Raw genomic sequence first — 72,089 nt, forward strand, 5'->3', positions numbered from 1 at the left:
GGGGCAGCGCCGCTCAGTCCACCGCTGGGTAGAAGGCCCGAAGCCGGGGCCTCGATTTTCGCGACCTCCGGCCGGATCTCACCTGATCACCAGCTGGGTCGCGGGGACTGCGATGCGCTGTGGACTGTGTTCACAGCTCCGGGGCTAGCAGCGGAGATTCGCTCCAGCAGGCTGCGCGCTCAGTGTGCCAGGTTCGCTCCCAGAGACCTAGGGCAGTGGGCGTCTAGGCCGATCATGTCTCCGGAGCGGCCGCCATACGGGCCGCGGTCTGAAGTCTCCCACGTCCGGGGCCCCCCACGAGGCGTGTAGGTCAAGCGGCTCGATTTCGGGGCCGCAGCTGCTTTGATACACCTCTCCGGGTGCTTTCCCTTGCCTTTAGGGAGATTAGGCGGTGTTTATAGGTGGTTTAGGCGGGATCGGGCATGGAGCCTCGGAGACCTGCGTCTGATCACGCCGCCATCTTGGACACACCGAAAGGCTTTTTTTAGAGTGTATAGTTCACCTTTTGGGTTTATAAATTCACTTTTTTAGTCATTGTTTCTTTTATTTTTTGACCTAGTTTGTAACTTGCTTCTGTCGTGTATGATAAGTGATGTTCTGTTTTGTATAGGTGTGTCTATGTCTCTAAGCCAACGATACTGCATTTTAAATGTTTTTTAAGACTGAATCATATGTTTGCTGTTGTGTTAAATGTATGTTCTTTATTTGCAAGATGTTATGGTTATGATATTTTGGTAATGTGCTGAAAGGATTCTTTGCTCAAAACATCATGTATCAGGCCATTAACACTTAGGAATTTAAGAGTACCAGTGGTTGTAGGTGCTTCTCCTTCTATCTTGCGTTAAACCAAACACACTAACCTCCCGGTTGACTGCTACAGTGGCAATGATGCAGCCTGTCCTCGGGAGAAAAGTGGTTTGGTTCGTTCACTGCTGGGACTGTCTGAGGTTGGATTTTTCAGTTGACTGGAGCTACAGGAGGCTTAATCTTCTGCACAATAAAAGACATGTTTTTCTTTGCTATTGCCATTAGACACCATGTTGAAACATACAAGATTTTCAAGTAGAGCACTCAAAGTGCCCAAAATATATTTTTGCCACTACAGAAGCATACATGCAGAAAACTGAAATGCTTAAAGAGATGTTTTGAAATGAAGAATATTCAACAATTGCAAAGTCTACTCTACTCTTAGCTCTCAACTCCAAATCATTATTCTGCTAACACGCGTATTTAGCTTACCATTGGCAACTCCTCCTTTATCTAAAGACACCTCCCTGCTGCCACCAACTGGCAAAGTAAAACTAGAAAACAGAAATCAAAAGGCCTTTGACCCAGGATTAGGCTTCTTCATTGGCCTTCTGGCTAGCAAAGCACAGAAGCTATGTTATCACCCAGTGATGAGAGGTTTATGTGGAATTAACAAAGGGTAGAAGTTCTGACATCTATGTCGTATCCCATCCTATGCTATGCTATGCTATGCTATGCTATGCTACCTTATCCTATCCTATCCGTCTATCTATTGATTGATCTAGCACTGTAAATATGTGCCAGGCCAGTTCTCTGCGGCCAGGCAACTCAGTAGTAGGCCACCTTTGTAACAAGAGATGCTGCTGTTGCTTGAAATGCAGAAACCAGATACAACTGCCAGCTCACTGAAATGCCAATCTTCTCCTTTCACGCTTTGGCTCTTAGAGGTAGTGTGGTCCTACAGTAAAGACCTACTCTTGAATTGTGGTGTGTGGTACATCTAGGTGAGGTCAGGTTGCATATGAACTACTTGCAATGCACAGATGGTTCAAGAAATATCATTGCTGCAGAAAGAAAAGCTCTGTTATGTTTATTTCATTGAAGTGCTTTGCTTAGAAACTTTACCATGTCTTATGTCATTAATAATGTCTGACTGCCTAACTTGGGTTACTCTATAACACAACTGTATTTTAGGCAAAAATATGTGGACAGGTGACACATAAATGAGGATAATGCCCATTCAATAGCCAAACTCAGCTCCAGCTTTAAGTGCTTGCCCATTACCCTGTTAAATACCTGGCAGTCTCTCGTAGTCATCTCTAAGGTGGGGGAAAGGAGAGCTGGATACAGTTCATGGGGACTGTAATGGAGGGCGACTGCCACAGAGCCCTTGAGAACATGTGAGGTGGTGCTGGGGTGAATACACAAACTTATGTGCTGGAGCCATATGGACTGAGTGGGGTATGCTGGCCACTTGATAGAAAGATGATGTTTCAAATGCAGGCGCACAGGCCTTCAAATCCTTTGAGGAAAAAGTGATGCCGCAAGTGAAGACACACTAGCACCTCACAGTGCTTAGTTTGTAAAAAACATAAGTGCTGGGGCACTCTTTAGGAAGCCGCCGCAGTTTGCACTAGACATAGCCACTGTACTTACTCAACTACTAACCATCACACTGCTACAAGGCTGACAATTCAGACTGTTCGAGGCCGCCGAAGCTTTAAGAATGGCTTGGGTGATAGAAATTAGTTGTTTTGAATGTGTAGTGAATCAACAAGCAAAAGTTTTTCTGCTTATCATTAAATTACACAAACAGCACCACTGTATGGCAGCTGTCAAAAATGCAGGTTCCAGCAATTAAGTGCCACTGCCGAGCACAGGTAACCACTGGCTCAAATTAAGCACTGGCACCTCATGATTGCCACAGTAGGGTGCAGAGTCGCAACTAGAGACGCATTTCGGGGGGGGGGGTTGGAGGGGATGCAGGGGCTCTAAGAAGGGTTTAAAACACAACAAAGCCTTGATAACAAGTAAATGGTCTTTTAAACACCTGTGAAGCACTCAGGTGCTACTGCAATAAAACAGTTGCCAGCCCGGAAAGCTGTCTCAGCCTTGGCTTACACACACAACGTGGAGAGAGAGGGGGGCGGGGTGGCCAAAGCCCTTTGTGCCCAATGGGCATTGCGCGCCTGCCGGGTAGGGTGGGATATGATAATGAAGGGCTCAACCGCAAGGGTCTCTCGTCAGCATTAGCCATAGAGAAAGATGAAGTGATGCAGGGTTTCAGCACTCAGGCCTCTTGGGATCATCCCCTGCAGAAAACACAGGCTTTGTTGCTACACACGAGAGAGAGTACAGATCAGGCTGAACAGTGGCTCACAGCCCCCAGTCACCGCGGGCTCGGCTTCTACGACCTCCTCATGGTGAGCTGTTCAGACTGAACTTGATATCTGGCAAAACGGGCAGGTGCTCTACATGCGTCACAGCCCACCTTATGAGTCCTTCAGCAAAAGCAACAGCGAACTTTCTTCTCAATAGTAGGGGAATAAACCCACCCCTGAAATAAGAGATGGCCTAGGATTTTGACTATTGCCATCAGCTTCTTCTACACCAGTATGCAGACCCCCTGGCAGCAAGAGATGAACACTGATTATGTTGGGTGGACCATCTTAGATGGGATGTATGATGTTACAACACATGCTTTTAAAACACATTTTTTACAATGCATAGTCTTTTGCAACAAATGTTTTCACAATGTAAACCATTACAACGCAAATATATAAAATGAATTGAAAGAGCTATAATGCAAGACAATACTACGCATACCATTACAACACAAAAATATATAAATAATAATTTTGTAAAATACCTCTTAGCACGGGATGCAGGGAAAATAGGGGTTTTGGGTGGGGAAGTGTATTAAAATGTGGCCAGTAACTGTACACACATATGATTAAAAAAAGTACTTGGTTACAAAATTAATACTCAGGTATTAATTTTAATACTCGAGTATTAATTGACTATTAAAATATTCAAAGAAATAAAATAAACATTTTACAAGTCTGCAAAATTTAAAATTACGATAAAAAATCAACTTTTTAAAAATATCCGCAAATGACAAAGTCTAAAAGGAAGACAATAGAAAAAAAAAATGGACCACCATTTTATGAGTTTGTCTCATCCACAAGTCCTACAACAGTTTCCATGACATAAAAAAAAGCCTCTAGCACACAAAATGGAGTTGAAAACAGACACATTCCAAAGAAATGGGCATAAACGAAAACGAAAATTAAAATATATGTTTTCACATGATATAAATAAGAAAAAAACATGAACACAATACATATTTTTGTGAAAATATTAGTGGTACACAAAAAAACGTATAAAAAGAAGCCGACCACCATTTTGAAAACAGTGGTCAACTGACTACCAGCGAGAGCACACACTTTTTTGGCTGCCTCTCTCTCTAAGAAAACCTCACTCTGGCATCACATAACAGCCTCTCAAATAAAGGAAGTAAGTAAAGTAAATTGCAAATGAATATCTTAATGATAATTTAAAATCAAAAAACATTTTTTGATAAATGTTCTTTATTTTACAGTTTATCGATACCTTTTGAAGAACAGAGTAAAATAATTGTTTTCGGTTCTTACACTCCAAAGTCAGTCAAATAATAACATACAATATTATAGGGTATATAAATCAAAATAAGAATGCGTTTTAGAATATATGAAATTAAATATTGTGAATTCAATAAATGAGCCATCCTTAGGTGATAAGATACATAGTGGTGGGTTAAATGGCATATAGAAAAAAATATATAAACATTGAACGATGTTCTTGTTTAAGCGAAAACATGAAATGTGGTGTGCTAAAGAATATTTAGATTGCTCTGATGTGTACCTAGGTGAGAGAAAAAAAAGGAATGTGGTGCTAAATCAATTAGTGACTGAAAATGTAACGTTATAGAAATGTGTGAAAATTTAGTATGGCTATGATGTTATAAACTAGTAAACTCCTGCAAAACAAGAGATGAATAACTCAGTTTTATTTTTAAATGATACAGAATTAAAAAAGTAGTCAGATCTTTTTTAAAGCTTAAAAAGGTGGTTAGTGGTGGACTTAACATAAATATTACAATTTTAAAGTGGTGCATATAAAGGATTAAAATGTGAAAAGAGGATTGAAAGTCAAGTAATTTTAAAACCTAATGTTTTTTAAAAATGCAAACCAACTCTATTCATATTTATTCCAACAGACTGACAATTCAGAACCAAATTATTACTCAAAAAACATTCCAAAAAGCATCCAAATTCCTTTAAACCTCCTTCAAACAGTAAAAAACCACTTTTTAAGGTAAGTACATTTTTTTCAAAACATGTTAACCTGAACAAAGATACTTTAAATCCATTGTAATGTTTCTAATCTACTTGTTTTACTCTAGCGGATCTAAAAAAAAAATCAACATATGCAAAATAATCTGGATTGAAAATTCTACAATCAAAATTGCAAAAGAAGGAAGAGTTAACATTAAAAAGGTAAATGTAACCAAAAAATAAAGCTAAATGTAATCAATATTTTTTTAACAGGAACATATCTTCTAAAAATAGTAGACAATGTGTGGATGAGGGTGCCTGGTAAAGAAATTTGTATTAAATTTATGATGCTAACTGCAACTGTAAAGAAGCTCACAAAATGAATGTTTTAAATTACATATTGTTATCAAAAAATTGCTTACATGATTGGATATTCATTACATTGTATAACTCGATTTTTAAAAAAATGCAATTAACCTTTTAAAAAAGGTATATCACTTTAAAAAAAATAATAAAAGGTATATATTTTAATTTTCAACAGATAACAACAGTCAGTAAAAAGATCACAGTAAATCCATACAAAACCAGCTTTGCCAAACGTTCAAAACAACAGATACATCAATTTCTGAAACTCAGAAAATAATAGTAAAGGTAAGTTCATTTAAAAAATAATAGAGAAAATTTAACTAACACTTTTTTCTTCAAAACGAGCAATACACCAAAAAATCCATATACATAATTTAAAGCTACATTCTTTTCTATTCCAGAAAAAAAGAATCAACATTGTAAACCTATACAAATAACAGAGAGCAACGAGTAGCAAAGACAACCAATCCAAAAGGTAATTTGAACTGAAACAATGTCTCAAATCTAAAATAATTTTTCCACAGGAAGAATGTTTTTCAAACAAATCAATTAATCATCAATAAATGTTTTTAGAACAGACTTTAAAAATGAACAAATAAAAAAAACAATTATCTGAAAATAGATTAAAACTTACATTGTTTTCTACATTTTCATTTAATTTCAGATAATGTCATCAAATAAGACAGAAAATTACATTACATCAAGCAAGGGAAACCGCCTCCTTAAGGATGCAGGGTACATTTATTGCAAGGAGTGAATAACTGAACCAAGGTGTCATTGGAGGTATGTGCAATACTACTCAACCCATTGCAAAGGCAGAGCGGTTACTCTGGGTGACTCTGTTTTAAGAACCACAGTTCATACCCACTCTGCCTCTGCAATGGAGATTGAGGTGAGAGAAACAATTAATGTAATGAAGGAAATTGCAAGCACCTCCAATGACTCCTGTGGTTCAATTTTTAGGGAGGTTGCATAAAATGTCCCAAGTCATGTTGCCAGCAGTATGCCCATTATACCCAATCTGGGACGTATTATACAACGCAAAAAACAGGCAAGAGTTACAGCACAAACCTTCTCTGACATACTTATTCCGCCTGAACTCTCTGTTTCTATTTTTAACAAACCTTTTTTACTGCATGGCAATAAAAATCCTCTGGAAAGAATCCTCATATTTAGCACACCACGTAATCTACTTAATTTAGAGAATAGTAATGTTTGGATGATGGATGGGACACTTAAAAGCACGCCCCATCCTTTCAACCAAATATACATCATTCATGCTAAAATTAACAATACAGTAGTCACCTTAGTATACAGTTTGCCACCTGATATACAAACCACAACTTACACTGAACTTTTAACACCTTAGCAGCTATGGAACGTCCAGCTCCAGTGCTGAACGTTCCATTGCGCAGGTGAGGTTCGAACGTCCAACGGCCGACGGCAGCACTCCCGAGGTAGTGGTGCCGTCGGCCGTTGGACTAGGCGCAGCACTTATATGGTTAACAGTGATAAAATCTAAAACATCCAACAAAAGCCCTAGGAAAATTATTATTGATTTTGAATTTGCAATGATTAATGTTATTTCCAAAACCTACGTGGATACCCAAATTTAAGGATGTTTTTTCCACTTTTCCCCGGCATTTTGACGTAAAATACATAAAACTTCCTTGGTTGTGGATTACGTATCGGATAGCAAACTGCAATTTGAACTAAAAAAACGAACTGCACTTTGCTTTGTTCCTCTTGATAGTGTAGACGAGTACTACACTGCAATTACTGAATCTGACTTTTTTACAACAAATGAAGAAAAATTGGCACCCTTACTAAATTATTTTGAAGACACATGAATTGGGCATCTAAGCAGGTCAGGTCCCAGGAGGAAGCCACGTTTGTGGAGCGGTGGAACTGCTACTCAAGCTGCTTAGAAGGAAGAGCAAATTCAAACAATGCCATAGAGGGATGGCAGTACTCCTTCAATCATACAATTGGCCAAGCTCACCCACATTTTTATAATTTTCTGGAAACTTTGAGGAAGGAGCATAGGGGCACATGCATCAAGCAATTTTGGAGTCGCAAACGGTGCAAATCGCAAAATTCGGCCGCTTGCTATTCCAAAATCACTTTTTGGGATGCATTAAACAATTTTTTAGAAATAGCAATTTTTTGCGATTTCTAAAAATGCGATTGCATTTAAGGAATCGCATTTTTGCGATTCCTTAAATGCAATGCATGAATGTTAAAAAAATGCGAATTCGCAAATAGGGGGAGCAAATTAACACGAGGGTGAACCTCGTGCTAATTTGCAAAATCTTTCAAAAATGCTCAAAAATGCATTTTTGAAAGTGTCATGTTACACCCACACATGTCCTTTGGACATATGTGTGTGAAACTTGCACTTAAAATAACATTTCAAGGGTGCAGGGGGGGGTCCTTTGGACCCCCCTCAGCACCCTTGAAATGCATTAACAAATTGGGATTCGCAAAATGAAAATCGCAAAATGTTAATGTCTTCCCATTGATTCCTATGGGCCTTTTGGCCCATAGGAATCAATGGGAAGGTTTTCCTTAATTGCGATTCGCAAAATGTGAATCGCAATTAAGGAAAATTAAGAAATCGCAAAAATATTTGCGAATTAATCATGCATTGCCGTTTGCGATTTCTAAATTGCGATTCCTTATTTTTCGCAATTTAGGAATTGCAAACGGGTGCAATGATGCATGTGCCATATAGTTTCCAAGAAATGAGAATGTCACAATCATTAACAGGTAGTCTAAAACCACGAATTAGCAAAAAATCTAAAGAAATGTCGGAAAGACTATTGGCAACTTTACAACAATTTTCGTTGTGTGTGGCTTCGGACTAACTGGATAATGTTGCACACATTCTACATTACTAATACACACTACACTATTACTTTCCTGTTTTACCCTAATATATATATCCCGTTTAAATTGGCATTTTTTAAAACATTTATACATTTAATAAGTCGGGTCACCTTACCTTAGATGTTTTCTTTTTTCAAGTCTCAGGCCCGCATTGGAATGGCGGGCGGACTTTGCCCGCCCGCCATCTCCATACAAAACGGGACCGCCCGCCATAGGAGCGGCGGTCCCGCCTTGGCAATTAGGATGTGCCCACCACACTGGTGGGCGCATCCTTTATTTTTACCATTGCGGCGGGCGGTGCTAAAAGCACCGCCCGCCGCAAAAGCACGGAAAATCATTCAAATTTGCCCATCATAATATGACTAGCGGTGTCTGATAGACACCGCCACCATATTTTATCTTTTCCGCCCCGGTCGCCTTGCGACGGGGCGGAAAAGCGGCGCACGGTCTTACCGTCCGCCGCGGTCCCCCCGCCATCCTAATATGGTGGGGGGTCTTTAGAGCAAGGATGGCGGGGCGGATCGCCCCGCCAGGCCGGCAGTGGCTACCGCCAGCCTGGCGGAGGCGATGTTGAAGACATTTTTTTTTTCCAAAAGACTGTTTCTTCCAAAAATTAAGTCTTCTTCAAAGTCCTGTATTTTTCAGATTCAACGAAACCATTTTAAAAAATGCGTGTCCATTCCAGAAAAAGTACTAACAAATTTAAAGCATTCCAAATACATCAAACAAAAAGAAAAAGGGCGATTTTCCACGAACAAAAAGTATATCTTCTCCTTCTCCAAATTGTTTTTAATCCAAAACTTCCATGAAAACAAACGTTCACCAAAATATTCACAAAATTCAAAACCTTCTGAATCCGTAATCTAACTCAAGAGTACAACAATCCAAAAAAGCATTGATGTCAACCATAAAAAATCCACAATGTCCATCTGGAACCCCAAAAAAATTCAAGTGACGAATATCGATCATTTTATTTGACACCATTGTTATAATCCAATTACTTTTTTAATTATTACTATCAAAAACCATTATTTACAATTAGATATCCTTTCTAAATCCTATTTTTTAACTCAAAGATTTTCTAAAGGTAAACACGTGACCCGACGTGGGCATACTTTATCAACATAGTTGGTGGCAAGTTACTATAAAACAAATTGTCACATTTATAACATCTAGAAACCTCCCTTGACTGTCTTTGCGATAAAAATCACCAAGTCACTATTGTATTTATGTATTTAAAAGTATCTTAGCTTAGCGCAGGTCTCCAAAGCTTCTGCTCTGTCCGGCGACGCCCCTCAAAATGGCTGCCTTCAAGTATCACGTTTACGCGTAAACGTCATCTGGAGCAAGAAAAAAGAAAAACCTATTATTTATATATTGTGTACGTTTAACTTACTATTATTATTTAAAAGTATTTTAAACAAAATGAAGCATTCTGTACATTTTGAAATCATTAAAATGTTATATAATTAACACTTTTTAAAAAACTGTTAATAATAAAAAAAATAAACACAGTCTCGCTTTTTTCAATTCATTCATACTCTATATTTTAAAATTAAACTACTACTTTTTAAACAAGGTAATTTCCATTAAAACACTTTCTTACATTTTAGCTGCTCCTTCTCGCTTGTATTCACTCCCGCGATCAAGGAACTTGAATAACATGTACGCAGCAATCTCCTTGTTAACTAGGGAAATAAAAGAAGGACATTTATTCCCATTCACTTCAATGGCAAAGCGTGGGAAAATATATTTTAACTACATTTATTTATATTTTACTTAATTTTAAAATTATTTATATAATTTTAAATCATTCCTTCTATTAGTATACCTTTTTAAATATTTTTAATTATACTAAATATGAGATTTTCAAATAATTACTATTCTTACTCCAGGGGGGTGCATCAGTAGGGTAAGTGCTGGATAGTGTATGGGTACTAATAACTATTCCAACTCCAGGGGGGGGGGGGTGCAACAGTGGGGTAAGTGCTGGATAGTGTAGGGGTACTAAGTACTATTCTTACTTAGGGGGGTGCTACACTAGGGTATGTGCTGGATAGTGTAGGGGTACTAATTACAATTGTTACTCCAGGGGGGTGCAACAGAAGGGTAAGTGCTATATAGTGTAGGGGTACTAATTACTATTCTTACTCCAGGGGGGTGCAACACTATGGTAAATGCTAGATAGTGAAGGGGTACTAATTACTATTCTTACTCCGGGGGGGGGGGGTGCAACAGCAGGGTAAGTGCTGGATATTGTAGGAGTACTAATTACTTTTCTTACTCCAGGGGGGTGCAACACTAGGGTAAGTGCTGGATAGTGTAGGAGTACTAATTACCATTCTTACGCCAGGGAGGGTGAAACAGTAGGGTAAGTGCTGGATTGTGTAGGGGTACTAATTACTATTCTTACTCCAGGGGCGGCATCTGTAGGGTAAGTGCCGTATGGGTACTAATAACTATCATAACTCCAGGGGGGTGAAAGAGTAGGGTAAGTGCTGGATAGTGAAGGGGTACTAATTACTATTCTTACTCCAGGGGGATGCAACAGTAGGAAAAGTGCTGGATAGTGTTGGGGTACTAATTACTGTTCTTACTCCAGGGGGGTGCAACAGAAGGGTAAATGCTGGATAGTGTAGGGGTAATAATTACTATTCTTACTCCAGGGGGTTGCAACAGAAGGGTAAGTGGTGGATAGTGAAGGGGTACTAATTACTGTTCTTACTCCAGGGGGGGCAACAGAAGGGTAACCCGCTTAGCGGGTCCCGGGTCACATCAGCTTTGGCCGCCATCTTGGGTGAGTCTTCTTCCACGCCTGGCCATTTGGGGGTAGCAGATCAGCTGTCATAAGGACACGCTGACCTGTATATAAGGGGGCATTCTAGGCGGGCCACTCTGTTTGCATCTACATCGGACGCCTGACCCTGACACTCCAACATCGTAGCGCGCTGCAGGGCGAGCTATTTACGAACGCGGCAGCGTTTTTTAAAATATCCCTGTTGTGTATTTGCTTTGTCTTTATTTGATTTTACCTTGTTTTTACTCTGTATCGCGCTCCCTCACCTGCACTATAATTGGATTTCCACCTCGCTTAGCGGGTTCCGGGTCACATCAGCTTTGGCCGCCATCTTGGGTGAGTCTTCTTCCATGCCTGGCCATTTGGGGGTAGCAGATCAGCTGTCATAAGGACACGCTGACCTGTATATAAGGGGGCATTCTAGGTGGGCCACTCTGTTTGCATCTACCTCGGACGCCTGACCCTGACACTCCAACATCGTAGCGCGCTGCAGGGCGAGCTATTTACGAACGCGGCAGCGTTTTTTAAAATATCCCTGTTGTGTATTTGCTTTGTCTTTATTTGATTTTACCTTGTTTTTACTCAGTATCGTGCTCCCTCACCTGCACTATAATTGGATTTCCACCGCGCTTAGCGGGTCCCGGGTCACATCAGCTTTGGCCGCCATCTTGGGTGAGTATTCTTCCACGCCTGGCCATTTAGGGGTAGCAGATCAGCTGTCATAAGGACACGCTGACCTGTATATAAGGGGGCATTCTAGGCGGGCCACTCTGTTTGCATCTACCTCGGACGCCTGACCCTGACACTCCAACATCGTAGCGCGCTGCAGAGCGAGCTATTTATGAACGCAGCAGCGTTTTTTAAAATATCCCTGTTGTGTATTTGCTTTGTCTTTATTTGATTTTACCTTGTTTTTACTCAGTATGGCGCTCCCTCACCTGCACTATAATTGGATTTCCACCGCGCTTAGCGGGTCCCGGGTCACATCAGCTTTGGCCGCCATCTTGGGTGAGTCTTCTTCCACGCCTGGCCATTTAGGGGTAGCAGATCAGCTGTCATAAGGACACGCTGACCTGTATATAAAGCAATCATTCTACGCGCAGCGTTCTCGCGCAGCGTTCTCGCCGTAGTCACGTCGGAGTCACGCCAGAGTCCAGCCCGTCTGCGCCCGTCAGCATCTCGGAAGCGGTCGGAGCGGCGGGGGGGCTGGATCTGTTGGACTAATCATACCGGGTGCTATCATGGTCTGCTGTACATCTTCGAAGCTGCGGTCTTTACAAAAGGTATCGTGTGCTTGCTATAAGGTGTTTCCTGGTCGCTGTAGGGGCAAGAGGAGATGCCCGGGCTGCGGCTGGTCGCCAGGCAATGCTCCGCGGACACTGTCCAATCGGGAGACGGACATTGTGAAGTATCTCTGTATGCTTTTAAACACCAGGTCAGTGCGCAGTCACGCTCAGGAGCTTTTTAACCTCCTGACCATGGAAAAACCGGTGTGTTTGATGCTAACAGAGACCTGGTTAGGAGTCTCCTCCAATCCCGATATCGCTATGGCGATTCCTCCAGAATACACTATTTATAGGCAAGATAGACTGGAAGGGAGGGGTGGAGGGGTAGCACTCGTAGTGAAGAAATCTGTCGTATGCTCAATTATTCCTACGGAGGCTATCAATGGGTCTGAATCCCATGCCTTCTCTTTATCATTGGCGCCGCATCAATCGGTGAAAGGGCTGCTAGTGTACAGGCCCCCTGGTCCAGTTGGTTCTTTTTTCGATGAGCTTCAGTCTGTCATGTCAACGCTGGTCCTGAGAGCTGACCACTGTATCTTGGCTGGAGATCTCAATTTTCACATGGATGAGGCTTTGGACCCAGATGTGATCAAACTGTCCGATATTACGGCCCCCCCTGGGCCTGGCCCCCTATCTTTTTGAACCAACGCACGATAAAGGCCATACTTTGGATCAGGTCTTCTCTACGTCCCCCATAGAGGTGACGGCACTTTTGCCGGTCCTTTGGACAGACCATCGGTTGGTCAATTTTTACATACTGGGGAATAAGAAACCCCCGAGCAGTGCCCTCAGACAGCAAGGATTAGCGTCGAGGGCATACCATCAGGTGACCCCAGAAATGCTGGCACAGGCATTGTACGAACATCCATTCCCTCTCACGGGGGTTTTAGATAGGGACCTGGAGTCTCTGCAGGCCTGGCTTGTGGACAGGCTGAATGATTTGGTGCCTTTGAGGGCTCCTCGTTCGCTATCTAAACGGGTTTCTGCTCCTTGGTTCACTGAAGCGCTGCTTGCTTCCCGCAGGCAGTGCAAGGTGGCTGAAAGGGCCTGGTGGGCTCAGTACGATTCTGCAGCCAGACTAGATTATAGAACCATGGTTAAGGCCTATCATCGGGATATCCTCCTTGAGAAGAAGGGTTACTTTGCTAGGAGGATTGAGGGTGCCTCTAATTCCTGCAAGGAGATCTTCACGCTTGTTAGGGAATTTATTGCCCCACGGTCGAATGCGACCCAGACCGCCCCTACCGAGACATGGGCTTCGGATCTCGCCAGCTTCTTTACTACGAAGATAAAGCTGATTCAGGACTCTTTTCCACTGAGGCCGGCTGTAGTCTCCCCTTGTTCTGAGGACGGACCAGTTCCATCGGTCCCTCTTGGGTCAGTCCTGTCAGACTTTCCGCCTATTTCAGCTCCTTCGTCATTGACACTCATGGCCAATCTTAAATCGGGTTCGCCGCTTGACCCATGTCCGGCCAAATTTCTGGCGAAGATGGCGGCAGTGGTAAATCTGTTGGCGAATCCCTCCTGAATCTCTCTTTGAGCCAGGGGGTGGTCCCACCGGCCTGGAAACAGGCTATGGTCATTCCCCTCATTAAGAAGCCTGGTTTAGATCCTGAGGTTTTGGCCAATTATAGGCCTATTTCTCTCCTCCCTGCGTTGGCCAAGATCGTGGAGAAGCACGTGCACACTGTGCTTTCTAATTTTCTGGAATCATACGATCTACTTCATTCCACTCAATCGGGCTTTCGCCCTAATCTTAGCACTGAGACGGCGTTGCTGGAGGTGTCTGAAGCTATCAAGGAGACGCTGGATTCGGGTGGCAGAGCCATGTTGATAATGCTTGATTTGTCAGCGGCCTTTGACACCGTCCCCCATGAGGGTTTGCTCGTCAGACTTTATGAGATCGGTCGGAGGGGGACGGTGCTTAGCTGGTTTAGATCATTTCTGGCTGGCCGTCGACAAACGGTCTGCGCCTCCTTTAGCTCTGCTGAGATGCCGCCATTGGGAGTCGGAGTCCCGCAGGGCTCTGTGTTGAGCCCAACTCTATTTAACATCTTTATGACCCCTCTGGCGGCATTGGCTGAGTCTTTCGGGGCCCAGATCGTATCCTATGCCGACGATACCCAGCTTCTCTTTACCTGTGGGAAAGGAGAGGATTTTGATGGAGAGAGTATTCGTGAGTGCCTTGGGGCTGTTTTTGGATGGCTCCAACTGAACAGCCTCAAGTGCAACTCAGATAAATCTGAGTTACTCTTCTTCGGCTGTAAATCCGATCCAGACTGGCAGGTATGGTGGCCCGCTGATATGTCACTTCCGATGCGATCGTCTCAGTTGGCTAAGAATTTGGGGATTAAAATTGACAACGGCCTGACTTTAAGATCTCAGATCCTTGCCCTCACTGGCACCTGTTTTGGTCTCCTCAGGATGCTTCGGAAGTTTTTTCCTTTGCTATCTGAGGATCATAGGAGGACTACGGTACAGGCCTTAATTGGTTCAAGATTGGACTACTGCCGGAGTATCTCCTGCAACGGATGCAGGTGGTCCAGAATGCGGCAGCGCGAGCCATTTTTGGCCTGCACAGGCGAGTCAGAGTCTCTGGCCTGCTGCAGTCTCTTCATTGGCTGCCTATCCGGAAGCGGATAGTTTTTAAAGCCCTGACTCTTGCACACAAGGCCCTCTACGCCTCAGGGGCTAAATACCTTCAAAGGAGGCTCGCCTTCTACCGTCCGTCACGATCTCTGAGATCAGAGTCGCTGTTTCTTGTCACTGTTCCTCGTGTGAAGAAGGCCTCCATTGGAGGTCGCTCCTTTAGGTTGCGGGCTCCACAGCTCTGGAACACTCTGCCCCTGACACTGCGCAGTACCTCGAACTTGCTGGCCTTCAGGAAGGGCCTGAAAACCTGGCTTTTTGCCTCTTAGACTCCCTTTTATTTTGCTGACTCCGTTTTCTTAAATCTCTGTGTTGTGTTTGTCTTTTTCAGGTTGTCAATAAAGCGCCGGGACACTCTTTTCGAGTAGCCGAGCGCTATAAAAGACACAATTAACATTAACATTAACATAACATTAACAAATGCTGGCTAGTTTAGGGGTACTAATTACTATTCTTACTCCAGGGAGGGTGCAACACTAGGGTAAGTGCTGGATAGTGTAGGGGTACTCATTACTATTTTTACTCCAGAGGGAAGGGGGTGCAACACTATAGTAAGTGCTCGATAGTGAAGGGTACTAATTACTATTCTTACTCCAGGGGGTGCAACAGAAGGGTAAGTGCTCGATATTGTAGGGGTAGTAATTACTATTCTTACTCCTGGAAGGGTGCAACAGTAGTGTAAGTGCTGGATAGTGTAGGGGTACTAATTAGTATTCTTACTCCAGGGGGGTGCAATAATAGAGTGAGTGCTGGATAGTGTAGGGGTCAAATTAAAGTAAAATACATTAAATTAAATTAAAATAAAATGTAATTAAATTAATATAAGTACATTTAATTAAAATTAAATTAATATTATTTAAATTAAATACTTACCCATACTTACGTTGTAATGGCATGCTTTGTAATAGCATCTGCGTTGTAATGGCATGCATTGTAATAGCATGCATTGTGATGGATCTTGCGTTGTAAAAGTTTCTTTGTAATGGTAGTTTGTTGTTATGCCCGCATTGTGCTGGCTGATTCCCTCTTAGACGCAGTCTTGGGGACAGTTGCCTCTATCCAACTGTGCCATAGCAAGCTCAATTTTCGCACCAAACATTGGAGGCGGGGCATCCAACACAGCCATTTCCATTTTCCTGTTGGTCCATTTAAGCTTCTTTCAGTTTGACAATCTGCACACAGAAAAAAGTACAGGATACAGAGGATGAGCAGGGAGGCAGATCATATACGGGGTGTGCCCCAGGCCATACTCTTGGGCTACACCTTCCATCATTTTCACTCTGGTCAGGCTATGCCACGTCGTAACAGGGCTGAGACCGGCACACTAAGGCAGCAGCTGAGTAGAAATGGTAGTTAATATGCTGTAAAAAGAAAAAGCAGCAACCGCAGTGACCTTACCGCTAGTGATATTGGAAATGAGGCACACAGTCCTGGGAATACTCCACCGGAATCAAAAAAAAGATTTTGGATATATCTCCTCACCCACATGAAGCATGCCACCATGAGCTGTGGGTGAGGTTATATCTCCAAAATCTTATTTTGATCCAGGTGGAGCATTCCCCAAACTACTGGAGACCTGGCCATTCGTAATGTGATTAGATGCCAAGAGCTGTCAACATTCATGTTAGGTATTTTGTAGGCGTAGTATTTTGCTCAATTTATTTAAGCAGCAGTCACCATTGTTTTGCAGTAGCAAACATTAATGTTCATATTGTGCTCTTGTTTTCTTGTGTATTTAGTAGAATTTGGGGTAGGGAGACAATATTATGAATGGGTATGAAAAGGAGAAGTACATTTATAGTTTCCAATAAGTGCAAGTGACATAAATGTACACATGGCACTTATTGTAGTTATCAGTGGCGTAAGACTCTATATCTGCTCCTATATGAACATAGAACTAGTAATCTTGACACGGTCTGATGTATACATGTATCCTGTGGTGTAATATGTATTATCCCCTTATACACATGTTTCTGTTTATAGCAGGCAGCATAGTTCAAAGTACAACGATGTGTACTTGTATAAAAACAGCTCTTTTCCATACCCTGAGAGGCATAGTTTGTCAAGTCTGAGTGCACTTTTGTAGCACTCTTAAGTTGTGAGTATAGATATCATGTGGGGAAGAGCCAGCTTTAGACTAATCTTCTGAAGTGAACATGGTTGTCTGTGTCTCTTATGTTTGCAGGTAGGGAATTCCATAGTTTGGCTCCTTTTTTTTGCTTTTTGTATGTAGGGATTATGAGGCAGGAGCCATTCCAGAGTGTACACTCCTTTATTGTAGGTATTTGTTGATTATCTTGAGGTGGTGCAGGGGTGAATACACAAATGTATGTGCTGGAGCCGTCTGGACTGAGAAGAGGAAGTCCCACTCGCAGATTGCAATGCTGGCCACTTGATGGAAAGATGAGGTTTCAAGGGCAGGCTCACAGGCCACTAAATTATTTGAGGAAAAGTTGATGCAGCAGGTGAAGGTATACTAGCACCTCACAGTGCTGGAGACAATTGCCTCAATCCATCTGTCCCATCGCAAGCTCAATTTTCGCACCAAACATTGGGGGCGGGGCATCCATCAAAGTCAGTTGCATTTTCTTTTTGCTCCATTAAACCTAATTTCAGTTTGACAGTCTATACACAGAGCAGAAGATACATGATACAGAGAACGAGCAGGGAGCCAAAGTATATAAGGGGTGAGCCCTAGGCCATACTCTTGGGCCACACCTGCCATCATTTTCACTCTGGTCAGGCTATTCTTAGACCTGCTGGGGCTGGGTCTGTTTCAATCACCATAACTAAGGTCATTCCCCTGGGTGATGACCAAAAGCCACACATTGCATTCGGAGAAATTTAAAGAACAGAGTATGGGGGAGACAGTTAATTCTGGTTACCTGTAACCCTATGAATCGCCCTGCCACTGTTGGATATAGGTACATGTACATGATTTGCCTTCAATATGTGTACATCACCTTAGATGTTTTACAAACACATGCTACATAAAACCATGGGGAACGCCATGCTAAATAAATTTGCCATGAAGCGCCAATAGGCATTCTCCCCACTTGGGATCTGGCAAAGTCTAAATCCCACTAATATAATCAGCTGCAGTCATGGTTGATTGTGTCATGGTCTGGACATGGGGACAGTACATCACCCATGCTAAAAACCATACCACACTGAGTGTTCCTCAGACCACCAAGAGAGTCTAGCAGTCTGATAATGAACAACACATCACAAAGATGTAGAGCACTGATCTTTAGATTAGTGGCATTGTTCTCTTGCACCAGAAAACATGACAGTTCTGCCAGAATGTTAAAATGAGGAGTAGGTTGTCATGTGAACAATGTGCCACTGTGGAATATGTCTGACATACTATGATAATTTTTTTATATTTCATATCACTATACATTCTTCCATGCAATGTTGGCGTTCAACTAACAACTTCATCCCACTAGCTTAACTGGTGCGAAGTATTCCGAATTAGAATAGGCATCAACCCATACTTGGCACATGGGAAAATAAAAACACATAGAAATTATCCAACCTGATGGAAATGCACATTTGGGCTACATACAAAATGCAATATTTTGGACATGGTGGTGGATTGCTTAAAGGTGCTGCACTTGTGTCCAATATTTTTTAAAATATAGAATAATGAACTGAGCACAGGCAATCAAGTTTATCACTGCAAAACTTGGACACTGCAATTACTATTGGCAGGTTTATGACTGTAGTTAAAAAGTCATGCTCTGATAAATAAAATGAAGTAGGAATCTAGATAAAATACTACAGCAGTTATAATAAGAAATTAAATTGTTTACTTATAAGCTGGAAGTTTAAAGACAATTGTTTTACCTTTAAATGAGAAACAGTTAAGGTTGTAACCCAACATAATAAAATGAAAATGCATTTATTAAATTAATGATAGGTGAGCCAAACTTTAAATTAGGGGCTTTGCCAATAGTGTAGGAATTTTCTAATGATATGAGTATTAAGGATACTATAAATATTATAGCCTTTTATCTTTTTTAAAGTGTGATGGGTGGCATATGAATTGTAATGTTGAAATTGTTTACCTTATAATATTTATTACTTGAATTGTTACATGTTTTAGATAATTATATGTGCTATTGTGTTGTTTAAAGACCAGTGGTCTAAATAATCATTCTTGTTGACTGATTGACTGACACTGGCTTATATTTATATTCTTTTTTATGCCCTATGTATGACATACATTAGAATATACAATATGTGTCCAAGCACACAGTGTCTCTTAACATATTTATCTCCGTTGATTATTTGTGGCAGCGGCTCATGGTATCAACACTACATAGCACCCATCAGACACCATGTGACAACCTGCAAGGAGCAACTTGATCCTATATCATTCATAGGTATATGATGTCATTACATGTCCTATCTAAAATAATTTCTTTCTTATTTTTTCCATTTATCGTTTCTACTACATGTCTGTCCCCTAATTAATTTGGTGGCATTAATAGGGACTTAAATATATGTATTTTCTCTGAAAAAAACAAAGGTTACAGGGATTTTATAGTTAGGGTCAAATTTCACTTGTACAAAACCAGAGAAATTCTGCCGATATAGTTAGCTGAATTAACTTTAACTCGGGTCCCCACAATGCTCTGCTTATGACCTCACATATTACATCATGATATGGTCAGTGACATCACTGATGACATCACTTATGGCATTTCAAATGACTTTGTCCACAGAACCTCTGATGCACTCACTCACACCCCTATAGAATCTTTTATACTCCCACATGCTACTGCCAGTATGTAATAACTTGTGACTACCTTTGGAGCATTAGTGTAATATTCCATGTTAATCACAGCCACACTCATAAAAATGTACTTTTTTTGTTGATTTTTATTTAACAGCTACTGTCTTCCACTGTCTTCCAGAATCAAAGTTCAGCGTCTGACAGCTAAGGGTCTGTCCACTATAGAACCATCATTGGCAAGAGCAGTTTTGAGTTTTTTTCTACTTTCATTTTTGTACCATAGAACAACAAACAAGTTATATACCCTAAAATTGAATTATTTTTAACGTTTTATTTAAGTACTCTTTACACATGATAATGCAGCATCTATTGATCACAAAAAAGGTACAGTCTTTCAGTTTTAGAAGTATACATCATTTCCAAAGTGTAAGACACTAGGGGTCCATTAGGATGATGGGCGGACTTTGCCCTCCCGTCATCCCATCGTAAATCGGGATCGCCCGCCATAAGGGCGAGGGTCCCGGGGGTGCCATTAGGATGTGCCCGCCACAGTGGCGGGCACATCCTGTATTTTCAGCATTGTGGCGAGTGGTGCTCTCTGCACCGCCCTTCACAATGCTGAAAATGCACTTTAACATTGTCATTTGCAAAGCGGCAGGCACCGCGCGGTGCCTGCCGCTTTGCAAATGACAATGAAGGGGGTTACCACAGGTACCCCCCACGTGCACCCCCCACCTGTACTTCAATCTGGGGGCCCGCAGGGGGCCCCCAGAGGGAAGACCGCATGCCTTTCCGTAGCGGCATCATCGCCATGGATAGGCAGTGCACACCACTCATCATAATATGTCTGGCGGTGTCTATTAGACACCCCCACCATATTATTCCTTTTCCGCCCCGGCCGCAAGGCGACCGCGGCGGAGAAGTGGCGGGCGGTGTTTCCCTCCGTTGCGGTCCCCTACGCCATTGTAATGTGGCGGGGGGAAAAGGTTGGCGGACGGTTATTTCTGTCGGGCGGATCGCCACCGCCACCATGGCGGTGGCGATCCGCCCGACATCGTAATGGAGCCCTTAAAATGTCCTTTTAGTGTTAGCTCAAGGGCCGAAGCACCTGATGAGGATGCGTCCGACTCAAACTCCCAATCTATATGTGCCTTAGACACAGAAACGCCGCAATCTATTTTTCTCCAGTTTCAAATTAGAGCTAAACCACTTCCGGCCGCATTACAATCAGGGTTTATTCTTTTCCAATTTGAATGGACTGCAATTCAAGTTTGCTAATTTTGATTGTAATGTTAGGGTTTTTCTTGTTCTTCTTTTAATTTATTCTTGTTCTTTTTCTATATTTTCTCACTTTGATTCATTTATTGGTCTGAGATTTGGTTAGCGTTTGTAGAAAATTAGTCCCTTTTGCCCTGAAGAATTGACATCTGTAGTACGAGTCACGAAACGCGTGCTGGCCATTTGTGCTTACTGACAAACAAAAAAGACTTTATCAAAGAGAATGGATGTTGGAAAATATATTTTTTTCTTAAAATACTTCTTCATGGCCTCGAAACAAGCTTTCTCTTTAGTCCATGTGGATAGCGCTGCGGAGTTGAGCGATAGATGTGTTTCAGGAGGCCGGATACTTTCATTTATTGAGCGCCTTAATACTGCCCTTGTTTTAATTGCACGGGCTGCAGCAGAGCTTCGGGCAAAGAAAATCATTGTTCTTCAAATTAAGCGCGGACTCAAGATTATCAGAGAGTATAAAACAATTACTTTATTAACACTAGATGGCACCAGCGACTCACAATTGTAGACCAAGGACTTGCTATAACCGATTTTTGCTTCAGGTTTTATTCTGTGCTTTGCAGGGCTTTGAAATACTTCTTGAAAAGAAGAACAGTTTCTTTATTGTTGTAAAATACCATTCATTGTGTGTGCTTGCGGATGTCGGAGTTCCAGGGTTGTGTGCTGCCTCATTCTGAACCTGAAGATAAAAGATTCTTTGACAGATTCGTCTCAGTGGTAGAACGCAAAATGATGTGCCCGCCTGGGCTGAATGTGAAAGGGGGTCCCCGAGTCTCCCACATCCAACAGATGTTCATTGGCCTTGGGCTGGAAGGGGCCTCCTTGAATAGTTGAGGTCACTCCTGTGCAGCAGAGACCTGCTTTACGCCCCTGGTTTGCCCGATTCCTAAAATACAGGGGGGCTTATTTATGATCCCTTGCATCCCATTTACGCCGCCGTTGCAGCACCTTTTTGGTGCAGCGGCAGCGTAAATAATGCACCACGTTGCTCCATATTTATGAAGTGATGCACCCAGGCAGATGCGTCACTTTGTAAAGCCTTGCGCTACATTATACCTGCGTCAGGTATAATTTTTGCAGGGTGGGAGTTCTCCCACATCAAAGCCTCGTAGAAGTGGCGCATTTAAATCTATAAGATTTCACTGTGCCTCTTCTAGGACGCCACTGCGTTAAATCCTTTTGCCTGCCTCATAGCAGGCGTACGGGTGACGCAGTTCTATAATCATATCCCTCCCCCCTGCATTGCTGGAGTTGCATCACGCTTCAGACACACCTCCAGCAATGCATCAGTTTTGCGCCGACAGATACTTCAGTGATACTGATATATCTATCATTTCTTGTGACATGATGTGTCGTACAGTAAATATGACACATCAATGGTGTCGAAAGGAGAAGGCACGGAGAAATGTTGCAGCCATGCAGCACTTCTCATAAATAAGGCCCAGATTGTCTAACAGAAGACAGACGAGAGAAGCTGAGAGTCATCTTCAGTCCCTCTTTTCTCTGAAAAGGTCACATTTGCGTTAGTGGCGAAGTGAATCTATTGGGTGTAATCCCAATAAAATTAGGGTGTACAAGACAAGCCTGCTTGTTTTTGTTTGACTTATTTCAGGTTAATTTAGAAAGTTTTTCACACTCAGTTAAGGCTTTTCACACTTCAGAGATGATTTTTCATTAAAACATTACATTCTAAATGCCCTTTAAAGCAGTGCTTGAAATAGAAATATAAAAGTGCAGACACTCACTATCTCAGAGTATCTTTTTGCTCCTGGAAGTGCCAGTACTAATACTCTCCCTTAAAATTAAAGAAGTGCATGTGCAGAATCTGTTAATTTAGAGCACTGCTTTAACTCCTTAACCGCGGCGCAAATTCCGCCGAGGTGCAGAATTTTATTGAGTGGGCGGGCCGGTGTCGGCCCACGGATGTGCGCAGCACTACAGAGGTAGTGCTCGCGACGACTGTTGGCCGACACGCACGCAAATGGTTAATGCCTGTTGAAGGTGGTTGTGGTGATAGCAGAATGCACTGTAATGAAGCTGATGCATAATCATGTGTCAGTCCCAGGATGCAAAACAACAAATTCTGATGTCAAAATCATTGTAGACCAGAGTTCATCCATTTTAAACAATTTAAAAAAAAATTAAGCCTTTTTTATTATTTTATATGCAAGAATAGTAATATCAATTTTCAAGTGCTTGTACAATGCCTGTTCAGGCCTTTTTTCCTGCATGTCAAAATTATCCATTCATTAAAAGACATGAAGTCTGTGACCCAATGAATTTCGGGCATTGGCCCTTCTTTAATCAATCAATCAATCAGAGTACTTGTAAAGCGTGCTACTTACCCGTGAGGGACTCAAGGCCCTGAGGGGAGGGTTGGCCGCTACTGCTCGAAGAGCCAGGTCTTGAGGAGTCTTCGGAAGGCGAGTAGGTATTGGGTCTGCCGTAGGTGGGTAGGGAGGGTGTTCCAGGTCTTTATGGCGGCGAGGTAGGAGAAGGATCTGCCACCGGAGGTTGTTCGTTGGATGAGGGAAACAGCTGCGAGGGTGAGGCTGGCGGAGTGGAGCTGGCGGGTGGGGGTGTGGAAGCTGAGTCTGCTGTTCAGGTAGGTTGGTTTGGCGTTGTGGAGTGCTTTGTGTGCGTGGGTGAGGAGCTTGAAGGTGATTCTCTTGTCGATGGGGAGCCAGTGTAGGTCTCTCAGGTGGGGGGTGATGTGGCTTTGGCGGGGGATGTTGACGATCAGTTGGGCGGAGGCGTTTTGGATGCGTTGTAGTCGTCGTAGGTGTTTGGCTGGGATTCCTGCATAGAGTGCCTTGCCGTAGTCCAGTCTGTTGCTGACGAGGGCCTGTGTCACCGTTCTTATTGTTTCGGTCGGGATCCACTTGTAGATCCTGCGGAGCATGCGGAGGGTGTTGTAGCAGGAGGAGGAGATGGCGTTGACCTGTTTAGACATGGAGAGGGAGGAGTCGAGGATGAATCCTAGGTTGCGTGCATGGTCGGTGGGTGTCGGTGCTGTTCCCAGTGTGGTCAGCCACCAGGAGTTGTCCCAGGCTGAGGGGTGGGTCCGAGGATGAGTACCTCCGTCTAGTCCGAGTTCAGCTTCAGACGGCTGTTCCTCATCCAGTCGGCGACGGCCTTTATTCCCCCGTGGAGGTTGGTTTTGGCAGTGTGTGGGTCCTTGGTGAGGGAGAGGATGAGTTGGGTGTCGTCAGTGTAGGAAATGATATTGAGGTCGTGTTGGCGGGCCACTTGTGCGAGGGGGGCCATGTAGACGTTGAACAACGTTGGGCTGAGGGATGAGCCCTGGGGGATGCCGCAGATGATGTCGTGGCCTCGGATCAGAAGGGCGGGAGGCGGACACTCTGGGTTCTGCTGGAGAGGAAGCACGTGGTCCAGTCAAGGGCCTTCTCTTGGATTCCGGCTTTTAGGAGGCGTGTCTTTAGAGTGCGATGGCAGAACGTGTCGAAGGCGGCTGACAGGTCCAGGAGGATGAGGGCTGATGTTTCGCCGTTGTCTAGTTGGCACCTGATGTCGTCTGTGGCGGCAATGAGGGCTGTCTCGGTGCTGTGGTTTCGGCTGAACCCGGACTGGGACGGGTCCAAGATGTTGTTGTCTTCCAGGTGGCAGGCCAGTTGCATGTTGACGAATTTCTCGATGACCTTCGCCGGGAACGGGAGCAGGGAGATGGGCCGGAAGTTCTTGAGGTCCTTGGGGTCCGCCTTGGGCTTCTTGAGTAGAGCGTTGATTTCAGGATGGTTCCAGCTTTCCGGGAATGTCTCTGTTCCGAAGGAGATGTTGATGACCTTCGGTAGTTGGGGTGCGATGGCAGCGTCTGCTTTGTTGAATACGTGATGTGGGCACAGGTCTGACGGAGATCCTGAGTGGATGGAGTTCATGACCTTATGTGTCTCGTCGCCGTTGAGCTCAGGCGGTTGGCGCTGGTGGTGTTCACAAGGGAGGTGGGGTCTGGCGTAGTCGGGCCGGTCATGGTGTTGAAGCTGTCATGGATGTCAGCGATCTTGTGGTGGAAGAAGATGGACAGTGAGTTGCACAGTTCTTGTGATGGCGGTATGTCATTGGCGTTGGCGCTGGGGTTGGAGAGTTCCTTTAAAATGCTGAAAATCTCTTTGCTGTCGTTTGCGTTGTTATCCAGGCGGTCTTTGAAGGAGGATCTCTTGGCTAATCTGATGAGGTGGTGATGTCTGCGGGTGGCGTACTTGTGGGCTGCGTGGTTGTCCGGAGTGCGTTCGTGGAGCCATATCTTCTCCAGTTTCCGGCATCCTCGTTTGGAGGTCTGCAGCTCGTCGGTGAACCAGGTGGCTCTCTTGCTGGCGTGGTTGTTAGAGGGTTTCTTGAGTGGGGCGAGGGTGTTGGTGCAGTCGTCGATCCACTGTCTGAGGTTGCGGGCTAAAGTGTCTGGGTTGGTGGGGTCGGCGGGTGGGTTTTGGGTGAAGGTGGTGATCAGCTGGTCTTCGGTGACATTGCTCCAGCAGCGGCGAGTTAGCTGTTGGGTGCGGTGGTGCGTGGATGGTTTATTGAAGATGAAATGGATGCAGCGGTGGTCGGTCCAGTGGAGTTCGGTGGTGTGGTCGAAAGTGACGTGGGTGCCTGAGGAGAAGACGGGGTCCAGCGTGTGGCCAGCTGCATGGGTGGGTGCGGTGACGAGTTGTCTGAGGCCGAGGTTGGCGAGGTTGTCGACTCCAGCGTTCAAACCGACTGGACTGAACCACCTCTTGATTGCTCATGCAAAACATGCATTGGGTCACAGACTTCACGTCATTTAATGAATGGATAATTTTGACATGCAGTAAAAAAGGCCTGGACAGGCATTGCACAAGCACTTGAAAACCGAAATTACTATTCTTGCACATAAAACAATACAAAGAGGATTAATAAAAAAAATGATTTAAAATGGATGAACTCTGGTCTACGATGATTATGTCATCAGAATTGATTGTTGTGCATCCTGGGACTGTCACATGATTATGCATCAGCTTCGTCGTGGAATATTTCTTGGTGCAACGGGATAGTGCACTCACCAGGATAGCACCCCAAAATTATTAACTTCATGATAAACTTGGACTACAGTCGGTGTGCAGGTTACCGATTCGTGTTTACAATGCACTGTAAGCCACGGAGGCCTTCCATATAAATGTTTGTAGGTTCTACACATATTCATCAGTCATCCCAGCAGTACTCTCATTTACTTTGAAACGGAAATTTTATAAATATATTTGAGTTATGAAAACCCTTCGTGCACGAGAAAATGTAAAATGCTGTTAATCAAAAAATGGTGGCCCACCAGCAGGGTCGGATTGGGATCACAATTCGGCCCGGGCACTGACGAAAAAAGTGGCCCACATTCAAGAGGCATGGCCCATATTTAAGGGGCGTGGCCCACATTCAAGGGGCGTGGCCTTTCATGAAACACCATTTGCACAGACAAGGAATGAAAGTGGGAGGATACTGTTCTTGCACACGACACAAGGCCAAGGTGCCAATGGCCTACATGCTGAGCAACTAAAAAAAATAGCGAGGCCCCTTTTTGTCAAAAAATTATTCCAGCCCTCCAGCACAGGAGCACCTGAAAAGCAGCAAAGCCCCTGCTATTACTAACCTACTTAGCCCTCCCCAGACCTTCAGCTCAGGAGCACATGAACAGAGGTAAGGCCCCTGCAATTAGTAAATTAATCAACCCTCCAGGCCTTGGGAAAATGTCCTGGCAGGGGAGCACAAAACACAGCTTTCTGGGTCATCCCAGGTAGCCAGGGTGGAGGCTGGGTTGAAGCTGGTGCATGGGAAGTGCCTTCCCAGTGTGTTCTGGCAGTTTGAGTATTTACCATTTACTGTAGTATTACCCTTGTACCTGTGTATGGTACCCTTTTGTAACTTGCACACGTCACTTTTCTCTTGTAACACACTGTTTGCTACCTCTCACATTTGTTTGCTTTAGATACTTGCACAAGTGCCAACATTGCCTACGTAACGTTTGTTCTTGTGCTGGAGTGTCTGCCATTAATTGCAGAATTATACCTCTACTTGTATTTTGTACGCTTTTGTAACCTGCACACATATCACTTTTTCCTCCTGTAATGTATCGTTTGCTCCTCTTGTATTTTGGTTGCTCACTATTGTCACTTTTAATTCATGTAACTTAACGTTTGCTTTTGTAATTGGTCCACTTATAATTTTCTCCTCATGTATTATTGCTGTTCCTAGTGTGAAGCGCTCTGACACCTTCGGGTAAAGTCCGCGCTATATAAAATCGCATATATAAATAAATAAAACAAAAAAATTCCAAACATCACCAGGCCCCCCATCACCAGGCAGCAAGACCCATTCTTCCTCGCCCACTATCATGATGTTAGGGACTTTGGTGTTAGCAATAATACCTCTCTCGTTTACCAGCATCCTACAGAGCCAGAGGTAAGAGAGCAGGACTGACCATTATGCCCTGAATGTGAAGGGCTGTGGGCGAGGTGTTAAGACTAACACCGTTTCTGGGCTGCATGGGCGCCAGGGGGCCGAGGTGCAAATGGCTCAAAGGCCTGAGAAACACCTGGCCCCCAGGGAGGCCGATTATTGCAAACAATCACCCCTGCCCAGCCCGGTCTCATCTTGATTGCTTGGCAGGGCAGGGGTGAAGGAGAGGCAACAGCTGACAATCGCTGTCTGGCCGCACAGCGAGGCTGCTTTCCTTTTCTGTGTCTCTGTCTCCGTGCACTCTGTGGGCCGGTTTTTTTTTCTCCCCTTTCCTAGTCCACTCTCTGTGGACTGGGACAGGGGAGAAAAAAACGGCCCACTGAGGGCACTGAGGCACCGGCCCTTCGGCCCATTCCCGAATGCCCGCCTTGCCAATCCGCCCCTGCCCACCAGACAAGAAAATTACACAGAAGAAAAAATTACTGAAAAGAGGTGACAGCAGCAGTTATCAATTACGGGTGCTTAACTCTGAATGCAAGGAGGTACACCCATATGTTAACCAACTTTAGTCTTGTTATTCCCTTGACCTCTTTTTCCGCAGCCGTCCCTTACTTTGTCTGGGGGACATTGCTGCCTTATTGGCCACTGTCAGCTAGTAAGACGTACCACAACAAATCTTACGAGACCAGACCAAGGATAATTGAGGAGAACACTGAAAGAGCAAGCCGCAGCTTTAAAAAGAAGGAAGGAAAAGAAAGGGTCAGAGGTCCATATTTCAGCATGCAGGCAGTCCGGCGCAGCGTCTCATGCTTCTTCCTGCGTGTCCTCTCGTAGAGTTTGAGGAAAGAGATGATCCCATTCCCACCCTGACACATCAACCCCAACCCCAAGCTAAAGACTGTCTGCTCTCGCCAGGGCACAAAGACTTTGGGGCAGATTTCCGTTTCCTGGCGCATCCCTGAGAATCAGCAGCGATGCGCCAGGAAAGATGTGTCACGCAAGTTTACCCTTGCGCCACCACAGATGCGACGCATTTAAAATGCGGCGCATCATGGCGCTAGGATAAACAGATGCGTGTTGCATCTGCCGGCGTATGGTTGGTGCAGTGCTAGAGTTGCGTCGTGGCCCGACGCAACTCCAGCACAGTTCTAACCCTGCCTATGTCCAACATGGTGCATCAAGCCTTACGCCTGCTTCAAGCAGGTGCAAGGTTTTGACGCAGCAGGGTCGGAAAAGTGACTTAGTGAAATCTTGTAGAATTCACTCAGCCACTTTTGCAAAGTATTCCTGAGCCGGAACGCCCCCCCTGCTCTGGAATGCCCACATGAAACCTGACGAAGGTTTCATCTGGCACAGGGCTTTACAACTTGACGCATCTCCCCAGATGCGTCACATTGTAAATACCCTGCAGCATGGTGCTTGCATTACGTCGCCATTGCATCACAGAAGTGACGCAACAGAGGCGCAAAAGTGGCGTACAGGGCTTGTAAATCTGCCCCTTTATCTCTTTGAATTTCCTGTGGATTCACAAGACAGCTCAAGCCTGGCTGTTGACGGGGAGGGTCTAACTGGAAGCCACATCTCCACAGAACGGTAACCATGACACAAAGCCCTGTCCATTCCTCTTCTATTTGCCATACTTTCATCAGGGGCAATTTATCGAGCAATGAAAATGATAGAATTTTAGTGCAGAACCAAGCCAAAAGATGACAAACATCTTTGATCCTCAACAATTTATTTTATGTTCCAGTTCATTTGCTGGGTTTCTCTCAGGCTTTGTCCGTCAGAGGTGGGGTTGTTTAAACCTTCCTCTTCACCAAGAAGTGCCACATATAACCTTGTGAGAAACAGACTGGTATCTCATGCTGCACCTTAGCTCCATGGAGGGAAAACTATTTGAAAGCAGCAACAAAGTCTTCCACAATTTCCTTTCCAGCACTGTCATGTGACTAACTGATTTCGCAGAGGCCGCCGCACCCTCCCGCAGGGGGGGGGGGAGGCTAGAAGGCCGGCGCCATAACCCATGTGGTGCCCCAACCAGTGGTGAAACTGGTTCCGGGCGCCCCAAAGCGCGCGGAGACCAGCGGAAGCGGGCAGCGCACCAGCCTGCCCGGCCGGAAGTAACCTTTGGCCTGGGGGCCCCTAAGAGGCGCCCAATGGCACCCCCCCCCCGCCTCATTCAAATCCCCCAATCAGGGGAGACACTGAAGCCCCCCCTAAGGAGAGTCAGGGGGATTTAAGTCGCCGACTCTTCCAGCTAGGCCACAACTTCTTCGTGGAGCTGGGAGAGCGGCGCGACAAGAAGATCTGCAGAGTCGGACGGCAGAGCTCGGAAACCTCTGGAACACTAGGACTTCGAGGGAGAAGAATCAACGCGCCGAAGCCCTCTCCCCGCACCATCGTACCAGCCGCCCCGCGGTGCGCAGCGTGCCACTACGGGGCTGAAGTTGCGACGAGGCTCACCAAAGAAATTCCCCGGCGGAGTCACGCAGCCGAAGCGAAGCGGGACTGCGTAGCACGACCCCTTCCGTCTTCATCGGAACCCACGCATTGGGCTGAGCGGAGAAACCGTCGTCGGCTACGCTAGGAGCCATGGCAGAGGGCCAGCCTGGGGAAGTGGCCGAGTTGCTGAAAAGGATCCGGGAGGTCACGGCCATCCACGGGAGCGAGTGGCTCCAGCATCACATCGTCAGCGGAAAAGAAAACAGACCGGTCGACCAAGCGGAGGAGGGAGCAGGCCCATCGGATCCCAAAAGGCGCAAAAAGACACCAATAAGGAAGTCCTCCAGGAAGAACCCCCCGAGGAAGGAGCGCCAAAACCCCCCCCCTCCGCGACGCGATGATGGTGATCAGAGCGAAACATCGGCCGGCACGAATGGTGAGCATATCAGCGAGATAGTTAAGGAATGCTTAAAATCACTGGCGCCAGCACTGCTTAACAATACGGGACAGTTGGTATCAAGCGGGCCCAGGGAGCAGCGCGCAGATGAGGCGGCAGGCATATCTTGGCACATGGTCGACCCAGGTTGGGCGCGCCAGGCTAGGGGGCAGGAGCACGTGGTTCTGCCGGCACAGGGCGAGCAAATGTCTCCGGTCATGGGTTGGGGTTACGGACCCGCGTCAGGGAGCCCAGCGCTGGGAGGCATAACCTCCGATCCATACAGCAGGCCATCCCCCGGCCCGGCATCTTTGACAACAAAGGCCACAGGCCTAGCATGCCTTATCCCACTAGCTGTTAATGAAAGAATATGGCAGAAGGAATTTATCGATATATTCTCTCTGCTCGAAATTCAACTCGAGGGTCTAGACCTCACCACCTGTGACAGGAAAGAGGAGGATAGGAGACAGAGGTGCGGCAGCAGAAAAGAGCGCAATTTTGAAAATTGGTTGGATGCCTTCAGAATAATGGCCTGCATTATTGTAGAGAAATTCCCCCACTGTGCGGCAGACCTTTGGCTGTATGAGGCTAATATTGACCTGGCACATAGGCAGTTCCCAGGGGAAGCGTGGCTGGAATACGACAAGGGTTTTAGGCTCAAAATGCAGAGGCATCCGGAGATAGAATGGAACGAGGAGGATGTATCTGGGTTCATCCATAAAATGCTCACAGCGAAGGAGGTAAAATCTTGGGCGGGCAAGTATGACCATTCCTTTCGTGGTTCCCACCAGAAGGGCAGGAGCGGAACTTACCAGAAGCAGAGCGCAGGGAGATCCCATTCCCTGAACAAAGCCAAGGCTATTTGTTGGAGATACGACGCAGGGGATTGCTCGTGGGGCTCGTCATGTAAATTCCAGCATGCTTGCTCGAGCTGTGGGGGCAAGCACGCGGCAGTGGTGTGCAGGGGAGGCAAGCGCGAATCCAAAGGGGACAAAAAAGAGAAAAGCAAAAAGCACTAGCCCCGGGCCTAGTAGGCGAGGTGACCTGGTAGACATTCAAGATTGCCAGCTGGCCAGGTCTCCTATCAACAGACAACAGCTGCGCAGGTTGGCGAATAAGTACCCGAACAGGGCGGATGCCAGGGTGCTGGTAGAAGGTTTTGACAAAGGATTCGTCATTCCATTCAAAGGAATCTTACCACTCGAGGGGGCAAGGAACCTAAAGTCGGCGATGCAACACCCACATGTGGTATGCACCAAGCTGGCGAAAGAGAAAGCCCTGGGTAGGATTGAGGGTCCACTACCGAAGGAACTACGCGGAGGCATAGTGGTCTCCCCACTAGGGGTGGTCCCCAAGAAAGAGCAAGGTCAGTTTAGATTGATACACCACCTTTCATTCCCCGAGGGGGCATCAGTGAATGATGGAATTCCCCCGGAAGCCTGCTCAGTAGGTTATGCGACAGTGGATGACGCAATAGATTTAGTAAAAGCGGTGGGGAAGGGAGCCCTCATGGCCAAGGCGGACATTGAGTCGGCGTTCCGCTTGCTGCCCGTCCACCCATCCAGTTTTCACTTGCTGGGTTTTCAGTGGGAGGGTGACCTGTTTGTCGACAAGGCGATGCCCATGGGCTGCGCCATATCGTGCGCATACTTCGAGCAATTCGCAACCTTTTTGGAATGGGCCCTTCATGATTACCATCAAGAAGGCGGCAAACTACACTACCTCGACGATTTCCTGTTCACAGGTCCAGCGGGATCCCTCACGTGCAGCAACACTCTGTCAGCATTTGAAAGGCTAGCCAGGACCTTAGGGGTCCCCCTGGCAGCAGATAAGACGACAGGCCCTACCACGAGACTAACTTTTCTATGGATAGATCTGGATTCCGTGGCAGGGACAGCCAGGCTGCCCCTGGAAAAGGTGAAAGAATTCAGGGAGGATGTTGGCAGGTTGCGCAGGCGGAACAAGGCCACCCACCGGGACATACAGGGGGTGATAGGCAAGCTGAACTTCGCGGCCAGGGTCATACCCGCGGCCAGGGTCTTCTCCAGGCGCCTGACACAGCTAACAGCGGGAGTCACGCATAGACATTACCGCATTCGGTTGGGTGCGGGGGTGAATCAGGACCTCCAGATGTGGGACGAGTTCCTGCAGGAATTTAACGGAGTATTGATCTGGAGAGAGGGTTGGGTGACTGCCAGGCAGATAGCCCTATTCACAGATGCAGCAGGGAGCCTGGGGTTTGGGGCCATCCTTGGAAATCAATGGTGCGCGAGCCAGTGGCCAGACAAATGGCACGCTCAGGGAGTCACCAGGAACATCACGTTCCTGGAGCTTTTCCCAATAATAGTGGCATTGACCATCTGGAAGCAGGAGTTGAAGAACATGAAGCTGACACTGTGGTCAGATAACAAGGGGGTGGTGCAAGCCATTAACCGGGGAGCAGCACGATGCCCAGATACATTGAGGCTAATGAGGCAGTTCATTAAATTACAGCTGGAAGGGAATCTGGAGCTGAAAGCACGCCACGTCCCAGGGGCAGAGAACATGGCAGCGGACGCATTGTCCTGGTCACAGATGGAGCGATTCAGAGACCTGGTCCCTGAGGCGGACCGAGATATGACCCCTTTCCCAGCATACCTGTGGGACCTGGGGGTAGACCTATCCAGACTGGTGGGCCATTCACTAACCCCTGATGCCACCAGAAGATACAAGAGATGCACAAGTACTGTAATGAGCGTGGGTGGCATAAGCACACTAGAGGACAAATTAGGAACACGGACAGCCGTTGAGAAGTTTGTGCAGTGGGCATTCAATGCCAATAAATCAAGGTCATGGGCAGAGGCACACCTGTCAGCCATTGCCCATTTTGCCAGGCTTCATACGGGAGATGACCCCACGGCCTCCCAATATCTCAAGGCAGCCCTGGAAGGGTGGAGGAGAGTAGAAGGGAAAAAGACAGGTGTAAGGCGCCCCATTGATTTTTGTAAGCTGGGCCTCCTCCTGAGGGCTTTAGATGGAATCATCTCAGACAGATACGAGCTCCTACTATTTAGAGCCGCATTCACCACAGTCTTCTTTGGCGCGTTCCGCATAAGCGAGCTAGTGGCGCCCAACAAGATGGACCCGGCACAGCGATGCCTCCAGGCCTGGGACATTAAACCCTTGGCAAGAGCGGTGGAGATTACTTTAAGACAGTCTAAGACAGACCAGGCACGAAAAGGGGTAACAATTAGGTTGCACTGCATCCCCGAGACGGGGCTCTGCGCAGTGTGTTGCTTGTTCAAATACATGATAACCCTCCCGGATGGGCGACGGCCCTTTGTTCAGGCATCGCGACGGGAGGAACCTGAGCAGGTTCCAATTCACAGCTGTGATGCGCCAAGGTCTCGGAAAAGCGGGCTTCCACCCAGCAGCCTTCGCCCCACACTCCTTCAGGATCGGGGCAGCAACCACGGCATCGCAGCATGGCATGCCAGAGGATCGGATACGGGCTGTGGGCAGATGGCGATCCAGGGCCTACAAATCGTACATACGGCCACACCTGATATAAAAAAAAAAAAGAAGAAAAGGAAAGGGAAAAGAAAGGTTCCAAAAAAAAAAAAAAAAAGGGGAGTCACCTTGGGATGCCGCACGGCAGGGTGCTGTGGCAATGCCCACTTTCCGCCGACACGCCGATACTCCGGTGCAAAGAAGGCCACCGGAGCTCAAATAACTATATAAAAAAAAAAAAGGAAGAATGATAAAGTATGATTAACTGCATCGAAAGAAGACGAACCCGGGTGCGCAGCGGGCCACCTTAACAGAACCCTTTCTCTTGACAGGAGGACGCCCGCGGCTGGTTTGGGTGGTGGGACATTCTTTTGTGTCCAGGATGGAGTCATGGTGGCGACGGTCGGGGCACAAAGCGGCAGCCAGGCCCAAAGCGACGTGCATCCGGTGGGTGGGACAACCAGGGATGAGATGGGAGCAGCTGCTGCCAACCCTGGACAGGTTACTGGCAGATTCGGCGTGGCATCCTGACGCGCTGATCATCCACCTCGGCGGCAACGACCTGACGAAACTGGGGCGCAAAGCACTGGGACAGGCCATCCAGAAGGATCTCACGACGACAACAACGTGGTTGGGTCCCACGACGGTGATCTGGTCGGAAATGATCAGCAGAAAACATTGGAGAGGCGCTGACTCACACAAAGCGGTGGATAACACCAGGAGGAAACTGAACATCGCAATGCACAAGTTCTGTGTCACGAACGGCATGGACTCAATCCGCCACGGCCTCATTCACCCAGGACGTCCAGAGCTGTACGGCCAGGACGGGCTGCACCTTTCCGAAAGAGGAATGCAAGTCTTTTGGGACAACCTGTGGGGTGCATTGGCGATGGCAGGCTGTAAGTAATTTATAAAAAAAAAAAAAAAACAGGATGGGGGGAGCCGCAGAAAGACGTAAGCCTCCCTGCGGCGTGGCGGAAATCCTACAATGGTTGGTAAGGATACACACCGGCGGGCGGTGTGTAGGAAGAGGGCTGCACACTTTTCAATGCCGCACGGCAGGGTGATGTGGCCGCAGCAAGGAGGGGAGTACCAAGAGGAGACGGCACTCGCGGCCCAGACCCAGCCGGACGGCAGGGCGCAAATGGTAGCGAGCTGGGGACTTAACTCCAGTTGGAAAAAGCTCCCCTCCACGACACGCAGACGGCGTGGGCAACCAACCAATGGGACAACAAGGATTCACAAGGAACTGGTTGCAAAGTGCCATTTACGAACTGAAGAAAACTGACACCTTTTGCTCACAAGACGGTGTCATGTGTCTATTAATATTCATGTATGATTGATGAGGACAGTTCGTAAATGAAGAAATTGCATAACCAGTATTTGTTTGTAATATTGAAAATTGAATATTGTAATTTTAATATTGCAATTTTAATATTAATAAACTGCGGCCAACAACGACCACTACTTTAACCGGCATTGTTGGCTGACATGATTGCAGGAGGTACAAGTGGGAAGTAGGGCGGGGGGGTGGAACGACGGGGTGAGTTACGATTTGGCAAACACGGAATGGGCACGTTCGGGGGTTATGTCTAGTCCCAAGATTTCGGCTCAATTGTTCCTACTTTTCACTGAAAATAGTGTCCGTCAAGTGACAACAAGAGATTTGATAGCCATTTTGCCTTTCAAATTTCATAAATGCCGCTGAGGCAGGCATCCCTTTATTGACGGTATCAGTTTAGCTCAGTAACACCAGAGTACCTAACAGATACCGGGGCATATTATCAAGAAACAGCGTTAAAATTATTGCTGCTTTAGCGACAGGAAACTGCAGCTAAAGCGGCGATAATGGGCTTGATAGTATGCCCTTGTGAATTCCCATAAAAGCCCATGTTCTGGTGTGAACATGGGCTTCTATTGGAATTCACAAGGGAATATTATCAAGCCCATTATCGCCGCTTTAGCGGCAGTTTCCTGCTGCTAAAGCAGCGATAATTTTAAGGCTGTTCTTGATAATATGCCCCACAGTGCTCAATTTAAAGTTTGGTTGAGAGTGTACTCTGTCACAAACGTAATGGAGTACCCTCCCCACCAGACTGAAGGTATGCCGATCACATTTAGAGTAGGGTGCAATTTCAATGTGTTGACAGCTGGGACTACCCTGTCTACGCCCCCAACATACATCTCCGATGACCCAACGCTGCAAGGGCCATCAGAGGTCTTGCCATTTGTCTGCCTACCCTGTTTTGAGTGGACAAACAGATGGCACGTTTTTACTGTGCCTGCCCTGGCAGTAAGGGGTAGTGAAAACAGGAAAATACCCTCCCTCCCACGTCTTGGGAGAACCCCCCCCCCCCCCCCCCCACGCGAAGGGTGTCATTGCTTTTCTGAAAATAAAAATAAAACATTGAAAGGTTGCCTTTTTTGCATGTTGACAGAGCCGTCTGTTAAACTTACAAAGTATTGATAGGAACAGTTGTCATGATGATTCCTGCCCATGCAAGAGATGGCCTCTGGGCTGGTAGATGCCTCTAAACTTGGTGGGCAGTTGTCTCATCAGGGCAATGAAGTACCTAACCAATTTAGCCACTAATTGCAAGTGCTCCAGATGAGGTTGAGCTAATTATCGCACCTGGTGAAATCCGGGTTTGGAATTTACCGAGTGTGGTAATTGCTTCGTATTTCAAATTCCTCCCCACTAAAAATGTGGAATAACATGCAGAATCTGTGCTTTTTGCACTACATTTCTAACGATTCAAAATGCAATGGACATTTTTATAACTGGCTGGCAAATTTTACTTGCTGAAATTCATCTGGGGAAAAAGGCCGATTGGTAATTGCTGCAAAACATATATTTCTGATCTGTCTGCAAGGAGTTGTTAAATGGGCGGCTCCTAATGAGGGCGTACGTTATCTGAACCGAAAAGTTACCCGTTCTTTTTTTTATAAAATCCACAATGTTTCCAAATACTTTTGTAGTTGCTTCCTTCTGATTTGCTTTGAACAACTTCAACTTGCAGGTAGAACAAATGCATCAGCGCTTAGCCCAAACGCCCTGTTCTCAATGCTACACCGATTGCTCTTTTCGTAGGGCCTTCAGGGATATCTTTTCAAATTGAGATTTGAGTTTGCAAATCCACCTTTGACTGGATTGCAAAGCCCCTCTATACATTACAACACCAGCTTTAGTTTTCTTCTCTTAACCAACTAACCAAGTTTAAGTTTCAGGTGTAACTCCATATTACATGTTGTTATAATTAAATTATAGAAAACACAATACGTGTTTCACAGCTTCCGGGCCTCAATTGGTCATATGACGTCAGAACCCAGGGGCATAGTCATACCCTGCAACGTTTTCCAACAAGGCTAATAATATCTATTTGCAGCCTATTCTTTCTTCTCGTATTTCCTGTTTGTAGGCTTCCCGTGCTTTTCACCTGCATGAGTCAGTCTGTCGTTGGAGCAGTGAGCTTTTATTACTGGTGCAATTTAAGTAGATCTGCGGCAGAGGAGGTGTGTGGTGTGTGGGGGGGGGCAGCAAATGAGCTGGAAGCTTATATCCTGTAATCATTGTAGATGTGCGAAGCAGCTAATTACTCTCATCTGATGCGACAAGTAATGGAAATATTGTGACATCCTCAATTAATGAGCTGCTGACGAGGCCGTGTCGCTCGATTCAAGCACTGTACCCCGCCGCTTATGCCTCACAATGAGATGCCAAGAGCTGTGTGTACACCAAATAGAGAGGCAGAGGAATCAGATCTGGTCACATCCTCCTCATCTACACATAATTACACTATAAATGGCCAGGTCCTTGAAACTTCGGGGCTTATTTAGAAGCCCATTGTGCCGCTAGTGCCTCACTTTTTTTGATGCACCGACCGACGGTGGAGTGTGCCTACCCATATTTACAAACCCACACAAAGCCACCTTGCTTGGCTTTTCATCGCCTTTTAAATAAGGCCCCCTTTCACACATTACTCTGAGTGAAAGGGGAGTTCCATGGGTTCCTATGCAACATCCATGGAACCCGACGCGTTCCCATATTTACAAGGTTTCGTAAACCTGGTAAAGCATCAGATTCCTATGCCTCGCCAGGTGAGTCGTAAGGTGAGGGGCAACGAGGAGAAATATCTTTCTTACTCCTCGTTTTTCCTTTTTCTATGTGCGCTGAATTGTACAGCACACCCGGAAAGAGGAAACAAGCATTTACAATGCAACGGTTTCGCCTTTGCAAAAGTTAGAGCTATTGGCATTGTAAAGGACAACATTTTTATTTATGTATTGGTTTTGAAAACGGATAAATAAATGGCATTGTCATTTACAATGCCAATAGCTTAATCTCTCGCAAATGCCACACACCCATAGAGAGCTCCCCCACACACAGCCCCACCCACACACACACAGAGCCCCCCCACACACACCCACACAGAGCTGCCCACACAGGCCCCCCCCACACACCCACACAGAGCCCCCCCACACACCCACACAGAGCCCCCCCCCACACCCACACAGAGCCCCCCCACACGCACACAGAGCCCCCCCACACCCACACAGAGCCCCACCCACACACACGCCTCAACGGGGTGCAGCCAGAAAGGTAGACCCCCTGGGAATCTCAGGGCAACCATTCAAGCACACAAGGATTACTTGCCTCAGAACGCCGCTCTGTGATTGTCTCACAGCGGGCGCTTGTTAGCAGCATGCGTCGCCCAGCGGGCATCTCGCTGGCACAGTAATGTTTGTTTTTTAGTCCAATTATTCAGTTTTTTAACCCCCCGTTGCCATTTTAAAGTGACAGGTGATGTGCTTAAATATGGACAGTGACATTTTAGTCCTATAATCAGTTTATAAATTGCGAACTAGAAAACACTTTTGCAGTTTTGTTTTTCCCATAGAAGTTTAAAAGCCTGTTTCACATTTGCGATTCTGATAGATAAATAAAAAAGACAAAGGAATTCAACTCGAGTCATGTGAATAGCTAGTTGTAGAAATCACATTGAAGCGCCCAGACACTTGATATATTTTCAGTGCTAAATATAGTCGATGAATGCTCCGAGTATCGCAAAAGATTTCGAGATCTAAGCCCAGCGGGGTGACCAATCAAAGAGCTCGGAACATGGCTGAGCTGGGTCGGAGCCCCAGTTTTGTGGTGGTTTATAAAACTAAAGGGGCATGCGAAGTTTGCAACGAAAAAACAACTTAAAAGGCGGTATTTAAACAAAACAACCTTAAAGGCTGTAAGAGTGGTTTTCTTGGTCAGGGACGAGAACACGTTCACATCCGACAATTTATATCACAACGAATAAATAAGACGGGGCTCGTGTTTGAACGAAACAATTTGTCACACATGGTTTGTCAAACATGAGCAGCAAAAACAACGAACAAACAGGAAACCGCTCACGAAAGAGCGGGGTTCAGACACCCCGAGCACGTTCGCGCCACAAGATACATAAAGTCGGAATGGTGTTGCCTGCAAACTGAACAATTAAACAACTTGCGAGGGGGCAAATAAGACATCTTATAAAGGTAAACGAAATGGCGTTTGGGAAATGTATCATTTGCCAGTATTACCTTCTAAAGTTACTGTGCCCCGTATAATGGTTCAGCATATGCAACATTTTGACAGGTATCCTTTTTTTAAGTTTAGGAAATAGAAGTTTATTAAAATTATATGCAGATAGGATACAAAGAGAAAAACACATCAACACAAAATATCCCTACAGATATGATATAGTGATCACTTTAAATATGTTCGTTTATAATCTAGTTTGAATTCGTTTTTAAGCTATTTTAGATTTCACACTACATTTAAAACTTCTTTTGCAACTGAATTGGTTTATTAATTAGTGACCTCATCGCTGGCATAATTAAACACTAACGGACCTCTGGGGTTAAGTGGCAGTTACTGTTTATTATGGTTCGTCAGGGGAGAGACGGACGTTTACATATAACGTGTGGCATTAACGCTCTCCACTAACGATAAAGGCACCCGTCAATAAGTAGGGTTATTTTTAACATCGATTTATAGCGCTCCAGACCACGAAGTGGTTCTTTCGTATTCGAGGCACTATTAGCTCATAACGTCCCACTAGTGTCACGGAAAAGCACTTGCCATGCAGTAGACGCCATCAAACGTACTCTGGTATTAGTCATCCATGGGGGTTTGTCTGCTGGTCATGTAGTTGCTATGTGACACGAGGGCATTAACACGAAATAACGGACTGCTAGCCGTCAACATTTGGAGGCCTTAATGGAGTTATTTTTGTGTACATATCGCTGTTAAGCAATAAAGACCAGCTGGCATACCAGGCAAGAGAGGCCCCGAGAGACCCATGAACATGATAGATTAATAGGTTGTAGAGTACGCGGGTGGGTCATGAAAACCAAATAACGCGGCTACCCGGTGTCACTAAGATGCTCTATCGTAGGCAGGTTAATTTTAAAATAAGTGTAAATAACCATCTGCACGTGCGTTAACACATAACGGCCAGCTCGTTTAGTTCAATTGAAGGGTACTTTTAAATGGCTTAAGGCGCAGAACAAAAGTTTGAACTCTCATTTTTGACAGCTAAAAACCAAATTTAATCCTTGCATTCAAAATTCTGCCCCCCTCAAAATGAGACCGGCTCCTTACCTGCCCTGCTTGGTAACTATCATCTCCGTCTGGTGCCGGTGAAACTTCAGCCAGAGGGGCCGGTTACAGAGGAAGACCTGAGCCCCCAGGCCATGGCCGGAGCCTCCCGTGCCGCCTGCGCTGCCGCCCATCCCAATGTAAGGGCTGTAGAGCGCCGCCGGGCCCTGCCCATACTGGCAGCCGGGACTGAACTGCCCCCGGGCGGGGGCAGACGGAGGGCTTGATAGCAGCGGGGGGCAGCATACTGCCAAACGGGTCCAAATCTACTTAATTGAGGGGGGGCGGGAAAGGCACGGACGGGGGGGGGGGTCTTCTCACCCTCAAAGACGGCACTCCGGGACTAGGAGGCTCGCTGCTCTCGCTAGGCGGCTGCAGCTTCGGAGGCGGCCTGGAAGATACAGTGGCCGCCATGTCTGTTGTTGTTGTTGTAATGCTGCTGCTCGCAAGACTCAGACGTCGCACCATTAACACAGGACCGCATTAGCAAGTGGGCGTATACCTACGTGCAGCAGCCATATTGAGTGTGTAAGTGAATACGACCTGTATATAAATTTCCTCGGGTTTGGGCACTGCTACATTGGCTTAAGCTCCGATCTATCTTGCTTGCAAGTCCAAGAACACACGACAAAACAACTTTCAGAATTTGCCATCCTGAAGTACCCATAAAAGGAAACAAAGCCCAGTGAACCGCAATCAGGAGGAGGTGCGCGCGCACACATGAACAGCTTCCAACTCACCTTGTAGCGCAGCGCCTGTGGATGTCCGCAGCCAGCTGCCCCTTCCACCATTGCCCCTCCAACTCCATGGCATGGGAGAGGCGCAGCTCCGGGACACCCGTGCACCGCTCCGACCTGTGGTTTCAAGAAAGACAACGGAGAGTGAAAGGGGAGGGGGGGCGGGAACGGGCACACTGGGAGGGGAGGCGGGAACGGGCATATGGGGAGGGGGGTGGGAACGAGCACACGGACAGGGGGGGGCGGAGTGAAAACACATTTATAAAAAAAATACTCCTTACCTGATTGCCTTGTGGGAACTCGAATCTTGCAGCCAACTCCAACAACAAACACTTGTAAAATGAAGAAAACAGGGCGTCTCAAAAAAAAAAATAACACACACCCACTGCCGCGATGACAAACAGAAGTGGGTGGAGAGGGAAAAAATCGCGGGAAAGCCCCCGAATCCGGTCCGGCCTTGACGGACAGATCCGGCACCCAATGGCTAGCCTCCATTTATGGAGCTAGCCAATGGGAGCCGGGGGACGTTCCCGAAGTCCTTTTTGTAAACAATGGATTTCACCTGCGCCGAAAAGCTGCGCAGAGCACAGCCTTCGGCAGGCGAAACCCAAAAACCTTTCGTGATTGTTTTTGTGCAGGAAGGTGTCTCTTCCTGCACAAAAACAGTCACCCCTAGAGTGCAGACACCATTGCATCATGGCACAAGGGTGCCTGTGTTGGCGTAGGGCAGTCCATTGTGTGTCAGTGTAGGGGAAAATGACAGGAATGCACCCTATCTTGTAGATACTATGCATTCTTTGCCCTTTTCTTCTGACGCACGGCAGCGTAGCAGGAAGGCTTGCTGCAGTGCGTCCAAATATTAGATTTGATTTGTAGATTTATATAGGGCATGAATGTCCAGGGGCGTCAAGGCGCTGATACTAGAGAATCCAGTAAGGTTACCGAAGAAACTGTAGACAAGCTTGTTAGTTGTCAAAGAGACAGGTTTTTAGCAATTTCCTAAAAGATAGCAGTGTATGGCTGTTCTTTATACAGGCTGGGAGCGAGTTCCATGTTTTGACCATCCCTAAGTCAGAAAACTTCTTCCACCCCATTGCACTTCCTTGAACCTGGGAGTTTGTAGGAGTTTACTATGTGCCGATCTTAGATTTCTAGAAGGCACGTACCAATTCTGGTGTTTCTTCAGGAATTGAGGACCAGTGCAGTGCAGTGCTTTGAAAGCTAGGCATTGGGATTGTCCTCTGGGAGACAGTGCAGGGCTCTCAGACAGTGGGAAACTGGCAGGGACCTAGGGATGTGTAGCAGTAGTCTGGCTGCCGCATTTTGAAGACGCTGTAACCTCTGTAGATACTGCATTTGGATACCCATGAAGAAAGCATTGCTGTAGTCCAACTGGTAAGGGATAATGCAGTTACAAGGGTTTTTAGGGAGTCGGGTGGGATGAAAGGGCAAACTTTCCTGATTACTATTAGGATGAGGGTACTGTTCTTATTTTTGAATGTCAGTTTCTCATCAAAAATGAACCCTACATTTTTCACCTTCTGCACAGGAACTAGACGGTCGCCCAAACTGGGGGGCCACCATCTGGGTGACCAGAAACAGGTATCTGTGCCTAACAAAAGAACCTCCATCTTTCTGCCGTTCAAGTTTAAGCAGTTAGACCTCATCCACAGGTTTACCTGCGTCATGCAGCTATTAAATCGGTCTGCAGTCTCTTCATCTCTTCAACGTTGCTTGAAACTGACACAACTCGCTGGGTATCTTCAGCATAAGTGACCACGAGAAGCTGAACTGTCTGATGATTGTAGCCCGTGGGGTAACATTTAAATTGAAAAGAGTGGTACTCATGGACAAGCCCTGTGGCACCCCACAGGGGAGTTTAATTTGCTCCAAAGTGAAAGCTCCGGACTCTACTGCTTGAACCCTGTCAGAGAGAAATGATGTCAGCAACTTAAGGGTGGTGTCTCTGATTCCCAGCTCAAATAAGCTTTTGGTTAGTATCTCATTGTTCACTGTGTAACTGGCCGCCGATCAATCTAACAAAATCAGGGCGGCCTTACCACCAGTGTCCAGCATTGCTCTTAATTTTTCTGCCGCCATGACCAGAGCTGTCACAGTGCTATGGCCCTCCCGGAACCTATATTGTGAGGAATCTAGGAGGTCCATGGAGGAGATGAATGCAGTGAGCTGTGCACGTAGTATTTTCTCTAGCATTTTAGTCGGGAATGGTAATCTGGAGATAGATCGGTAGCTGCTCTGATTGGCTCGATCAAGATTATTTTTTTTAAGAGATGTAGGATCGATGTTGTTTTCCAATCGTCAGGGGAAATGCCTGAACAGATTATCTCATTGAATACTATACCTAGTTGTTCACTGATAATTTCAGGAATTAGGTGCAGTATTTTCGTATGACAGGGGTCAGATGTTGGACCCGATTTGGACGTTTTTAGCACCTGAGTGCTCGGTTCTCAGGCCTGCCAAGTATCACACATCAGACATGATTCTAACGCATTTCGGTGTCGTATTACGCTTCACCACACTGAAATTAATTGTCACACATGTCACTGTCTCACTCTGCCCGTACCAGCGCTGAAACTGACTATGCCAGGCTGTTAGCGCGCGCCGTGCCTGGTTACCTGTGCGCCGCCTCTGCTGCTCCTCGCAGACTTGCCAGCACTCACAGGCTCGCTCAGTAAACAGTTAATGATGATCTTGTCTGAGTGCAACAATGTTACAATTTGGCCCTGCTCTCCCTGGCTATATTGTACTGGATGGCACTGCGGGTGGAAGGTGACCTCACGTCCTGGAACACAGCCCGGAAGGAAGTGAGCTCAGTCAGAAGCGGCACATTGGACTCAGGACTGAGTTGTGTTGTCCGCAGCATAAACTTTGAGAGTGTGCGCAGTGCTGCCTGCGCATTACCCGGCCTTAAACCCCCCACCACAGCTTTGTGAAGCGACACAAACTCTCTCTCAGCATCATGGCCGTGCATGAGAGGCCTGTCGGGTGCTCATCTGCGGGGAGTGCTGCCTGCAGCAGTGCTGTGCCAGTGTGCGGCCCCGACAGACTGGACACATACGGCTCACCGCGGCCACTGGGTCCGAACTTGCACCAGAGTAGAAACAATAGTAGTGCCTGTCAGAGCCGGATGTGAGAGTACAAGGACAAGTAAGTACTTTGGCCAGGCAGCCTGTCTGCTGCCACTGACTTTAGTGTTGTCACAGAGTCTCATACAGTGCAGCTTGTGAGAATAAACGCGCCGTAGTAGATGAGTGATGCAGACCCAGCCGCACTTTCATTAGCCCTAGTAGCGGGCCATGCACGCCACTAGTTAACATTTATGTTTGCCGGCTCCGGCTGCGGCATCACCAGGCATCTCCGCATCAGACGGTGAAGCCTGTGTGCTCTGCTGCACAGCAAGCGATGCAAGATCATCTGATCCTATTTTTTCAGACAGTAATCTGCAGGAGGCAGGGCTGCTCTGTCTCATCATCCTTCTGAGGTATATTATGTTGGGCCACACCATCACTGAAAGCAGCCCGTGACCCACTCTGTGACAAATTAACTTACCTCAGCTTATGGACAGAATTATAATTGAATGAGTCAGTGGCAGTGACAGTGTCTGTAGCTAAATCAGATCTAACTATCAATATTTACTTGAGTCGAGAGTTCGTTACGTGGTGATGTCACATTTATACATAAAACTTTTCTGTGCTTAATTTATAAAATGGTGCAAGTATTTTACATAATACTAAACTGAGGGGGTTTATCTTCACGTTCAGTGACTTACGAGTGAGGTTTTGCCAGAGCTCTCTGCTCTCTCTCATCCTGTGGAGGGGGGTCGTCACTACACGCCGCTCATCATCCCTCACAGGCCCCTCAGTCCTCTCATCATGCTCTCTCCAGATTTTGCAGGCAGAAGCTGGCCTGGGGACGGGCCCTGCTACTGGCTGGCAATATGTTGTGTACTAGTCAGTGTTGATTTTCTGCCGGCACACCCGCCAACACACTGACTGGCACCTGTGTTGACTTGAGGCTCTGCTCACACATCTTGTTGGAGTTGGAATGGTCTGAGAGACCATGTGAGAGAGGCCCTGGGGTCGAGTTGCTAAGCAATAGCGGGCCACATGTTCATTTACAATGGAGGAGGAGGCCCCACCAGCACAACACAGAAATTGACCAAAAATTGACCATGAAAGAACACACCAACTACATCGCGGGTCTGTGTTTTCACACCATTGGTTTACTCAGGCGTGTCTGTCCTCTCCTTCCTGCTACATGCAGAAAGACACTTGTACAGGCCTTGGTAACCAGCCGCCTGGACTACTGTAGCGGCCTGCTGATATTAGCCAGTACGGATGCAGTTGGCCGTTTGCAGGTGGTCCAGAATACGGCAGCCAGACTGGTCATGGGTGCACCTGCCAGGACTCCTTCCAAGCCCTTGCTGAAAGAACTGCATTGGCTTCCCATACGACAGCGCATCCACTTTAAGATCTGCTGTACGGTACACAAATGTCTGTATGGAGTAAGCCCTAAATACCTAGCCCAGTCCCTTGAACTGTACCAGCCTTGCAGGTCCCTGCGCTCCTGCAACCAAGCCCTGTTAAAACCCCCCATTACAAAGAAGACTAGACAGGGTGACCGTGCCTTCTCCGCTGTTGGTCCTGCACTTTGGAACAACCTTCCCACTGACCTAAGAACCACCATAAACCACCTGTCCTTCAGAAAGGCATTAAAAACCCTCCTTTTCCAAGAAGCATTTCCACCTACATAAACCACTTAAAAAGCTGCTCTACCTAATAAACTGTCTTAGCTGGCAAAGCGCGGAGATACCCCTTCGGGATTGATTCCTGCGCTATACAAGAAATTAAAATAAATAAAATAAACAGATGACCAGCCCAGGTTTGCTATCAGTTCAGCCTGCTCGGCCTCTGACACATCCTGTTTGGGCTGGTCACAGGTTACAAGAGGGACCACTAGGGTTAATCCCTTCTGTTTCTGGTGCTCTGCAGCAGTTTCAAGAACTTCTTGGAGTTTCTTGTTGCTCAAATGGTTGTAATTTCCGATATTTAAAAGTTTTCCTCGTCTTCATTGCAAGATTTTTGCTCGTGAGATAGTGTTACTCATAGTCGTTGAAATGTCACTCCTAATTTCACTGAAATTATGAAAATGTCACACATGGCAATCTGAAAACTTGGCAGCTACGTGTTCTATCGAAGGAGGATAAAATAAAATAAACAGATTGAGTGGGGAAAGAGATGTGACTGCTGGGGTGTTCCCATATACGGTATTATCCCGGTCCTGAAAGGATTTGTACACTGTATCCACTTTGTTCCTAAAAGACTGTGCCAATAAATTACAAACTTCTGCACAACTTTCCATCCTGGGTGGCTCTGGTAGTTTGGCTAGGCTTTCAACTGTAGAGAAAAAGCGCCTTACTAAAGTTTTTTGCCTGCAATATTTTTGTTGACAAGTATTTACTTTTTTCATCCATTATCATTTCCTTATAGTCTGCCAGAGATTGTGCATATTTTGTTTATTATGAAGGGTCATAATTTGCTCCCCACTGCCTCTGTATCCTTCTACAGACTCTGTGCTTTTAGTTTGGTAGAGAACCACGGTCTGATGGATTTTTCCGCCTGGAAACAAAGGTCTACACCGGGGCTAGGGGTTCGACTGTGGCTTTAATACAGGTGGAAAGCCTGTGGCCAGCCGTATTGGCGATGGTGGTAAGTTCTGGCTTTAAGCAGGATAGGGACATTTGCAGAGCGAGGGGGTCAATATGTCAATATTCCCCCAATCACGACTTTTAGACATGACACAAGGGTATGAGGTCTAGAGGTGTGCTGATCAGTACTCAATGCAAATATTATCGCCTTATGGTCTGACCATGGGACAGGCAACACTTAGGAGACCTTGAGAGATGGATCTGAAGTAAATATGCCATCTAAGATATGCCCTGCATCGTGGGTAGCATGATCGACAATCTTTGTCACGGAGAAGCTAGCCATGGTATCTATAAAAGGGCTAATGGTGTTCACACAGGTGGTTCTTGACCTTTGAGGCCTGTATGGAAGAAAGCCCTTAAGCATATAATCTTTACTTAATGTAATCCGAAAAGATAGTACTTCACAGTCTGGGGAGCTTCCCACTGAGGACCCTGAAACTCACAGATTATCCCTAAAGATAATTGCTAGCGCTCCACCTCGCTTGTCCGCTCGATCTGCTCTAATAATCCGCTAGCCAGCTGGGATCGCTAAACCCAGTTCTGGGTCAGAAGATTCATCCGCCCAGGTTTCAGTGACAAATGCCAAGTCGAACTTATATGAGCCCACCATCTCAGCGAATTCTGTATTATGTTTTGGTAGGGACCATGCGTTGATGAGCATACTCGGGAACACCTTTGTGGCTCCTGGTTGTGAATGTTTATACCAGGTACCAGCAGAACTATTTCTAACCTTAGCAAAACTCAGGTGTAATTTACACTGGCGACATTGACTGGGCTCACCCTGAAGATCTAAGAAGGGGCAGGTAGAGTTTTTATTTGCCTTATTGTGGGACAGTAGTTCCTCCCTAGAGTATTTAATAATAGATCCAACTCCTGGACGAAAGTGTGCAGGGGTTGTGGCGCTGGGCGTGCTCCAGACACGGACGGGCGCAAATGGGCTTGCCTTTGGTGCGCCCGCTGCGCACATCCATTCTGGCATCGGGTTAAGTGGGTGGTTGTGGCGGGAAACTAGCCCGCGCACAACCCAGAAGTGCCTCCGGGCGCCAGAAGTGAGGGGGAATAAATGACAGGACAGCATACGCCCTCCGTGCAAATGGCACTGGCTGCGTCGGAACAGGGCTGAGACTGGGACACCGAAGGCAGCAGGTAAGTACCTCAGTGTCGGTAAAGAGGCAAAAATGCAGAGATGAGAAAGTGAACCAACAGCAAATATTAAAAGAGTAAAATGTTTAAAAGCATGAGGCTTGCAATAGAAATGGTAGTTAATATATGCTTTAAAAAAATTAAAACACAGCAACCGCAGCGACCTTACCGCTAGTGATATTGGAAATGAGGCACACAGTCTTGGGAATGCTCTACCAGGATCAAAAAAATTATTTTGGATATATCTCCTCACCCACATGAAGCATGCCACCATGAGCAGTGGGTGATGTTATAACTCCAAAATCTTTTTTTGATCCAGGTGGAGCATTCCCCAAACTAATGGCGACCTGGCCATTCGTAGTGTGATTAGATGCTATTAGCTGCCAACCTTTATGTTAGGTATTTTGTAGGCATTGTAATTTGATCAATTTATTTAGGCAACAGTCACCATTGTTTTGCAGAAGCAAAAATGTATGTTCAGATTGTGCTCTTGTTTTCTTGTGTATTTAGTAGAGTTTGGGGTAGGGAGACAATAATAGGAATGGATCTGAAAAGGAGAAGTAGTGAATTATTTTGTAAGTAATGGTCATTTGTTCATGTTAGTTGGGTGGCATGGCTAAAACGGGTGGGTGAAACATTGAGAATGATATTTGGGAGTTCATAGTAGTCAGAAGAATTGGGGTGAGTCAGAAGAAAAAGGGATGGGAAGGATGGAAGGGTATATATTATATGTATGTCTATCTATCTATCTATCTATATATACATATATATATATATATATATAATATATAATATATATATATATATATATATATATATATATATATATATATATATATATATATATATATATATATATATATATATATATATATATATATATATATCCACACACTAACACCCACATGATGCTTAGCAAAGTGTTGTTTGCTTGAATAAAATCCTCAATATAAACACATGGCACTTATTGTAGCTATTAGTGGGGTAAACCTCTATATATGCACCTATATGAACACAGAACTAGTAATTTTGACAAAGTATGATCTACACATGTATCCTGTGGTGAAATATGTATTTTCCCTTATAAAAATGTTTCTGTTTATAGCAGGATGAATAGTTCAAAGTACAATGATGTGTACTTTATATCAGCAGCTCTTTTCCATATCCTGAGAAGCATCGTTTGCCAAGTCTGAGTATACTTTTGTGGCACTCTTAAGTTGTGAGTATAAATATCATGTGGGGAGGAGCCAGCTTTAGTCTAATCTTCTGAAGTGGACATGGTTGTCTCTGGCTCTTATGTTTGCAGGTAGGGAATTCCATAGTTTGGGTCCTTGAACAGAGAAAGATGTTCCACCCATGTTTTGTGTTTTGTATATAGGGATTATGAGGCGGGGAGCCATTCCAGAGTGTAGGCTCCTTTATTGTATGTATTTGTTGATTATCTTCCTGATGAATAGTAGTCCTATGCCATATTTTACGTTTCGTGTGATACATCCTCGGTGATAAATTGCACTTCCCAAAATTGTATATAGTTCAGTTCCTTGACCAAATGGTAGTGCTTCGTTACCAGGTCTGTGGTGTGGTGATGTAGTCTGTTGGTGTGATGCCTTAGTGGCGCTGAAGATGTATGTCACTTGATCCACTGTTAGTGCCTGTCACATGGTGGTGCTTTTGGTATCCAGGCATGTGTTGATGGTAGCACAGTAAGCATTGGGCTTGTGATTGGATGTTGTCATGTCATGTCATAAAATGGTCATAACTATTTGAAACCCTGTAAATTCTATGATTTAAAATTCGCCATCTTCATACTCTCTGGCACACGAGCGAGCGAAGCCACTGGTGTTTGAGTAAGCCAGTCCTATTAAGCATAAATGTTGAAGATATGGTGGTACAGTGACTAATGATTGTACACTCAGTGCAAGTTCCTAATGCTGACTTACTGCCAGCACTGTAATTGGCAACCGTCACTTCAATGGTAGTTTTATTGATTTCAGGCCTTTATTGATTTCAGGCCCCTTTCTTTTTCATTAGTTCATTGCACTGATAGCACCCTTCATTGTTGTATTTCCCAGTGCTTAATTTGTAAAAGTATAAGTGCAGGACCAAAGTTTTGTTCAGAAGCCCACAGTTGGTGCCCTTGAAGATCTGGGTACCGAACACCAAGACTGCGTAGTCTTGATTCCATCTCATGCCTCTTTAATCCATCACAAAACACTACCTTTCTGCTTTCTCTATTTGCCGCTGACTTTCCATCCTTCTCTTCCTCCTTCTTTCCCCTTTTTATTTTTCTCGCTCTTCTGATGGATCAAAGTTTGCTGAGGAAAAATAGGTTCCGGTCTCCAAAACACGAGTGCTGGTGTGCCCCGAATCTATGACGTTATTCTGCTGGCTTTAACCACTCAGGGAATCACAACGCGGTTGTTATGACCGCGTTGTGATTACCATCACTCCCAAAGTTGGAAAAACGACGCAGCCTCTGTTCCGACTTGCGGAGTAATGGTATACGGAATCACAACACGGCTGTTGTAACGACCGCATTGTGATTCCCTGCGTTGTAAAAGTTTCAGGGTAAACGTTGTTTACCGTGTGCTGCACATGAAAACTCCTTCTCAAATTAAGCACTGGTAATTCTTTGTAGTCATTGCCCAGTGGCTCAAAGTACCACTCTGGTATGCTGACCACCAGACTTAATAGTGGTGCTGTAACTTGTTGGCACTCTATTTTCAGGTTCATGTTATTTTGTACAGTGATAGTTGTGAAGATCAGTTGTAGTTTTGTGGGAACTGCTGCATTTGCTGCTCAATGGTAGAGTTGCAGGCTAAAGCTACACAGCCTAATGGTACTAATGTGCAACCAGGTGCCCATGATAGTATTGTGCTACAATACTACATGACTGATTTCAGGATTCTGATCTTAAGGACATTAAACTTTTTGATATGTATGTCCCTTTGTATTTCTCTGGACATTTGGTGTTTTGATCTCTTCACTGACTATTGCCTACTAAATAGGCCTCAGCTATGTGCTTATTTTAAAAGTACATTCGTTTTTGTTTGCAAATTTCCAAAACTATCATTTGGAAATATCAACAGTTTGTACCTTGGTCCCCTGAACAGTTGGACAGAGTAAAGATATAGGATGTTGGAAAAATGTAGTGTTTTATAAACTATGTCTAAAACAAAGGATACAATTTTAGACCAGGCCTATTAAGCCCAATTATGAGTCACGCAGGAAAGGCAGGACTAAGCATGGGCGGAAAATCCATTCCGCTCTCCGATTTTGCGGATTTTCGGTAAATTCGCAATCCGCGAACTCTCGCGAATTTACTGAAAATCCGCAAATTTGCACGCAGCGGATTTTTTTGCTTGGTGATACAATATTGCGGCGTGCGGCACTTACCGTCATTCAGCGTTTGCCGAGTTGTTTTTCTCGATATTTTGCAAGTGCTGGCCATTTTGGATCTTGCTGCGGGATCCCGCAGGAGTTTGGCGACGCATCGCGAGAGTTCGCAATTGTGAACATGTAGATGCGGCGGGCAGCAACAATCTCGCACTCGCGAAATTACAAAATTTGCAATTCTGCACAAGAAATCCACCAGCAAGCAGCATAAACCTTCGGAAAATGATGATTTTTATCAGAACAACTCCTCAGGTTGACATTTGCCTGCACTTTTTTGGATTTGAGGCCTTTTTGACTTTCTTTGGATCACTTTTGGATTAGAAATCAACTTTCACAAGTAAGTTTGTTTGGGGCATTACAGTTGCTGTTCTGCAGAAAAACGAGTTTTGCAAAACTGAAAGCACTCAGCAGGTGCAAAAGTTCAAAGTCATCATTAGTAACCATTCCCTGTAGTGTTTCCTGAGGGGCCCCTCCAGAGTTCAGTTGCCTACTTGCAACTATTCTATGACCCTGCTCTGACCCTCACAGCAGGCTCATAGAATAGCTACAAGTAGGCCACAAAGGTCCTGGGGAAAAAATTGCACTGCAACAGAAAGCAAATTACAGATAAGGAAGCAGGTGCCTGACCGGAAGTTTAAATTCAGTGACACATTAATCAACCCCAAATTAATTAATGTCAGTTGAAGCAGGGCAGGTGTGCTTGCTTTTCCCCCCCATAATCTACAGTGATGAATCAGAGGGTGGCAGTGATGTACCAGAGGGTGGCATGGGTGAATCAGGGGGTGGCAGTGGTGAAACAGAGGGTGCTGTGAACCTGTGATGATGAACCAGACGTAGAAACAACAAAGTCGCGACTGTTGCAAGCCGACAAGTAAGTTCGCAATTGCGAACTGGTAAAAAACCCTCGCGAACTGGCAGAAACCCTTGCGAACACAAAAAAAAATCCGCAAATTCACGTGAATTAGCGGATTTTGCCGATTGCGAGTTCGCAAATACGCAAATTCCCAAACGCCAGATTCGCAAAATTCGCCCATGCTTAGGCAGGACACACCTCAACCCCCCTTGTGACTGTCTACAGTGAATGCACATCCCCAGCCTCTGTCACTCCAAAATCAGATGTTGACTGCACAACCAGGCAAGGCACAAAGAGTCATAAGCATGCAGAATGCCCACTTCTAAAAGTAACAAAAACAACACACATGCCAATACTAATATCTCTTTTCACACTTACTTCAAGATCACACCACACCTTTGATATGACCAACTATTGTATTTTTTGATACTTGATCATGTATTATTATATCTTTTTTCCTTTTTCCTTTTTAAATTATCAACTTTATAATACTCAGTACCTTGTTATTCTCGAAATGGTACCCATAGAGCCACAATAACATTAAAACATACATTACATTCTTTACTCCAAAACCACAACAACCTTTGGCAATCTGACCATATATAACATAAACACATGAAAAAGATCTTTAGATAGCTCTGGTCTGGTGATTTTGTAAGACATTAACACAAAAACACAAATTACACTAACAACCCCGCCCTTTGGTTTACGGTACAATGCCCCACTTAATTACTTTCACAGCATGAGCAAAAATCAAAAAGTGTTCCAATTTGGCTCATTCCATATTGTCACCCTTATTGACTTTGAATAACTTTATTTTATGAGCCACCTTGGTACAAATCTGTCCAACAACACTTATTTGAAAAATGAACAGTCAACGCATTTCGAACCCTAATGTAATATATTTTTAACAGGGTTCTCCTAAGGACTCAGAACGGCAAGGAGCAGGAAAAAAATAAATAAATATGTTAACACACACCTTGTAAATCACTCGCACCATTCATCATGTGCACCATCCTCATCATATTTACCTCTTGTACTCAAAATGAATTGTCTCTAACTTGAAGATTCTTATGACTTGAGCCACGGTCCCCACAACAAACTTTCCTACGGCACTGCAAAGATAAATAAATGCTGACACTAAGAAAAGTTCCGCTGCCAAACTTAGTTTGAAAACCGACCATATCGTTGAGCACCCTAGTACTCACTTGTGATATGCACTTCCTTCTTTCACGGGGGAATCAACAATTGATTCTTGGTACCGTATGTCACTCCACTTCAAAAATGACTAAAATGAAGAAACAACAAACCTCTATCAGAATAAAACTGTACTGATTGTAACACGGCCCCACATCTACTTCAATTTCACAACACGGAATGCCTCTTACACAAACACCGATCGGGACCATTCGTCTCAATGTTGTATGTGTCTGAACGCGTACTCTTTTAAGTGCAAACAAAGGTTTAGTGAAGTACGCATCCAGATTTTTAAGCAGTTGCCAATTGTGATTGATAACCTTCTTTAATTGGTTGGTTTTAGTGCAAAATGTGGTAACACATACAAGACGCTCTATACTTCGCTTTTCTTTTTTTAGTAGTAGTTCCTCTCGGGGTGTCCTCCAAGCCTTTTTTCATAGAATATTTTAGAAGTTTTTTCAGATAACCTTGTGCTTTTAGTTTGTTGATCAATTTTGTTGCATGAAAATTGTATTCCGATTTTTTGGAACAATTCCTTCTAATCTATCTAATTCTAAACGCGACTTACCACTCTTTCCCAACAGACCTAGATGAGGCCACCCTATCTTATTCTAATTGGTTAGAGACAGCTGGTAATCCACTTGCTCCCAAAAAAGTGCTCCGCTTTAACAGGCCACGGCCAACCTCCTCTGGGTATTCCCAAGAACTTAGAGACCAAAAACTGGTCTGAAAACACATGGAAAGAAACTGGAGGAAGGAATATAGTGACAGAGAAAAGAACAATTATTAACTTAGCTTAGTTCACTATAAACAGCTGATCCAAAAAGCAAAACAAGAGTTCTTTGCTAAACAAATCAATCTTGCCAGAAACTCAACCAAAGAACTGTTTAAAACAGTAACAATCTTGGCACACCCAGTTTCTCCTAACTATCACGGCGAGTCAGGTATTGTGCAAAACAATTGCTCAATTTTTCAAGGACAAAGTTGTATCAATCTTTTCCTTGTTTACAAATGCGTCAACCATATTTACTTCTGACCAGTCAGATATCCGGAAGTCAGGAAGATGTACCAAGGTACAGTTTGATCAATTTGCCCCAGTAAGAACCACAGAAACTCTTAATCACCTCATGACTACTAAATCAGGTGCCTCTCAGGATCCTTGCCCTATTTCTATACTTCAATTAGCATCTGAGCCAGTCGCTCTGGCACGGACTTCTGTCATAAATTCCATGTTTTCAGAAGGATACTTTCCTAAAGCATGGACAAGCGCCTCCATAGTCCTCCTACTCAAGAAGCCGAGCCTTGATCCCAAAGAGCCTAACAACTTTAGACCCACCTCTAGGCTCCCTCTCCCTACGAAAATTGTGGAGAAAATCATGAACATATAACTCTCGGAGTTCCTGTTAGAAATGCAGGCACTGGACCCTTCTCAGTATGGTTTCAGAGGAGGACACAGAACTGAGTCTGCCCTCATAAAGTCCACTGAGGAGATCAGGATTGCACTGGACGGTGGAGGCAAAGCCGTCATGATTATGTTGGATCTCTCGGTGGTCTTTAATACGGTCCATCATGCTTTACTGATGGTGACAGGAGATTGGAGTCCAGGGTACCACCTAGCAATTACTCAAATCCTTTCTCTCTAATAGAATTCAAATGGTCACACTTGGTGAATTTTCTGACAATCCCTTCTCTCTGCAGTGTGGAGTCCTGCAGGGCTTGTCATTGAGCCAGACGCTTTTCAATATTTACGTATCATCACTTGCTCGCCTGATTGAATCATTTGGTTTTAGTCTGACTTTCTACACAGACGACACCCCAATTGTGGTTTCACCGACGCCAGGATCAACAATCGATACCACATCACTTCTCCACGACTGCATGACAGCAGTGGAAAGTTGGATGTCTCAAAATTGCATTAAGCTTAACTCCGGCAAAATGGAGGTGGTGTTTGGCAATGACCCAGCTTCTGGATCCCGGACTGGTGGCCGGATACTCTGGGTCCTCTTCCCACTCCTAACAAGGCCTCCTCTACTCATACATTCTCAGATCTTGCAAAAAAAACAATGCAATTCCTGCCTAAAGACAGCATATACAAAGTCATCACTGCCCTTTCCATGCCTAGGCTAGATTACTGTAATGGCCTCTACATAAGCCTGCAGTAAGGGCTTATGAACAAACTGCATCTTTTACAGAATGCAGCAGCTAAACTGCTCACCGGTATACCAAAATATGCGTCTAACTCGGCCGAGATTAGAAGGCTCCACTGTTTGCCGATAAGGAAATGTGTTCAGTTTAAAGCCCTCTGTATGGTCTACAAGGCACTTCAAGGAACTGGTCCTGAGTATCTTAAGCAACAATTTCACTGGTATATATCAAAAAGATCATTACGATCAGCAGAGGCTAAATTGGTATCGGTACCCAGGGTTTACCGCGTAACGAAAAGTGAGGGGGCCTCCCTGCACGGTACTTAGGGGGGCCCCCTCCGGGATCAATCAGGAGCTCTTCTGGCCAGAGTTCAGTGCCGAGGGGGCCCCTTGGAGCTAGGGGCCCCCCTGCTATATGACGTCCTATAGATGCATGGGCAGCGGGGGCCTGTGTTATACCCCTGCCCAGGGTCCGTAAATCCAGTTGGGGTGGCAAATGTTTTGTGGTCCGCGCAGCTAAGGCATGGAATGATCTTCCGCTACATCTTAGATGCATGCCTAATTTATTAGCCTTTAGGAAAACCTTAAAAACATGTCTTTTTTCTGCCTAGGTTCAGTCTCATTTTCTTTCTGTCTTCAGGCATCTATAGGACGTCATATAGCGCCAGGACACCTGCGGGTAACAGTCGCACTCTACAAATTTTAATAACATTAACATCTGTAAAAATTGTCCAAATGGTAAATTATATCGAAGGCTACAGGATGGTAACTGGTATAGTGTAGGGCTTTATTCCTATCTGTTGGTTTTGTGTGGAGTGTAGTCATCAGAGGTTCGTCTGCAGCATATACTTCAACATCCAAAAATGTAATTTTCCTAATATCATAATGTATACTGAATTTAATGTCTGCCGTCCTGCCATTGACCCAGTTATGAAATTGTTTGAGTGTGTCAACTTGTCCAGTCCAAATGAAGAATATGTCATCTATATAACACATCCAGTGCGAAATATGATGAAAAAGGGATTGTTATTATAGATGTATTCCTCTTCGAATTTCACCATGTTCAATACTGCTAGCTCTGGCGCAAATGGACAACCCATTGCATTCCCGTTAATTTGAAAATAAAAATTGTCACCAAATTTTAAATAGTTTTTTTAAGGGCAAAGCTGGCCAAGCTGAGGATGAACTACACTGGTACTTGTTCAGGTTTAGGTCTTGTTGTTAAGAACATTTCTATTGCTGCTAAACCATCCTCTGGTGATATTTGAGTGTCTAACAACACTACATCAAGGGTTACTAGTAACTGATTTTCTGGCAAAAACTCACTTGTTTCAATCCTGGTAATAAAATCTATAGTATCTCTAGGTAAGAGGGGACCTCACACAGAAACGGTTTTAGAAAACAATCTACATATTTAGAGATTGGTTCCAGAACCGATTCGCACCCAGAAACTATTGGACATCCAGGTGCTTCGACCACACTTTTGTGGACTTTTGGCAGCATATATATCAGGCGAACCCTCTGGTTCTTTTTGTCAAGTATTCAAATTCTTTCAGACCAAGAACCCCGTCATCAAACCCTTGTTTCAACATCAACATTAATTTGCCTTGAAGTTCTTTAGTTGGATCTCTTAAAACTTTCTTGTAACATTCTGGATCATTTATTTGTCTCAACACTTCTTTCTGGTACTTATTGGTGACCCACACATCTATGGCACCCCATTTATCGACTGGTTTTATAGTTATTAAAGGGTCATTCTTAAGGCTGGACAGTGCATCCCTTTCTGCTTTTGAGATATTGTGCTTGACAAAATTTTTCTTCTTTTCCATATCACTGATTGCAGATAGCACTGTTTGTTCAAATACCAGAATCTCTTTAGGAATCTTATTCAGTGGTGGACAGAATGTTCATTTGCTCCTCAGACCTGAGACTTCTGTGGTGAGTGGAACTATGTTATCCAAGAAAAACGCATTAAGACAAAACATTTTTGACAAACCTCTAACATCTTTGATAACATTTTCACAAAATCGGTGGTTCTTGTGGGCATAAAGGAGGGTTCTGTCTCCAAGACGGTTACTTCAGTATTAGATAATGGTCGGTCCGAAATATGGAAAATGGGTGCTGCGGCTAAGTTTTGTAGAACTGTCATCTTGCTGTCATCTTCCAAGGTTCTAAAAGTGGCATTTCTAAATAGTATTGACAAACCAACTTTTACCAATAAGCATGATATATCACTACTATTCCAAACATACCAAACATTGCCACGCTACCCCTTTCATTTCAGAATTTACCACTGAAACATATATCAAGGAATTCCCAGTGCAAACCTATGAGAGGAGAATCCTCACAGCAGTGGGAAACCAAATAGGCTGTGTATCACTACCAGGACATGCCACACAACAAAAACACATCTCCTACCTTTTACCTACACAGCACCCTGCCCACAGGGCTACCTAGGGCTTACCTTAGGGGTGACCTATATGTAGTGGAAGGGGAGTTTTAGACTAGGCAAACACTTTAAATGCCACGTCACTGCGGCAGTAAACTATGCGCACAGGCCTTCCAGCGGCAGAGGCTTGAGACAGGTTTTAAAGGCTACTTCTGTGGGTGGCGCGAGCAGTGCTGCAGGCCCACTAGTAGCATTTAATTTACAGGCTCTGGGTATATAGGATACCACTGTACAAGGAACTTAGAGGTAAATTAAATATGCCAAAGAGGGGTAGACCAAGCTTACCAAGTTTACAGGAGAATGCTGAGGAAATTCAAAAAGTTTGGGGATAACCCTGAAAAAAGGGCCATTTCCAACAACGTTGGAAAAATGCAGTGTTTTATAAACCATGTCTAAAATACAGGATATGATTTAAAAATGTTTTCATGTCGCCTGGGCCTAAACCTTCAATTTGTAACTAATAGGAAAGTGTTATCAAAATGAATTCAAATCATTTAAGTAATGCATGCTAAAAAAGAGAAGTACCAAAGTTAAATTCGTATGCCCTATATAGCTTTTACCTAGTTTGGGAATATCAAACGTATTCCACCTAAACTTAACCGAGTACATTTCTGTCTGTAATCAAACCCCTTTTACACGTTCTGTGAACCTGACATGTCAGCTGCTACTTTGAATACTGACCTCACCATAACTGGGAAAAGTCAAGAGAACTAAGAAGTCGAACATTTAGGTGTTAATAGAACTCTTTGGAATATTTTCTGTACATGTAAGTGGACCTCACAGCACTACCAGTGCAAGGCACTGTGAACATTCTTGCCCAAGTGGTGGCTCTGGCAGGAGATTTTCTTTGTACCATGGAGGAGCAGCTGGACAGTCCAGGGGTAGAGTTAATGGATATCAACACAAATGAGCTAAGATTCGGACATATTTTTGTGGGAAGGTGTGACATTTTTCCTGCTCCTGTAAAATAAAAAAATAAAAGACTATGGTCATTTAATACATGACCAAATGAAAGAAATTAGCAAAATATAAAAGTTTCCAAAGCTTTCCTAAAGCACTGATAAGATCCAATTGCTCTGATCTCTAATGGCAGCGTATTCAAAAGCTGCGGTCCTAGGAAAGACAGTCCCCAGCCTCCAGTCAGGGACTTCCAGGTAGAAGGGACAGCAAACAAGAGTTGTGAACGGAAGCAAAGGTTCTGGATAATAATGCTGAAACCAAGCAGCAATTGGAGACATTTTTTAAGCCGCAACAAATTCTATCAACAAACAGGCATTGGGTTTCAAAAGCCACTTTTCGCTTTAGCGGGAGGTGGTCTAAATCATTTCTGGCTTGAGAGACATGAGCAACGTATTTCAAACCACTGACCATTATGAGAAACGCGTTTTGAATTCTTTGAAGGCATTCCAGTGACTTCTCAGGAAGTCGTAAGTACAGTAGATTACCATAAACCATTCTAGAAAGGAGTAAAAGTGATTCCACCTGAGCTTGAAGATATTAAGGTCAGTAAGGCAACCTCTTTCTAAACACCTGAGGCCGGAAAAACCAAAAGGAAGAGACCTCTTTTTTTTCTGGAATTCCAAAAACAAACATCCAGGTACTCACCAAGAGATTTAACCTTCGATGCAGGAATAGGAGGGGGATTTAACGTACTTGGCCAGACACAGTCCTGCCATCTCTAATGATGATTTCCTACCAGCAGCATCTCTGTTTTATTAGCATTCAGTTGAAGAAGTTAAGACTGGGCTGCCTTTACACAGGAGGTTGGTCCTTCAATTGACCTTGGAGCCTGTTGATCTAACCTGAAGATCAGCTGCGTGTCATCAACATATGATATAACTGTCCAGCTTAAAGGTTTAATAAGTGCAATAAGAGGTGGAACATATAAATTAAAGGAGTCAAAAGGTAGGCACCCTTTATCACTTCACAACTTATCATTTGCTGAGCCAAAAGAAAACAAGGAAGTGCTAAAGCGTGTTAACAACCTTTTAAAAAGAACAAAAGCCAGTAATGGACCCTTCCCTATCAATCAGAGATTGACTGGAACTCACAAAGGATGTCATGAACCAAAGAGTGAAATGTAGCTGATGGATCTGAAAGAATGAGTGCCACTGTATCACCATGATCGACAATCAGATTGTGCTTGTATAAAGCGAGTGCAATAGACGCTTCACTGACCCTTCCTGTTCCTTCGCCAAAAAATGAGCTGCCAATCAACAAGCCAACCGGATTCTTCCAATAAATTGGCAAGCTGTTTGGCTACTACTCTTTCAATAATTTTACCCATTATAGGCAAAAGAGTAAAAGGCCTATAGTTTTTCATGCAAAGCCTGTCAATATTATTTTTTTCAGCATGGATTTTACAACACCTCTCTTCCAGTACCTTGGTAGTATCACATTAATCAAAAACACATTAATTTTTTGTCAAGGCAGGGACCATGTACATTATTCTTGGCCATAGTTTGTAGTGGGCCACAGACACTTTGGGATCTATTTTGTTGGGATTACACATTAGTTACACCTTGTGGTAGGAAGGGTGTAGCCTTGTTCTTCTTAATTAGATTTGGTCTCTGAGAGACAGGGGTTACTTGTACTGGTGATTGTGTGTTTTTTTCTCTCCACTGCAACCCTTGTGACGGTCTACAAAAGTGGATCTTGTAATCAGTCCAAGCAGGGATGTGATATTCCCCATTCTGACTAGCCCTGCAGGTGCCTAGATCTGACCAATACGGTTCTTTTATGTTAATGGAAGAAGCAATCATTTACATCAACCTCTAGGACCCACTTAGTTCTATAAATAGTTGAACTTTGCTATCATGTTTCTTATCTAAATGAGGATTAGGATCACCTGGCAGAATTACATTCTGGTAGTCTAATGTGAGAAGGCCAATCCAATCGTAAAGATCGTTCACACAGCTATCCTCGGGTTTAGGGGCAAGGTAAATCAAGAGGAAAAAAGAAACCACCAGAAAAACAAGCATTTACAATGCAACGGTTTCACCTTTGGAAATGTTAAAGCTATTTGCAATGTAAATGACAATGCCATTTATTTATCTGTTTTCAAAACCAACACATAAATACAAATGTTGTCATTTACAATGCCAATAGCTCAAACTTTTCCAAAGGCGAAACCGTTGCATTGTAAATGCTTGTTTTGTGTGGTAGTGCATAAATGTGTCTGCAGAGAGGTGGGGCCTCTTCACTGGTAAGACCTACGACAGCATAGCTGCCAAGGTTTCAGATTGCTTATGTATGACATTTTCATAATTTCTGTGTAATTATGAGTGACATTTAACGTCTATGAGTGACACTTTCTCACGAGCAAAGTCAAGCAATGAAGACGAAGAAAACAAACATTAGCAATTAAACCCATTTGAGCAAAAGGAAGCCCCAAAATATCTTGATACTGCTTCAAATTCCTTGAGATGGAAGGATAAGATACTGATATAAACCTATCATCTGGCCAGAAGACATAAAAGTAAATCAATCATCATAAAACGTCTCACATCCCCATGCCATTGCACTTTATTGCACCCTAGCAAGTAAGCATTTGCTACAGGGATGAAAAGAACAGAGGGTAGATATTTTGTTGTTCCCGTTGGTGCAAAAAAAAAAAATCACCTAAAGCTGTTAAATATATTTTTTTTATCTGTACGTACTTCAAAGAACAAATATAAATAAAAAGCACTTTTAAATGTGTTCTAGCGCTGATCCATGGCTAATTCTTAAAAGTAAACAAGTACAGAAATGGCATGTTACAAATTAATAAATCCGATTTTGTTTTTAGTTCTATTTGGTATCATATTTAAGCATTTGCAGACTCTTGAAACAAGTAAACTTACCGACTGCTACCATTGTAGCGCTTGGGAGCGTGTTTCAAAAGCTGAGCGCTTCGCCTGCTAGCTTTATGTACACAGAGCTGCGGTGTGTAAATAAAGGTACGTGGGACGAGGTCTCTGTTGGGGTAGCTGGGTATAATAAAGGATTTTGTTGTCATTTACCAGATGCACATTTTTACTAATTATAAATAAAACGTGTTTAACTTGAGCAGTAATTCGCTCTGTCCCGTTGTATTTAATCCCTGGATTGCTTTATGGGACCTTCTGAAAATTGTACAGACACGTACATCCTCACGTGCAGCCATTTTCAATGTATTTGAAGATGATGCAAAAAGTATTAGTTTGCAGTTAAGAGCACAACAAAACTGAAGCCAAGTGCAGACTCAATGTGGCACAATTTTCCCACAGCTGTCCTGGTATTTATAGAAATGCGAGCCCTCATGTAAGCACAATCATTTCTTTCTGGCACTGTTTTCTTCTTCTGCTCGCTTTCGTTTAATTTTTATGGCCTAAAGCACGTAGGCGCATTTCAGAACTGATTTATGAAGATAATGTGCGTAGCATATTCGATAGCAGTAATAAGCAGGTTGTCTTAAAGATTTTTCCACCATTTATTAACTGCAGCAGCGCTGGTCCAAGCAGAGCTCGTGTAAATCACACCCGAGGGTAAACGAGCGCAATATGGGGAGATGAGCTCCGGGAAGCAGCTCTGAAAGTGAAAGAACCCCAAAAAGTGCTGATAACCTCCAGCCCCTTTATTGCCCTTGAGCACAGGATACCGTCCCTCACCAGTACCGAGATTTATGTCTGCACGGGCGGGGCGCGCCTTGAAAACCATTCTTCGGACAGGGAAGAGAAATGTAAAGAAAATGCGCAATGCCCTTCAGAGAAGTGTTATGCTTGTTCACCAAGAAATATCAGTACTATCCCTTGCACTGACCTTACTGCGTCTCAAGCTTTTCAAAGCGCAAACACCGGAGGTCCGCATCACTGTTGGCAGACTCCCCGCACCCATTATGCCAGTCATGCTGCATGCAATCAATGCGACGGGCCTATTCTAGGTGGTGGTGGAGTGGCGTGCGCTGCACGCTGAAAGCAGCAGTTTCTGTTCAAATGGGACGCGCGCCAGGCAGTGCCTCGCGGGCGCCGCCTCCAAAATGGTGCCGCCTGGGGCGGACCGCCCCCTTCGCCCCCCCCCCCCCTAGCTACGCCGGTGACGCGATAGCAGCTACCGGCATTCCGTATCCTCGGGCATCGCAGGGCGAGATTACTGCTTTTCATGTAGCAAATGCGCCAGCAGTTTCAATGATTGCAAAATGCTTCTGAGCGCGTGGGGCGCGTTTCCTTGCTCTCTGCCTTTCCCATCACCCACTCGCTAAAATGATTATTGTAGCACGGAAAATGATGAATGCTTGCAGTCTGAGTGTACAATTATACTTTATAGTTCCAGCTCGGGATTTTATGCTTCAGATTGGAGCGATCTGCTGAGGAGTACACATTGCAGTGTAGCTTCAAGGATACTCGGATAAGAAATGGTTATTCCGATTATTTTCCTGAACTGAGACACATGTCCTTTATAAGAATAACACGGGGGGTGGGGGGGGGTCTGGCCGAGAGCGGGACGGAGGAGGGATGCGGGCAGAGGGAAGGGGGGGCGAGAGCAGGACGGAGGAGGGCTGTGGGCAGAGGGGGCGAGAGCAGGACAGAGGAGGGCTGCGGGCAAAGGGAAGGGGGGGCGAGCGGAGCCGAGCAGCTTCAGAAAGAGCTGAAGGCGAGAGACAGACACAGACACAACGCCCACGGATCACATCAAGCCGTCCTTTAGACTAGGGGGCGTGTTTGAAGAATGTGAAAAGAAACGAAAACAAGTCAGGTCCCGGGCCGCACTGTGATTGGCTGACGTCACGGGGGTGTCCCGGGCCGGCAGCCAATCACAGCGCGGCCCTGGAATGACGTCACGGGGGTGTCCCGGGCCGGCAGCCAATCGCAGCGCGGCCCGGGACAAAGGGGCGGGGCTTAAAAAAAGCACCAGAAATGCCCCCGAATCGCGTTTTCAAGAGAGAGCGCGATTGACAGCCTCTGTCTCCCAATGGCTAGCCTCCATTTATGGAGCTAGCCAATGAGAGGCAGAGGCGGGGCCGACATCCATACTGAAGACAATAGTTTTCAAACTGGGAGGGGCACTTCGTGCCCCTCGCCAGGTCGAAACCTAAAAATCACATAAAAGAGCTTCCATATTTTTATCAGTTCTGGGCTTTACTAGCTGCATCCAAAAACTTCTCAAAAGATTACTCTCCAACAAGGTCTATCCTTATGTAATACGTTCTATCCTTTGGAAATGGTTACATTTAAATACGGGCCTCAGCAGCCATTCAATCATTGTTAAAAATAATACACAACACATCGAGATAGAAGTCTAAAGTCCAATTAGCGTTTAATGCAAAATAGCAAACAACATGGCAAAAGAATCATAGACAATTGTCATTTTAACTGACTAGGGCTCTCGCTAGAAAATAATCAGTTGGAGCATACAAATAAAATATATTGACTTTTAGACCAGTGTGTAAATGCCTTTTCTCAATACATGTCAGAAGGAGGTTAATCACGTGACAGAAATGTGTTCCTTTCAGCGAAAACATATCTAATGAGCAGATGGCAGGGTCGTCTCCCCGAAGAAGGGAAGAGTGTCTTTGAGGAGAAGATATCATTCATAAATACAATGCTAGCCACTTGCCAAGTTCAAAAGCGAGGTTGCACTTCTGGATACGTGCGAAAAGTACAAACTGATTATCATGGCTTCCGAACCTCCTTGAACCATGAAAATAAGCTAGCACATTCTAAGCTACTGGATGCTCCAATCATTGTGAAACAGCATCCATATTTGCTCATTAAACATTGGTATATTCTTGATTATGAGTGTAAACAATAACATAGTAATGAATAGGAGTATATGAGCATGATGCAAGCAGGATTTAGGTTTTCAAATCATATCTCAGAAAGAAAAACCTCCCAGGTTTTCACCTATAAACTCTTAAAAATCTGTTCTTTGTGTGTGGGGACCAAACATATATGTCAAATACCAGCTGTAACAGCTTTGAGAAATCATAATTTGTTTGCCCCCAGTTTTGATAAAGCTCAATAAAATTGGTGATACATGAGAGTGGAAATAACTCTCTGCTTGGGTATTAAATACCTCAGCTTACTTAATTTGATTTGATTTGATTTCAGATTTGTTAAGCGCATAGCTACCCTAGGGCGTCCCAGTGTTGACAATCAACCAGTAGCTTTAAGAGGGGGGAAATTGTAGGGATGAGTTATGGGAAGAGCCACGTTTTCAGTTGCCTACGGAAGGCTAGTAGGTTGTGTTCTCTTCGGATGGTAAGTGGGAGGGAGTTCCACAGTTTTGGCGCATTGTATGAGAACAGTCGACCCCCTGCGCGGGCCTTTCTTATTCTGGGGACACTGGCCAAGGAGAGGGAATCTGACCTGAGTTGTCTGTTCGAGTGATGAGGTTTGACAAGAGATCTCAGAATGGGCGGTCCTCTGCCTTGAAGTATTTTGTGTGAGATGCAGAGGGTCTTAAAGCTGATCCTTTCCTTGATCGGAAGCCAGCAAAGTTTGCACAGAGTTCTCATAATTACGAACTGCTCATCGCAATAAAGTCCTGTGATTATAGACTGCCTTGTCATATTTGGGATCATTCTCTGTATGCCCTAGCTGACTGTTTTGCCCTTTAAATACCATGCTTGACCAATGTCACAGGAGGAATCTTTCTGGAATTGAAGAGGAGAGTAAACACTCAATTATGAATTCATGAAAGGGTTGGTAGTGCCATCTTCATGATTACACACAGGGTAGCTTGATGCAGGCCCTGCCAGTTAAGGTAGCTAGCCTCTGTGGGCCTTCTTACTTGTGGATTAAGGAGGTAAAAGAAGTTGGTGCTTGTATGGAAGAATTATAGCGGACCAGTAGCAACTCAGAATTTCGTCTGCTAGCACCTCTGTAATTTCTCTCCTGTGGCAGTAGAGTGCCGATGTTCTAGAGGACAGACAGTGGGAGCTGTTGCCCATTGAGGAGAATTACAGTGACCAGTTTGGACTATATTATTTATTGTGGGCTTGAAAATGTTGTTGTGGCAAGAACTGTGTCCTAAAGTCTGCGGAGCAAGCCCTGATGATTTGAGGGCATATCTTTAAGATAGTGCTGCTCCCAGGATTTGTGGCGAAACAACTTCATGTAGGTCACTATAGTGTTTCGCCCTTTTCTGCTTTTTTCATAGAAAATCATTAAATGTCTTTTGCCAGTACTTTTCTACACTGCTTCAGATACCTTTAATAGGGTTTCTTCATTTTCTAATGAAAGTTTTGTTTATGTACCTAAATTTGTTTTGAATTTTTTTAGTTCTTTGTCTACCATGTACCGTCTTATTAGAAATATATTGTACATATACCACGTATGTTTTCTTTGAGGAAGGCCTTGATGGTTCTGGCAGGCATCCTAGGGTCAGCTAGGAATTCCTCACAGAAATCAGTCTATATTTGTAAGAAATGCTGTTTGGACCTTGTGGAAGCCCAGTCACAGATCACATTGAGATGTGGTGCAATATAATTTTGTACAGGACTCATAGACATTTATAATGTATGGCAAATCACCACCACCTTTAGAGTTGTGTTGCACAGCAAGTCTTACTGCACAAAAGTTTAGTCAATATATCCCAGTGACTTCAAAAGTGGGATTCCACAATTGTGATCATTATGTTATGGACAGAAGGAGCCATATGAGCCTTCAGTTGTCTGTGCCGTGTAATCTGAGCTGTGGCCAAACTTGCATGATGTCTTGATCGTCCCTTGGGTGGTGGAAATGGACCAATCTTCTGCCTTTGTGGCTAAATTAGGTCACATGCTGTGAAAGAGTGCAGCAAAGGAGTCATGTGTGAACTCCCTGTACGATACTGGATGGTGATGCATCTTTCGATCGGTGCACAGACATAATATTGACTCCAAAATATCGTTTGGACTTAATATCGAGTAGTAAATATAGACTGGACAAAATATCGACAGGACAGAATATAGATAATCAAAATATCGTTTTTAAGGTAAGTGATTTAATATCGACTGTATGTAGAAAGTTAAAATATCGAAGTATATAATATAGATAGTTAAAAATATCGATTTTTTAATAATATCTAATTTTTTATAGTGTATTTTCATGTTATAATATGTGTGAAAAGTGTGTATTTATGTTATAATTAATTTTAATTAATTTGTATTTGTATTTGTATCTGGGTTTTATATCGCGCCAAATCACCGACAGGTCTCAAGCATCCCTGAAGAGCAAAGTCTTCAGGGATTTCCTAAAGCGGAGAAGATTGGATTCTCTACGAAGCACCTCCGGTAGGTTATTCCAAATGGTGGGGGCTTGGACTGAACAGGATCTGCCACCTTTGGTTGCCATTTTAAAACGTGGGCAAGATAGCAGAAGGGAATTGGAGGATCGCAGAACTCGCTTGGGTTCATACACTTCAAGCCTCTCTTTTATATAGGCCGACGCCTGCCCATAAATTGCTTTATGGCAAATGCACAGGCTCTTGAATTCAACCCTTTGCTTCATAGGGAGCCAGTGTAACCTATAAAGTAGAGGGGAGGCATGGGTCCGTCTGGGTAATCCAAAGATTAGCCGTGCTGCGTCGTTCAAGATGACTTGTAGACGATTTATTGAATTTTTTGGAAGACCTAGGTATAATGCGTTCCCGTAATCGATTCTAGAAACTATTGTGGCTGAAACAATGGCTCGAAGCATGTTTGTTGAGAGCAGAGGGACAAGCTTTCGCAACTGCCTAATCAGGTTGGTACATGATCCAACCACAGCGGATACTTGGTTGGTCATCGAAAGCTCCTGATCGATTTTCATACCAAGACTCTTTACACTAGGACATGGCTTTGCGGTAGGTCCGAGTTCTTGGGGCCAGAACAGATCGTTCCAGGGGGGGGCAGAAGTTGAGACTACAAGGACCTCCATTTTGTCTGGATTAATTTTTAATAGGTTGGACGTCATCCAGTTTACTGTGAACCGTAATATCTTTTGGGCCATGGACTGAGCCGATGTTGTATTTTCGATACTCAGCAGCAGCTGAGTATCATCAGCTGAGTATCATCGGCGTAGTTAAAAACTGTACAGCCCATGTTTGCCAGTGAGTCTATCAGTGGCTGCAGGTATAAATTAAATAGAAGTGGTGAGAGTGCGGACCCTTGCGGGACTCCACATACCAAGGCGCCAACGTCAGATACCTGATCTGCCAGCTGGATCCTCTGCGTCCTCCCTAGCAAAAAGGCCGTTAGCCATTGGAGAGCTTGTTCTTTTATCCCGGACATGGCTAGTCTGTCCAGGAGCAGTGCATGGCTGACAGTATCAAACGCCGCTGAAAGATCTAATAGTGTCAGGGCGCTTGGTTTTTTACTGTCAGCCATGCATCTGAGCTCGTCCAGCACCGACAGCATTACTAGTTCCGTGCTATGGTGGGCACGAAAACCAGCTTGTCGCTCCTGGAGTAGGTGATATGATTCCAGGAGGGGTGACAATGATTTTAATACATGCTGTTCTAGAATTTTTGACAGAAACAGCAGCTGGGAGATTGGCCTATAGTTCTTCAGGCTAGTTGGATCCGCCCCATGTTTTTTTATCAGGGGTCTCTTTAAAGGTATTTGGTAATGATCCTGTAGCTAATGAGTTATTTAGGAGGTCTAGGATCTGGTCCGCTAGCCGAAAAATTACGGGAGGGCAGGGGTCAGCAGGGGAGCCTGACTTGGTTGATATAGCTAGTTGTCTGAGGGTAGTGGAGTCTATATTAGGAAATCTAGTAATAATGGGGGTCGAAGGGTTTTGAGGGGGCGATGACGTGGTGAGTATAGTTGAGCTGTCTTTCTTGATGTCTGACAGTATAGTCGCTACTTTTTCAAGAAAGTATCCTTGAAAGGTGTTACAGTCAATCAGTGTATCTACCTTTTCTTCGTTTTAGCATAATTCTTTCAGTATTTGGAAGGTTTCTTTCTGGACATTTACGGCGGTGTTCATGCGGGTTTCATAGTAGTCCTTTTTGGATGATACAATGAGCTTTTTATACAGTTGAAAGGATGTTCTATATAGTTCGCGTTCGGTATCCTTTTTAGATTTCCTCCAGCATCTTTCAAGATGGCGGAGCTTTCTTTTTTGATCTCTCAGGTTTTGAGTAAACCAGGGGGCTCCTTTTTCCGCACCTTTTATTTTTTGTGTCTTTTCTGGGGCTATCTGATCAATTGATTGCCTGAGAGTGGCTACTATAGTGTCATAATTTAGATCTAGGTCTATGCCATCTGATGGGATCATTGGTTTATGTATATGTTTGGACAGGGCTTCTGTTAGGGTTACTGAGTCGACTTTTTTCCATAGGCGCACTTTTTTGGTTTTTAGCGGGAGCTTTACCTGAGGATTATTTTGTGGTATATCACACAGGATTAAGTGATGGTCAGACCAAATACAAGGTGTAATACTTGTGAGAGCCACTTTTGGCATTGAAGACCAGATAAGATCGAGAAAGTGGCCTTTTATGTGGGTTGGGGCTTCCACTAATTGTACCTGGCCTAGAGCGGTCATGGAAGTCTGTAGCTGCCGTGTTGGTAGATCTTTATCTGTCTTATCCCAGTGAACATTAAAGTCACCTGTCAAGTCAAGTCAAGTCAAAAGATTTATATAGCGCGATACATACCCAGAGGGTCTCAAGGCGCTTGTAGAAGGGTGGGGAGTTACTTGTCGAATATCCACGTTTTGAGTTGCTTTCTGAATGCTAGGTGGTTCTGAGTAAGGCGAAGGTGAGTGGGAAGTGAGTTCCAAGTTTTAGCCGCTAGGTAGGAGAAGGATCTACCTCCCATGGTGGTTTTGTTGATGCGAGGTACAGTGGCAAGGGCTTGGTTGGAGGATCGTAGCTGGCGGGAGGGGGTGTAGAAGGATAGTCGTGTGTTGAGGCGTTCGGGTCCGATTTCGTAGAGTGCTTTGTGTGCGTGGGTTAGGAGCCGGAAAGTGATCCTCTTATTGACGGGGAGCCAGTGGAGGTTTTTCAGGTGATCAGAGATGTGTTCTTTACGCGGGATGTCTAATATGAGCCTGGCTGAGGCGTTCTGGATGCGTTGTAGTTTTTTCTGGAGTTTAGCGGTGGTGCCGGCGTAGAGGGTGTTTCCGTAGTCCAGTCGGCTCGTGATCAGGGCGTGGGTGACTGTCTTTCTAGTTTCGGTAGGGATCCAGCGAAATGTTTTTTTGAGCATGCGAAGAATGTTGAAGCAAGATGAAGAGACGGCGTTGACTTGTCTGTTCATCGAGAGTGAGGAATCCAGGATGACGCCCAGGTTCCGTGCGTGGTCCGTCGGGATGGGTGCTTTTCCAAGGTCCTCTGGCCACCAAGAGTCGTCCCAGGCGGAGGGGGAGGTACCTAAGATGAGGACTTCTGTTTTGTCTGAGTTCAGTTTCAGACGGCTGTGCCTCATCCATTCGGCTACTTCTTTCATTCCTTCGTGTAGGTTGGTTTTGGCCGTGTTAGGGTCTCTGGTGAGTGAAAGGATCAGTTGAGTGTCGTCGGCGTAGGAGATGATGTTGAGGTTATGTTGGCGTGCGATGGTCGCGAGGGGGCTCATGTAAACGTTGAAGAGGGTGGGACTGAGTGAGGACCCTTGAGGTACGCCGCAGATGACTTCAGTGGCCTCTGACTTGAATGGTGGAAGGCGGACTCTCTGGGTTCTTCCTGAGAGGAACGAGGTGATCCAATCCAGTGCTTTTCCTTGGATTCCGATGTTATTGAGGCGCTGTAGAAGGGTGCTGTGGCAGACTGTGTCGAAGGCTGCGGAGAGGTCGAGGAGGATGAGGGCGACTGTGTCTCCATTGTCCAGTAGAGTTCGAATGTCGTCTGTTGCTGCGATGAGGGCGGTTTCGGTGCTGTGCTTGGCTCGGAAGCCGGACTGTGAGGAGTCGAGGGATTTGTTGGTTTCGAGGAATGCGGAGAGCTGGTTGTTGACAGCTTTCACGATGACTTTGGCCGGGAATGGAAGGAGTGAGATAGGGCGATAGTTTTTGAGTTCGGTGGGGTCAGCTGTGGGTTTCTTCAGGAGGGCGCTGAGTTCGGCATGTTTCCAGCTTTCCGGGAAGGTTGCGGAGTTGAGGGAGCAGTTGATGACGTCTCGGAGGTGCGGTGCAATAATGGAGTCTGCTTTGTTAAAGATGTGGTGAGGACAAGGGTCTGTGGGGGATCCTGAGTGGATTGATTTCATCAGACGGATGGTGTCCTCGGTGGAGATTGGCTTCCAGTCATTGAGGTTGTTCAGGGGGGGTGGGGGTCCTGCAGGGGATTGGGTGGGTTGGTCTTCGGGTTGGTTGTCGAAGCTGTTGTGGATGTCTGCAATTTTGTTGTGGAAGAATGAGGCTAGGGAGTCGCAGAGGGCTTGAGAGGGGGTGATGTCGTTGGAGTTGGCTGAGGGGTTGGTAAATTCCTTGACGATGTTGAATAATTCCTTGCTGTTGTGGGCGTTGTGATCTAGACGGTCCTTGAAGGCTGCTTTCTTGGCATTTCGGATTAGTTGGTGGTGTATGCGGGTGGCGTTTTTGAAGGCGTCCTTGGTGCTGGTGGTTGAGTCTTTTTTCCTGGCCTTCTCGAGGGAGCGACAGAGTTTCTTGGATTTCTTAAGATCATCGTTGAACCAGGAGGCCTTCTTGCTGCCTAGTTTGATTTGTCGTTTTTTCAGTGGTGCTAGGATGTCGGCGCTGTTGGATAACCATTGGGTGAGGTTAATGGCTGCTTGGTCTGGGTTTGAGGAGTGGGCGGGGGGCTTTTGGAGAAGCGATGAGGAGATCTGGTCGATGGTGATTTTGTTCCAGTTTCTGTCACCAAGATATTTTTTTTTTTTTTTTAAATATATTTTTTATTTTCCAATTAAACACAATACATAGACAGTGCAACACAATTTCCTATATAATTAGTAAACATAAAAGATAACTGAGTATTAAACAAAACCTTGAAAAAAAAAGAACATTACATCACTTCGTATAATAATCCTAAATAATAAAGTTTAAGAAAAA

Source organism: Lissotriton vulgaris, chromosome 7, assembly GCF_964263255.1.
Source record: "Lissotriton vulgaris chromosome 7, aLisVul1.2, whole genome shotgun sequence".
In the NCBI taxonomy this organism is placed as follows: Eukaryota; Metazoa; Chordata; class Amphibia; order Caudata; family Salamandridae; genus Lissotriton; species Lissotriton vulgaris.